A 72,089-nucleotide genomic window follows, 5' to 3' on the forward strand; every position below is an offset into this window, starting at 1 on the left:
AGAGCTTCACTGTGCCGCAGAGAAATAGGCCTTCAGCTGGAGATCGATCATTCCTATTTTGGCGGGAAAGCATTGTCCCCATCAGGCCGCCATTGATTCCCCATTAGCGGGGATTGTGTTTAATATATCGCAGCCTTGCTGCCGTCTCCAAAAAGGTTATTATCTGCCGTGGAAACGGCGCAGCGCAGCCAGGAGCGAGACGGAACTATCAATTTCAGCAGCTGCGGACTGGGTGTTGGGAGAAGGCGTCTGGGACGCTAGCAGCACCTTGGAGTCCCCGTGAATGAAATTACAAAATGAGCGTGGGAGGACATCTGGTCCGTGCTGGAGGAAACAACAAAAAAAAAACAAGAAAAAAAAAAACAAGGGGAAAAAAAAAACTCTGGCGGAAGAGAGGTGCCAATCTCTGTTCTGCGGAAAGCAGCTCACTAAGACCGAATAAGGATGTACTCTGGATATATGTAAGTCGGATAGTGTTAGTTTAAATCATAAACTATTCTTGGATGGCAGGGAGTTCTACCATAAAGCAAGGGCTGTGAAGGAAAAACAGCAGGATTTTGCTTGCCTGCGTCACCATATAAAATGCCTTATTTTACTATTATTATTATTATAATGGTATTTATTGAGCACAGAGCTAGCTTTGTGGAGCAGTGGAGCGCTTCACAGAGGTGTACCACAATACACAGGCATAACAGAGCGCTTTTCTCGGGTAACAATAGAACAAATATACAGTGGGGACTAGGATACAGAGGAGGCACAGAGGAGGGGTACAGCTGCACAGGGTGGCGGAGAGGAGAGTGGCGGCTGTGGGGCGTCATCTAACAAGTCAGGAGGCGCAAGGGGTGACGTGATGGTCCAGGTGTTGAGGAGGAGAGAATCCTTGAAGAGGTGGGTCTTAACAGAACCTTTTGTTTTTGTGCGGTTAAAACCATTGTTTGAACAGTAAAAAAAACATGTTTAATAATATTTTAACTTTTGTGACGCGGATTGACTTTTTTGCTTCAAAGGCACTAACTCACTGAGCTATTATATCAAGTATTTTGTAACTGATGTTCACACAGGCACGTTTTACATTGCGACTGACTGTGACATCGAGGCGTAAAATGTCAATGTGATTGTGTTCAGATTATGATGTAATGAAAAATGTATTTTCATGTCATATTTGTGTGATAAAGTACTCCTCCCACCCCCCCACACTGTGCTTTATACTGCTAGTGCAATTAATTGCAAAAAGTCCATATAAATGCAAAGCCACAGATTTCGACAGGGATTAACAATAGTGTTGCCACGTCGTGCATTTTGTTTTGTAAATGTATAGGTATGTGGGTGTGAACACCCTGCATTACAGTAAATTATCAGGTCCTTGTTGGTTTTGACTGACTGTATGTTTCTCCCATTTTTTTCAAACAGCCTCATTCATGCCCAATGCCTCCAGTGTGTACCTGTAATCTATGGATTCGATGTAGGGGACTGGAGCACAGACACGTTTGCAGATCCACCCAAACCAAAGAAATAAAGGGATTAAGAATCTCTGGTTACTCCCTCTTCGCCGTTACAATCAATAACCAAAGCTTGATATGCGTCCCCGGCATTAAGATAAGCATTGGCGCTCCCTTTAAGTCTCCTTGCACACTTCATCCGTGCTGGAATCAGAATAGTAGGCAAGGGCAAGGTCGGACTGGGGCATAAAATTGTCTGGGACACCAATAAAAATGTGGCCCACAGTTGCAAATGGGAATTCATTCCTTTTGTGACATTGTTTGAGTAGTACCCAAGGGGGAGTTTTTTGATGCAATGTGATGCAAATTGTGCAATAGAGAAGATATATTCATCAACACTGGTCAAAACTACTAGCCGCATAGTGAAGTAACTCATCAAACTGGCCCACATTGGCCAAAAAAGTTCCCCACTTTGACCCCAAAAAGTGGCCCACACAAGCATTTAGCGTTTTTTATGAAATTTGAAATTTTATTGAATATACATATAGTACAAAGCTTTGTATAACATTTGATTTAAAAAAAAAAACACATGCTCATTACAATTAACCAATAAATAGTACAAATGATTACTGACAGCTTGGGATACATTGCGTCCTTTTACAGCTAATCTCAGTATAAACATTTAAAAATCTCAACAATGTGCATATAAAATCTAACAATAGAATAGATCAAATTAATGTCATTTCCTTGTAGAAATTCATACCATAATCGAGGAAAATCAGATATGCTGACAGCATTGGTGTATGATTTAAAATATTGCAGACGGAGACAGTTTAAGCTTTCACATGTAATTAATAGGTGAAACAGTGATTCTTCTAGTAAATTGCCACATAATCTACAATATGTATGGTTGTATTCAATTTTATTCAACCAACTTTTAGGTGATAATGCCACAGATGTATTGAATTTCAACAAAAGATAGACCCGAAATATATTAGGGCTTTGATATGCCAATATATATCTCGGAGTGGCTACACATACTCGTCTATATTGGCAAAAATATTTGGCAGATGTTAAAGATTCAAGGTGGTTCATATTATGATGGAAAGCCAATATAGCCAATTTCTTTTTAAGCCACAATTTAATGTTACCTGTGTCAATTGAATCTCCTTCTGCATTAAGCCACTGGCTATGAGTGCTTTTCAAAATACCAATTATGCCAACTGGTTTAGAGGCATCCAAGCCTAAAAATGCTCGTATGTAAGGCAGCATTATTGTATCAGTTGGGACACTGGTTAAATGCTGAAAGAACAACACACATTGTGATAGGTAGACATTCCATATGCCCTTTAGGTCAAATTCAAGGTACAAATATTGAATGCTTATGTTTTTGGGTAGTCGGAGCAGACGCCTCAATAATTTGGCTTCAAGCCGAATTAGTTCAATTTGGAATTTGTGACCCCAAATCGCTATTGCGTAGGACATTATGGCAATTATTTTGGATTTATATATAGATAAAACTGCTCCTGCACTGTAGCCATTGTTCCTACCAATAAATGCACTTAATGCGTTTGTAGAGGTCTTACATTTCAGTTTTATTTCAACCAATTGCAGGTCCCACTTCAACTTCTCATCGATAACAATCCCTAAATATTTATAGGACGAAACTTGTTCTAATGGGGCATCAGATAGGGACCAGTTAAAGTGTTTCGGCCTCAACTTCTTGGTGAAAACCATGATTTTGCTTTTATGATTATTAATAATGAGACCATTATTAGACGCATATTTAGCTAGGGCATTTAACATGATTTGTAACCAGGTTGGGGTATAGTCAAGGAGTAAGAGATCGTCTGCGTATGCTAACCAGCCAATAGTCACATTCTTTATTTTGATGGGATTTGCAGCATGGATGTTGAAAGAGACAATCATATCGGCTAGATACAGGTTGAAAAGTGTTGCAGCGACCATGCATCCTTGTTTTACACCACGTTTAGAGGGCATTGATTTGGATAGTTTACCCAAGGCATTAAGACGAACGCTCACCGATGTATCTGCGTGGAGTAACATCAGCATGCGCAGCAAGCCCCTCGGAATCCCCCATGCTGTCAGTTTACGCCAGAGCTGATTCCTGCATATCGTATCGAAAGCAGCGGAAAAAATCAATTTTGCGTTTTTGGTTTGGCCATGGGCCGATTGCCCTATAAGCCAGTCCGAGCCTGGGCAATGGGCGTGTCAAGGGCAACATTAGCAGACCACAACAAGGCGCTTGTGCTCTAACATAATGCAGGACACATTCGATCAATATGAGCAGCTAAGAAGGTTTGCGGGTGGCAACGTAGATGTGGGACACAGACCGTCAACTGATTGAAACAGGTACATGTGCCCTAGCATTATAACATGACCCAGAACAACAGTCTCACAGAATATAAAAGTGTTCAAAGCTTAGAAATAAAACGCAGGTTAACAATGAGAAAGGTACACATGTATTTCCTTCTGTATTACATATTCAAGCTGCCTTATCTTTCTTTGCGGGTCACTACCTCTTGTAGTTTGCCGTGTCTCCTTAATAAGACAGAGTATGCCTGCTTCAGCCGAAAACCCAAGTGTAGGCTAGGTTGGAACGCTTGGTTAGTTACTGCCTGTGCCTTCATTTCGGTATGGGAATGAGGGGTGAAGCTCAGTTATTGGAACTTGCAGTATTCAGGACGCATTGACTTTCGGCAGGGTCTATCCACATTATTGTGGATGGTCTTGTAACATGATTTTAATGTGTTCTGGAATGTGTAGTGCTGTACAACCGATGCAGGCTAGATATTGCCCTCAAGAAGGTCCTGGAGGGTCAGAAATTGATTGGCCATAAACCACCTGTCTGCAGATTAGCAATACATTTGGACACTCATTTTGACTACTTTGAGTAGGTTTGTTATGTAGTGTTACATACTGTTGTGAAGAAATTGTTACATCCAAACAGGACATTTTGTATTTACAGATAAGGTTGCCATAGGGTGTGAAACCCTCACCAAAGGCAAAATGCCCAGGTCTTTGCCCAGAAATTATTCTAATTGGCCAGTGTTGCATTCACAAAATGTTCTCCTTACATGTCACGCATCTGTTACTGAGAGGACAATGGCTGACATGTGTTTTGTGCCATTGGGAGGATTTCTTCATGTTCCTTATAATTATTCTTGGCACACAAATTATGCAGTAATAAGGTCTATTAATTAAGTCAAAGATTACATGATGTGTTGTTTCACATTTGCATTCGTTATGCCAGCATGATAAATGGCAATCACCACGTCACTTAATAATTTAGGACTTGATATCCTTGTTAACAAATTCTTTTCTTTATTGAAATTTTAGCTGAAATCAATTTATCAGAAACATTTTAAACACATTTTAAATACTGTTAAATACACAAACTAAGAAAATTCAACAATATTTACATGAGTGTAAAAATCAAACTTTGAAAGTAAAACAATCAGCACTAGGTTACAGAAAATAAGTGCTCTAAGTGTAGTTATACAATTCATGCAATAATAGGATCTCCAACAAATTGTTATTATACACAATTTATCATCATTTTTTTATGTAGTCCATTAATCATGCAAATGAAGGGCATTAAGGAAATTCACTGATGCAATAAGCATGCTCAGGTTCATAGAATTTAACAAAAATGCCCATCTCAAATGTGGGTGGTCATTTGCAATTGTAGTCATGTGCTTCACATATAACTTGTTTCTTAAAAAAAAATCTTTTTGCAAAAGTAGTGATAATCGGCCTTGAAAAAGCACTATCAACATGATGACAAACATGTCACCCATTTTCGTCTCAATACTATTCCCAAGAACCTATTTTGCAATTACCACATTTAAATTCAGTATTTCAAAGATTCTAAAACATAATTTGGAATTAATTGACAAAATAGGAATCCTGTGTTTGTTACCCCCACTGTGATTGTTCAAAGTTGGACTTCATTGCTGATTTGATATAAATATAAGAAAACACAGTAATACTGTTAATATTATTTGTTAGCTGCTCATGAGCCTAAATGGCATAGAGCAATGTAGTTGCTCTATTGTTTGGGGCACAATAACAGCTTGGTGAGCAGCACCTGTGGCACCTAATAAACAAGTGAAACTGATTTTCTTCAACAATTGGTTCTGCGACTCAGCACTGTCTCACCAAGTGGAAGCAGTACCCTGTTTGCAGATGGCATCTTCGCAAAATCCTTTGTGGTCACTTGAATAGGGCTTTATTCCAGAATCAAGGGCAAGCGATCTTGGCCACATCCTGCTTTGCCAGAGGACCATGTGCTCCATCTTAGGATCCTGCGTGAAAAACAAAGCTCCCTGGGCCTGTAACACCTAGGACCCTGCCTGTAAGTCTGGAGGTCACGTGGAGCACTACAATTGGCTCCAAGAGGGACATGTGACCGACTGGAGGTTCGTTTTTTTTTCTCTTGGCCACATCCTGACTTGCCGAGGACCCTGTGCATCATCAGAGGGTCCTTCCTGCAAAACAAATCTCCCTGGGCCTACAACAACCCACCCAGGACTCTGCTTGCAAGTCTGCAATCCATTTGGATCACTCTGATTGGCTCCCAGTGGGCCATGTGACACATTGCCTCCCTTATTCAGTCTCTCCGGGTGCCCATCCTGGGTGTTGGCAGCTAAGGGCCAAAAATAGCAAAGGGAAAATCCCTTGTTGGACCTGTTAGGACTGGCAAGGACCAAGGGCCAAAACCCCTGCTTCAGACAAGACTTCCCTACGGTCATCCTTTACCTGACTCCTGCCTCCATTCATAGGGATCCATACACCCATTGAATATCCATTCACCACACAGCTTCTGTTACCTCACATGACCAATGAGCTCTGCGGTTTTGATCCAGTCAACTGTCTCTTGGCTACTCATAGCTCCATTCAAACCAAATTTAGAATTTACTCCTGCTTCTTTGCAGCCAATCATCCACCTCTCCCCTTTCAACAGCCCACCTGCCCTCTCTCTCTTGGGCTGTACCCGTTCTTCATCATCTTCAATTGCCTAGTTCTTCTGCCCATCATCATGCACCTTGACTTCGCTCCATTCCTCCTTCTACTCGCTTTTCACCTTCCCTTCTCTCGTAGCCTCCAGCCTCAACTTGGTCTTGCTTCTGCTCTGCATCACGCTGCAGAATTCCTATCTCCCCTCTTCCCCTTTGCATTTGCACCCTTCAAATAAGAAGCTCACATTCTCACAGAATCTCCAATCTCATCAATCTGACTAGCCTACAGCAAAACACCTGCTCCTCTCGACAACCTCCTATCTCTCTTTCACTTGGCCTCTGGAATGCACAGTGCCTATGTAACAAGTCTCCCAACATCACTGGCCTCCTTGACTATTATCACGCTCAACTTTCACTTCTCAATATCACAGAGACCTGGATCTCTCCTCATAACACTGCTACAATAGCATCTTTCCACACTGACTCTGCTACCTTCTCTCACTCTCCCCAACCTGTTAGGAAGAGTGGTGGTGTTGGGTTCTTTATCACTAAGACTCCACCACTACCCCTCTACCCTGTCTAACAACATCTCTTCCTCTTTTGAATATGCCACATTTAAATCCACCCTCCTTCTCCTCTCACTGTTCTGGCTCTCTATTGACCTGGTTCTCTCAACTCATTCTTCCCTGATCTGAATGTTCTCCTTGTGTCACTTCCTAATGACATCCCTATTTTCATGCTGGGGGACTCTAACCATCCAAAGCCTCTGCAGCCACCTGCCTTGAATTTATCACCCTCCTAGCTGAACACTCCCTCTACTTCCTCCACAACCAGCTTAACCACTCTGGTGGAAAATCTCTTGACCTTGACTTTATATCTAATTCTCTCTCCTCCTCTGACGTCTCCATTGGCCCTTCTCCTTCTGATCACTCAACTGCACACTGTGGGATGTTTTTACCCATACATCCGAGCCCTACCTCAAAAAACTGTGCAGTACTGACATGGAAAACATCATGATGGCCAGAGCTTCCCAGAAAATGCACAGGGAAATGCATGAAGAATAGGCTGCCACTCATTTTTGCCGATGTTATGGGCACAGAAGGGCACTGCCTAAAACCACCATTGGACTACCCACACAGTAGTCTGAAACCATTGGGAATGGCAATGCTGATTGCCAAAAGCAACCTAGAATTGTGGGGAATTCATTTTCTTAAATCCCAAAAATGGGTGCATTACCAGTACTCACCACTATCAGAAAGCCGGCGTTTTAAAACAACACCAGACTTTTTTTCTCTTTTTGTGTAAAACTGAATGAATGAACCCAAAGCATGCCAAAGAAAGACTTACTGAGAGGTGGATACAATGTAAAGTTATATTCTGAAGTGACTTGAAGGTTTATAACAAGACTGGCTGAGCTGTGGATTTCAGCAGTTTAAGTAAATTTGGACTGAAAGACACTAAAAATCTAAATGTTTAAAAGAAATGAGTGACCTACTTTTGAGTGTCACATAGGTTGCAATTGTTTAAATTCACATAGGTTGCAATTGTTTAAATGTCATAGTTTTAAACTTAGAATCAGCATTCTAGCTGCATATGTAAAAATGGTTAATTTTATTTGAATGCAGAAAACTGGGTAACTAGCTGGGGCCTGGCTTAAGGAACTGAATTCTGCCCACCAGCTACCCCCGACAGGAGATGAGACTTGCACAACAGCTGTGTTCCCAGGCCTAGCTGCCCTTTTGCTGCTCCCACCAAAAGGGATATGACACGTCCCTGATTGAATTACCTGGGCTCTGCAGGAAATTGAACAAATCCCTGTCCTGACTCAGGCAAATGTTTTATTATGGGGGCCGTAAAAAGTGGTTTCCTCCTGGAAGGAAAGGGGATGAGCACTGCCTGTGAGAGCAAGCTGGCTTGGCAGAACTGGAAAAACCAGAAATTCAACCTTGTGCTGGGGGAAACCACACCCCTGTAGCCAGAATATGGTTTTAGAAAAAGATGAATAACTCATAGTACGGACTTGTCATAATTATTTAAATGATACCATAATTCTTGTGATTTTTCTGCCCGCATTTTAAGAGGTTTTTAGAACCGGTGGCATGATCTGGGGGCAAGCTAGCAGTTAAGAGGGTATTACTTAAAAGGTATGCATGTTAAAAATCTGACACTTCATCAAGTAATGTCCATACTCCTTGCGCACATGTGTATGAATTTGGGGTAATGTCCGATATTACGAAACCAGTTAAAAAGTGCAAATGTTGCCATTTCTGAATGCAAGCTCCCAGGAAGAGCAGATTTGGACAGGGTATACCTCCTGTGATATGTGATGGGTGCATGTAATTTTAAACAAATGTGTACCTGTGAAAATATGTCTTTTGGGTCAAAATATAGATTATGTGTAATTTGACAGGGGTGGGTTCTCTGTACCATAAACAGACCTCATCATGATGACACTTCATTTCATTCCCCCAATCAAGGGGAAGAGGAGGAAGTGGCCAATGACAAGTGGAGAGGGGCTGGCTAGTGATGCTGCTCACACACCCACTTTCAAAACACATAAAAGCAGACAGTCAGGACAGATAGGGACATTCAATTCCATTTGCTGCGGAGCATGCTGCCGGACCATACCACATCTAGAGATCTAGACTTCAAATCCATCAATCTCCAGAGAAAGCTGTGCAGAAAGATCCAGAAGCAGTGCTGTACCCAGAGAGAGAGCAGAGCTGACCCAGACCACTGTGAAGTGCCGAGACCAGACCAGAGTCCAGTCTAAAACCTGACCAGATCCGTGGCGAGGCCCATTCTATTTCTAAATATAGTGTGAGTACCTAGCAGAACTGTGCAGAACCAATCTCTTAGTTAAAAGAATATAATTCAATCTATTTTAATCTAAGTAGAACTGCCTAAAAGCTGTCACCTGTCATTTTCTATCTGCAAGCTGTAACCTGTCGCTTTGAACTTTTAAAATTTAAAATCCGAAAAACAACCTTCACAAAATCGTTCATAACTCCGTAACCGTTTGTGCTAGGAACTTGGATTAACTTTCCTCTGAAAGCTTAGAATCTTGGCTTTTCAACGAACCTAGAACCGCATTCGTTTTCCATACACTTTTGCCACAATCGCGAAAAACGCACTCGCGAATTTACCGCGATTTGCAAATTTCTCCACGTGTGAAAACAGCAGTTTCCTTGCTAAAAATTTGTTTGCCTCTTAAGAACCATCCCTGAATCATTGCTAGAGTGAGCCTGGACTAATATTAACTTGATACCACTCACCCTGAACCTCTAGAGGGAATTAAAAGCATTTTAGCATATTTTTCACTTCATTGCCAGCACATATAAAAGCATTTTGGGCCTGTGTTTCAAACTTCTGTAGTCTAAGCTTGCTGGGGTGAACTGAATTACATTTGATTGCATTTCTGAGAACTGTGTGCTTCCCTTCCATTTCCTTGCATTGCATAAAGGGGGGAGGGGATTGCCAGAGAAAAGTGATTACATTGTTTTGTTGAAATCATATTGAGTATTTTCTGTATTGCATTTTCATTCAACATTACATCCATCTGAATTCATATAAAGCATTCTCTACCACCTTCTTCTTCTGTTCCTATTCACAAGTGTGCTAGTGCCAGATTCTCCGTTGTTAATCTTTATCATATCAGATTAAGTGTGATATTCAATTATTAATTTATTATAAAGTGTGATATATATATATTGTTTAAATTCTCAAATAAACCTTTTAACTTGCAAAACAGAACTACTTCTTGGCTCAGTGAGGTCAGGGGGATTCCAAGAGAGGGGTGTTATATAGGGGTAGTCATCCAGAACGCATGAACTGGACATAAAGATATATCAACAAGGGTTTCCATTCAGTATCCCCGACTAGGCATTGACTTAGCTGTAGTGTTGAATTAAATCCTCTTACAAATTGGGGGCTCGTGCCGGACGTTTGGATTAGATCTATCACTTGTGCAGATTAATACAGCGTGCCAGCTGACCAGATACACATATCCGGTCGGAGCACACGCTGTGTTACGCTGTAAAGCACTCCTCAAAGGAACGCTCTGTTTTGCAAAAATATAATATAAACTTCTGTAAGTCAGGACAGAGACCAATCTCTAGAATGACGACCTTAGTAGACATGAAAATAGCCAGAGAGCACTTCTTACATAAGTTATTTGTGAGAGGTGAGTGGACTCACCAGGACCGCATGGTCTGGTTGCAGGCCATCACGCAACAGGTCACGAAACAGGGTCAGATATATGGAGAGATCAGGGTCCCTTACATGTGGCCCTGAGTGAACTATACATGGCTCCTAAAGCTAAGGATGAACAAGTCAAGATGGTTAGGATAGCGGCATACCTGTACCTATATATGGGAGGCATGCAGGATAAATGTACTGAAAGCCAAGATCTGGCGAATAAGCGACAGATGGCGTTAGAGAAGGTCCAATCTGACCTGGTCTCTTCTGAGCAGAGGCTGCAGGGGAGCCAGGAGTCAGAAAATGAGAGTAGACAGCACATCATTAAAATAAAGAAGGATATGGACATCCTGCAACAGGAAAAGGCTGACCAGGATACCAGATTTCTGGCCTTGCAGAAGGAGTACCAAGAAGGTTTGGACTCCCTACTGCAGAGCCAGAAAAAGCTGGAGCAACAGTTACACTTCAATAGGGCATGTGCTGAGCAGGTAGTCACCCTGCAAAGCCACCTAGATAGGGAGAAGGCAGAGAGCAATAAACTGATTCTGAAAGACCTGGATACCCAGGCAGAGTTTGATCAGGAGCGCCAGAAAGCTGGTGCCTTCCAAAGGCAAAGGGACGACCTGGCGGCACAGATGCAGGCTCTTAGTCAGGAAAGGGATACCTTAGGCCAGGAAGTCTGCCACTTAAAAAGGAAAATGGAAGAAAATCACCTGGCCCTCCAGGGACTGGGTGACCTCCAAAAAGAACACCATAACTTGTTAGAGCACACCAGGAGTGTGGAGGATGCTCTAGCAAGAAAGGAGCAGGCCAATAGGGACACAGCTCAGGAGGTAACCCTCCTGCAGCAGAGACTGGCCCAGTACTCCAGGACCAATCAGGAGGCACAGAGAGAAAACGAGGCTCTCTGCCAGCACAATGATAAGCTCCAACAATAGGTAGCGATGCAGGAGAGGCTGATAGAGTCTAGTAAGGCCTTAACTGAGGAACTGAAGGCGCAGGCTCTTGCATTGCAACAGGGAGCAGGGGCGGATAGAGACCAAGTTCGCTGGGAATGGGAAACTCCTGAGCATAACCTCAGGAGCCCTAGTACCAGAGGCCTTTATCTCTCTCAGTCCCTGGACTCTGCCACCCCCATGTCCCCTGGCACACATGAGCACCGGGCCACAGGGATGGCAGATTACTATCCAGCCAGAAGCATGGGGCTCATAGGCCAGTACCTCCCAGGAATGGATGGGCGGGCATCCGGGTCTGGGCACCCAAGCACAGTGCAATTTAGTGGGGAACCCCAGGAGAGTAGGCCCATTAAGGGCATCCTGAAAACCTCTGCCCAGTTAGGTCTTTGGAGGGGCGGGGTACCCATCAAATCCTGGCAGCAAAGAGGAATCTGAAGACTCCTCTGAACGGTACAGGACACAGGAGACCAGGTCCCCACATTCTGCCAGCCATTCCCAGGCTCGCAGAATCCGGGAAAGCCTGGAAGATCAGACAGGAACCTCTGGGAGCAGTGCCTCTGAGTCAAAGGACGAATGGACAAGGGTTACCCGAACCAAAAAGGCCAATAAGGCAAAAGGGCCTTGCTTAAGGACCCATTGAAACATATTAAGGCAATCAGGAGTGTCATCACGCCTTATCATAAGAACGCACGAGTACTCTGTTTGGGAACACTTGGAGCTCTATGAGCAAATGATGGAGACTTTCCATTTGAAGGACAGCCAAAGCTGTATTCAATATGTAAAGTGGACCTTCTCCCCGGAATACTCCAGTTTCTTTGCAGGGCTGGAGGACCAAAATCATTTAAGATGGTCCGCCTATAAGGCGGCCATCTTGAAACATTTTTCTACTCATAGAAATCCCCAAGAGGCTCGCAAGGCAGCCTACAATTTACAATGTGGGGAGGATCAGGCCCCACAAGAATTTGTGCAGGAGTTAAAGCGTGCTTTTGCACAGACCACAAGAAGGGTGCGCACGGATAGCAGAGAATTTATTAATACGTTTTTCCATGCCTTGCCCAAATACATAATGACCCAGCTTGTGAGGGATTTTCACGAGAAAAGATCTTTAGACTGGGTCATTGAACAGGCGACCCGGATCTATGAGGTGCAGAAGCCAATAGAAAATAAAAATAATGCGCCCAAAAACCCCAAAGCCAACAACACCCCTGCTGCTGCCAAGGTGGCAGAGGTAAAGGTCACCCCCGTTTTAGAGTTGGAGATGGGGGGCCTAAAAACCGACCTGCACCTAATAATGCTAGGCCCAGAAGGTCCTCGGGCCAGTCACAAACAGGGAGTCAAGGAGGTAGTCCCACAAATGGGGTCCCTCGCTCTCCTGACTATGCAAGTCCCTGTTACAAGGGAAGTCGACCCATCCTGGGTTATGTGTGGACTCCTCCAGCCCAAGGGGGGGGATCCAGCCAAGCACCTAACCCAGGGAACTTCCCTCCTAACTTCCCACCGGAGGGCAGAAATTCTCCAAATCCTGGGCAGAACTTTTTCCCCAGGTATCCACCCAACTTCCAGCCCCAAAATCCTCCACCCTTCTTTCCCCAATTCCCTAAGCCCAGACAACCGAATCCGGGAGAGGGGAGGCCAAGGGTGGAGGGGTACCAAAATCTTCCCAACCAGGGGTACTACCAGAGAAGGGATAGCTACCCTTCCCGGGATCAGCCCAGGGGAGAAAACAGGGCCCCGTATCAGCCTGAGCGGGTTTCCCAGTTAGAGCGCCAGGTTCAAAACATGGCGCGGGATCTGGGTCACATACTGAGGGCTCAGCAGAACCCTCAGATCGGCATGCCGGCGCAGAACGCACCCAACTCTGGACCTGGTGCTCCAGAACAATGACGGGGGCAGCACCCCGATAACTCGCCGGTTCCCAGGGAGGAGGCACAAGGGGAAGGGGGGTGTAAAGCCTTGGAGGAAGCTTCCTTCCTCACTTGTAAACAGCCCCTGGAAACCCAGCAACCGGAAACAAAATCTCTTGCCCCTGAAAGTCTGCCTCCTAAGGAGCAGAGGGGGGGTAGGAGAAACAAAAGACCCAAACAGACTCAGTTTGAGGAGGAGGTAAAGATCTTCCAATTTGAGGGAGAGGGATCCTCAGAGGATCCTGGGAAAAGGATCTTCTCCTTCAGAGAGGGGGGAACTCCTCCCAAAGAAAAATTGGTCCCTAGGGATGCAAATCCAGACTGGGGAGATGTGGAGACTGAGCTACCGCCGCCCACCATCTCATCCCAGAACCAACAGCAAGAAAATCCCCTGGCTCAAACCCATCCCGGTGACTGCCTCCAAAAAGGGGGGGGCGGCCCGGAACCGGAGCCAGGGGAACCCACAATGGCTCTGATCTCCAGTTGCCAATTTTTTCTTTCAGATACCCAAGGCTCTCCACAGAATTCTGCCCAAATCTCTTCTCTAGCAATGTCCAAAACCAGAAAGTTAGCCCACCAGTTGTCCAGAAATGTGCATTATCTGTGCCCCCTTGAGGAGAAGGAGGGAAGATACTATGCCCCGGTACAAGTACAGGGGCAGGGTACAATTTTGGCACTGGTGGACACTGGATCTCAAGCTACCCTTTTGTCCAGAAGGGCCTTTGACGAACTGAATGCAGAAAGGGGAGAGAATTACCAAATTCCTCTCACCTCTCTTCCCGGACAACTCCAGAACTTTGACGGGAAGGAAATTCCCGTCGAGGGGACGGCAGACTTGGACATTAAAATTGAGCAACACAAGTTGAAACACCCGGTCATAGTTGTGACTCCAGAGGGCACCCCTTGTTTACTAGGGAATGACCTCCTGAGAAGGTTGTCACCCCTCATAGATTGCGTAAACAAGGTCCTCTGGACCCAGACTAGCCGACCAATATAATTAAAACAGAGTGTCAACCATGTTACGCACCTGCCACATGGTTGAACAAAAATCTGACCAAGTAGAATTTCACTTCCAGAACAACCAAATTCCAGACGTGACAGTAATAGCAGTAGGACAACAGACTGGTGATGGGGGGTCCTCTCTATTTCTGAAAATCAACCTTCCTTCCAGTTTAAGGTGGTATTCCACACTGGAAGGAAACACCCTGAAATTCTTTACCAATCCACAATCAGAAACTCCCACTCCTATAGTCCAGAAAGATGTGAAATCAGCTCAGAGCCTGGCTGATATTCAGCAAATTAGAGAGCAGTTGTTCATCCCTGTTCAGTTAAATGATGGGAAGGACTCTGTTCTCGCTCGAGTGTGTGTGAACAACGGTAAGAGCTTCATCAGCGAAGCCATGTTCGGCCAACTCCCAAAAGATCCAGACATTCCCACATTCAAACTGATAGACAAATGGGAAATGGTCCTGGAAGCACCCAATTCCAAACATCTCCTGCCAAGCAGGTGTATGCTCAAAATCTCTATTGGCAACAAGAGCATAGTCCACAATTGTTGGGTCGTGCGAGACGTCACTGCCGCCTTTTACTTAGGCAGTGACATTCTCAATCGCTTTGCCATTAGTTTGGACCTAATAAACTTCAAAGCTTGGTCCTGATTAGCGGATAATCCCATGGGCTTTGATGATCCAGAAAAAGCATTTAGGTCAGCTCAATTGCTACCTTATGCAGTTGAAATTCAGATCAAAGAGGAAGTCACCATCCCAGAAAGGACCCGACAATTCTCCCTGGAAGTGAAAGCTAAAAGAGGACAATATTTGCAAAACCCTGATGCTTACATACATCTAAACGCTTCTCTCCAACAGCAAGGGTTGGGGGTAAACCCAACACCATTAGTCAACATAGAACATGACACCATTCTAATAGAGGTGGATAACAGCGACTTAAAGAGTATTACTCTAGCCGCAGGCACCATTATTGGAATGGCTGTTGATGACCGACATTTTTCCATAGATTTAGGTAATGAACTGTTAGGGCCAATCCCCAAGGACTGCTTTGACAGTGACAGTGATGACAATACAACACCAGACAGGATTTTTACCCGGCATGGGGGGAACTTCCTGGTGTACACTTCTTGCCCTTATGGTAAAGAAGATGTGACTTGTGACTTCAGGAGGGATGAGGTGATTTTCCAGGTCCATGAGGGCTGCCTTTCCCACCTGAAGCCTCCGGTCCAAATCAGCACTCTGACCAGGGACTTCTCCACCCAGCTGGAGGAGGCCGCGGAGATAGCCAAACCAGAAGTCTTTCCAGGCTTCAGGCAGATGGTGGAAGAGAGAGTCAACCTAGCTGATGCCTGTGTGACTCTGGAACAAAAGCAAAAGTTGAAACAAGTGTTCTTGGATTTCCAAGATCTCTTTGCGGTAGACTCATATGACTGTGGTCGCACTGACATCCACACAACAACAATCCCCACGGACCCTGGCATGACTCCAGTGTTTGTGAAGCAATATCGTTTGCCTCTCGCATCCATGGAGTCCCTTACTGAAATAATTAAGAACCTTGAGTCCCGGGGAATAATCCGTCCAGTTCACAGCACCTTCAATAATCTGGTGCTGGGAATATTGAAGCCAAACGGCCAGTGGAGACTATGCGCCGACCTCAGGGAGCTCAACAAACGGGTCCATACTTCCCGATGGCCTCTGCCCTACATTGACCAAGGGCTGGCCCAGATCCAGGGGTCACAGGTATTCACTGCAATAGACCTGACCAATGGATACTGGACCGTGCCTGTTAGCAGGGAGGACCAATACAAACTGGCTTTTACCTTTGGGGGCCAGCAATACACATGGACCCGGACTCCCTTCGGATACCTCAACTCCGGCAATGAATTCAACATTTTCCTACATAAGGCCATGCCCGACCTGGGTGCGAGGGGTAACCTGGCTTATGTAGATGATGTCCTCATCAAAAGTTCATCTGTGGAGGAACACATAGCGGAGATCCGTTATGTTCTGACCCAGTTGAGGGCCGCCGGAGCAAAACTTTCCTTTCAGAAAGCACAGTGGTGTAGAACCCGTGTTAATTTCTTGGGGCATGAGATTACTCCTCAGGGTCTCTGTCCCCAGGAAAAGAAAGTGGAAGCACTTCAGAAACTGAAAGACCCCACAACTCTGCGGGAACTAAGGAGCCTCCTTGGACTGACTAATTACAGCAGAAAGTTCATTGAGGGCTACGCAGAGATCACCAGACCCCTGATTCATCTCCTGAAGGGGGGGATCAAGTGGGAATGGGGTCCAGAACAAGCCGAGGCAGTAAGACAACTCAAAAGAAGCCTCTCACAAGCGCCTTGCCTAGCTTACCCTGTCAGAAACAAAGAGTTCTTCCTGGAGACAGGGTTCTCTAATACGTGCTTGACAGCAGTATTATACCAAAAGCATGACAAGGTCAATAAAGTAATCTCCTATGCGAGCAAAACTTTATCCTCTGTGGAGGAAAAATTCAACGATTGTGAGAAGGCACTCCTGGCAACGGTGTGGGCATTGAAGAATTACTGCCTGTTTATCCAGGGGGAACACATCATAGTGGAGACTCCACACCAGTCTCTGCAATATCTCCAAAGTGATAGAATCCGGGCCGGAAATGTGAGTAATTCCCGAATTAATTCCTGGATTCTGTCAATGCAAGGCTTTCCTGTGGAGGTCAGATATGGCCAAAACAAGAAGAGTCCCCTCGCGCAAGGTCTGGCTGACTTGCATGATTGTGCCAGAGAAAACTGTCTCGAGGACGAAAGTCTAAAAATCAAGGACAACACAGAGGCATACCTTAATTCCCCACACAAAGTCTTTGAAGAGGACAAGTGTGAGGGAATGCCCACTGTCTATGTGGATGGATGCTCTTACCATGTTGACAACAACGGGGAGAAAGAACTGGTGGCCGGCGTAGGGAATGCATGGGTGAATGATTCCCCAGAACCCTCCGCTGGATACAAAATTGGTCCCCGAAGTAGTCAGGTGGCAGAATTGATGGCTGTGCATCAGGCCATCCTCACTGCTGTCCAGCATCAACTCCACGAACTGGTCATAATCACAGATTCGGATTATGTACGGAACGGGTTCGTGGAGCACCTGGTTAATTGGAAAACCAGAGGCATGTTATGTGCTAACAACAAACCATTGAAACATGGGAAGTTGATCCAAAACATTGATGATCTGGTCACCTCGAATGAGATGACCATCTATTGGAAAAAGATCAAGGGTCATTCCAAAGTAGAGGGACCAGACAAAACTGGAAATGACTTAGCTGATCAGCTGGCCAAAACCGGGGCCATCCAAGGGGATCTAATTGAGATTGAGTCCCTGTTGGGGGATATCCAGGTCACTGCTATCACTAGGTCCCAGACAAATGCTCACAATGACCTTTCAATTGCACAATGGAGCAAGGAGACCCCTGATGCTGATTTGATTACAGCTCAGAAGGGGGATCCAATAATTGGTAAATTTTACCAGCACCTTGAGGACCCTGAGAACTTTCCCCTGACGGATACCGATTACATTGGGAAAGAGGACCCAAGAGTGTTGATGAAATGTCCAAAAATGTTCCGAATCCAAGACGGTTTGCTGGTAAGGAAATCCAAAGCTGGCCACGATCAGTGGGTGGTTCCTACCTCATTCCGAAGCCTGATGTTAAGTCACGCCCATGATGCGGCCACCGCCGGTCATAGGGGGTTTCACACAACATTGGAAATCTTAAGAGAGGTTGCATACTGGCCACACATGGGGCAGGACCTCGACCAATACTTGAAGGAGTGTCTTGTGTGTGCAAATTTCAGCCGACGTCCCTCACACACCGCGCGCCTCTCCAAAAGTGGGGGATGACACTGCCATGGTCAGATTTACAAATCGACTTCGTAGGCCCCGTGATTCGCTCTGCTAGGGGGAATAAGTACATGTTGACTGTGACATGCTTGTTTACCAAGTGGGTGGAATGTCTCCCAGCCCCAAATTGCAAGGCAGAAACGGCAGCTGCCCTGATGATTAACCACATCTTTTCCCGTTTCGGTCTACCTCAAAGGATTGAGTCAGACAGGGGTAGCCACTTCACTAGTGAAGTAATGACAAAGATGTGGGAGATACTGGGGGTCAAAAGGAAGTTGCATATTGCTTACCGGCCAGCTTCTTCTAGGGCAGTAGAGAGATATAACCGAACCATTGTGAGCATATTAAAGAAGTTTGTGGCAGATTCTGGGCCAAGTTGGGATATCCGATTACCTCTGGTCCTAATGGCCATCAGATCTACCCCTTCATCTGCAACCAAAATGTCACCATTTGAGTGGATGACTGAGCGCAAGATGGTGCTTCCTCAGCATTTGCTCTGCAGGACCCAAGAGCAGACACTGATAAATGCCTCCACAATTCATGAGTATGTGGAGAATTTAAGGAAACACCTTCAACATGCTTTTGCTTATGCTCAGCAGAATCAAGATAGATCAGCTGATAGCATGAAGACCCACTATGACCTGAAGACTTCCAGGAAGGAATATCAGGTGGGGGACCGGGTCTATCTATACAATTTCCAAAGGAACCAGGCCAAACAGCGAAAATGTTTGCCTACATGGAAGGGACCCTTTGAGATTATAGACAAAATCTCCCCTGTGGCCTACAAGATCCGCATCCCCAAAGGCGGTTTGGCAGAGGGGGAAGACAAGTGGGTCCACATTAACCAGTTGAAGTGTTGCCATCCCAGGCACACTCTGCAACAACTGGAGGAATCCTCTGGAATCCTAGAGGGTACTGTCTCAGATTAATTCAGTTCTAACTTAAAATATCCGACATATCGCCTATCAAATTCTGAGTTTCTCAATGTGGGTGTTTTTGTTTTTGAATGCCAAAAAAAAATGTGCATGTTCAAATGTTTTGACTATAAATTTATATGCCACCCCGCTATATCCATGGTGGGGGAGAAATGTCCATGAATAGGTATTGCCGCTCTTCCTTTGTCGTCCTAGGAGAAAGAAAACCTTGAGACTGGCCAAGGAGGACAATCCGGAGACCGGGAGCAGCGACGCAAGGGGCCCGGGGTACCGCCCAATCTTCCCATCAGGACCGGCGAGGAGAACCGATCGATCCGACCGGATGGAGAAAAAGATGCTGAACTGTGCCATCTATTGGAAGAAGATGAGGAAACATCCCAGGTCTTGCGAGTTCCATCAGTGAAACAGAATGGCCATCGCAAGAGGGGGGCTTGTGGGATGTTTTTACCCATACATCCGAGCCCTACCTCAAAAAACTGTGCAGTACTGACATGGAAAACATCATGATGGCCAGAGCTTCCCAGAAAATGCACAGGGAAATGCATGAAGAATAGGCTGCCACTCATTTTTGCCGATGTTATGGGCACAGAAGGGCACTGCCTAAAACCACCATTGGACTACCCACACAGTAGTCTGAAACCATTGGGAATGGCAATGCTGATTGCCAAAAGCAACCTAGAATTGTGGGGAATTCATTTTCTTAAATCCCAAAAATGGGTGCATTACCAGTACTCACCACTATCAGAAAGCCGGCGTTTTAAAACAACACCAGACTTTTTTTCTCTTTTTGTGTAAAACTGAATGAATGAACCCAAAGTATGCCAAAGAAAGACTTACTGAGAGGTGGATACAATGTAAAGTTATATTCTGAAGTGACTTGAAGGTTTATAACAAGACTGGCTGAGCTGTGGATTTCAGCAGTTTAAGTAAATTTGGACTGAAAGACACTAAAAATCTAAATGTTTAAAAGAAATGAGTGACCTACTTTTGAGTGTCACATAGGTTGCAATTGTTTAAATGTCATAGTTTTAAACTTAGAATCAGCATTCTAGCTGCATATGTAAAAATGGTTAATTTTATTTGAATGCAGAAAACTGGGTAACTAGCTGGGGCCTGGCTTAAGGAACTGAATTCTGCCCACCAGCTACCCCCGACAGGAGATGAGACTTGCACAACAGCTGTGTTCCCAGGCCTAGCTGCCCTTTTGCTGCTCCCACCAAAAGGGATATGACACGTCCCTGATTGAATTACCTGGGCTCTGCAGGAAATTGAACAAATCCCTGTCCTGACTCAGGCAAATGTTTTATTATGGGGGCCGTAAAAGGTGGTTTCCTCCTGGAAGGAAAGGGGAGGAGCACTGCCTGTGAGAGCAAGCTGGCTTGGCAGAACTGGAAAAACCAGAAATTCAACCTTGTGCTGGGGGGAAACCACACCCCTGTAGCCAGAATATGGTTTTAGAAAAAGATGAATAACTCATAGTACGGACTTGTCATAATTATTTAAATGATACCATCATTCTTGTGATTTTTCTGCCCACATTTTAAGAGGTTTTTAGAACCGGTGGCATGATCTGGGGGCAAGCTAGCAGTTAAGAGGGTATTACTTAAAAGGTATGCATGTTAAAAATCTGACACTTCATCAAGTAATGTCCATACTCCTTGCGCACATGTGTATAAATTTGGGGTAATGTCCGATATTACGAAACCAGTTAAAAAGTGCAAATGTTGCCATTTCTGAATGCAAGCTCCCAGGAAGAGCAGATTTGGACAGGGTATACCTCCTGTGATATGTGATGGGTGCATGTAATTTTAAACAAATGTGTACCTGTGCAAATATGTCTTTTGGGTCAAAATATAGATTGTGTGTAATTTGACAGGGGTGGGTTCTCTGTACCATAAACAGACCTCATCATGATGACACTTCATTTCATTCCCCCAATCAAGGGGAAGAGGAGGAAGTGGCCAATGACAAGTGGAGAGGGGCTGGCTAGTGATGCTGCTCACACACCCACTTTCAAAACACATAAAAGCAGACAGTCAGGACAGATAGGGACATTCAATTCCATTTGCTGCGGAGCATGCTGCCGGACCATACCACATCCAGAGATCCAGACTTCAAATCCATCAATCTCCAGAGAAAGCTGTGCAGAAAGATCCAGAAGCAGTGCTGTACCCAGAGAGAGAGCAGAGCTGACCCAGACCACTGTTAGCAGAACCAGAGAGCTGACCCAGATCACTGTGAAGTGCCGAGACCAGACCAGAGTCCAGTCTAAAACCTGACCAGATCTGTGGCGAGGCCCATTCTATTTCTAAATATAGTGTGAGTACCTAGCAGAACTGTGCAGAACCAATCTCTTAGTTAAAATAATATAAATCAATCTATTTTAATCTAAGTAGAACTGCCTAAAAGCTGTCACCTGTCATTTTCTATCTGCAAGCTGTAACCTGTCACTTTGAACTTTTAAAATTTAAAATCCGAACAACAACCTTCACAAAATCATTCATAACTCCGTAACCGTTTGTGCTAGGAACACGCATTCCTATTCCTTACACTATTGCCGCAATCGCGAAAAACGCACTCGCGAATTTACAGCGATTTGCAAATTTCTCCACGTGTGAAAACAGCAGTTTCCTTGCTAAAAATTCGTTTGCCTCTTAAGAACCATCCCTGAATCATTGCTAGAGTGAGTCTGGACTAATATTAACTTGATACCACTCACCCTGAACCTCTAGAGGGAATTAAAAGCATTTTAGCATATTTTTCACTTCATTGCCAGCACATATAAAAGCATTTTGGGCCTGTGTTTCAAACTTCTGTAGTCTAAGCTTGCTGGGGTGAACTGAATTACATTTGATTGCATTTCTGAGAACTGTGTGCTTTCCTTCCATTTCCTTGCATTGCATAAAGGGGGGAGGGGATTGCCAGAGAAAAGTGATTACATTGTTTTGTTGAAATCATATTGAGTATTTTCTGTATTGCATTTTCATTCAACATTACATCATCTGAATTTATATAAAGCATTCTCTACCACCTTCTTCTTCTGTTCCTATTCACAAGTGTGCTAGTGCCAGATTCTCCGTTGTTAATCTTTATCATATCAGATTTATTATTATAAAGTGTGATATATATATATATATATATATTGTTTAAATTCTCAAATAAACCTTTTAACTTGCAAAACAGAACTACTTCTTGGCTCAGTGGGGTCAGGGGGATTCCAAGAGAGGGTTGTTATATAGGGGTAGTCATCCAGAACGCATGAACTGGACATAAAGATATATCAATAAGGGTTTCCATTCAGTATCCCAGACTACGCATTGACTTAGCTGTAGTGTTGAATTGAATCCTCTTACAACACTTTAACATCCCGGTCATTCTACTTGCTACTCCTCCTCTCCCCTCTTCAATAACTAAAAGGACATTCAGGAAGGGCTCTCTTGCCGTTAACTTGATGATGTGAAGACCTCTGTCCTGTCTCTCTGCCCCTATTCATGCCTACTTCATTGACTGTGCTTTTTCTCAGATTCACTGTGCACTTATGACTCCATTTGACCAACACTATCGTGATTGCATATTCACACCTTCCCATCCTGCTCCACAGCCTTGGGTCACCTCTGAAATTAGTGACCCTCTAAACAAACACGCGCCAAGACCTATGATGCCTGTTCAAATTGTGGAAATTGCGGACTTCTACCCTAGTCCTATCCTACAAAAATTCCCATGCTCCTCTCACCTCTGCAGTGGACACTGCCAAATCCTCCCACCTCATAAAACAAACTCCTCCCTTGGTAATCAACCATGCAAACTTTCATCTACCCTTCAAGCTTTGCACACACCTCCCAAGCTAATGTCCATTGCCTCCTCCATTTCTGCTAATTATTTCTGCTCACTATTTTTCCTCTAAACACTAAAGTACATAACACTCTAACAGCCCTCCTAACTCTACATCTCCAACCCACTTTCTGTCCACCACCTCTCCCCCTCCCTCTTCTTCTCTGGACTACTCCCCTACTTCCCCCATTGAACTAGAACTCATCCTTCACAGAACCAAAACTTCTTCAACTCCTATCGACCCTTTTACTCCCCAAATGGTTGAAGCATAGTCTCAATCACTTGCCCTTATCTCTCTGAGGTCTTTATCATCTCTCTCTCTCTCTGCCGGAATCTCCTCTACCTCCTTCAAATCTGGAACTATCTTACCCATATTGAAGAGACCATCTGCTGTGCCAAACGTCCCAGCAAACTATCACCCAGTTTCTCCCAGTCCCAATTTTTCAAAGGTCCTTGAGCATGTTGTCTTCAATGGGATCACTAACTTCCTTGAGGATAATGCCCTTGGTAATGCAGTTTAATCTGGCTTCCGTAATAAACACTCCACTGAGACTGCAGTCATGAACGTCTCCAACTTTCTCTCTGATGCTCACCACTCCAAACTCTTTTCAACACTGTACTATCCTTTTGGACCTCTAGGCTGATTAGACTACTGCCAACCACTCCTCTCTCATCCTGACTTTCCAGGACTTTGGGTTTCACAAATCATCTATTTCCTGAATAGTCTCCGACCTGGAAGGTTGATACCTTAAAATCTCTTGGAACTTGCAAATCTCTGACCCCCCTGCCCCCTCACTCTGTGTGTTCCTCAAGGAAGAGTCCTTGGACCTCTGTTCTTCACCCTCTTTACCTCTGCCCTAGGAAGACATATCTTGTCCTTTGGCTTTCACTTAACTCCCTCAATTTGGTCACACTCACATATTATTGTTCTTTCCCTCATTCACTGCAGCCATCTCAGAATGAATTAAAAACGGCATTACTGCAATTTGTTGCTGGAGGTCTCTCCACTGGCTCATACAGAATTCTTCAAAAATGGAAGTCATCTTTCTACTGGCTTCAATTGCCATCCACCCTCTTCCCATTTTTACCTCCTTCCCACCTGACCTTGTTGCTCCATCGCCCAAGGCTTGCAATCTCGGTGTCGTCTCCAATAGCGTCCTCCTACTGCAATATTTAATCACTACCATGGCCCCTGCTGCTCATGTCAACCTCCTCAACATTCAGAAAATGTGTCCTTTTCTTACTAACCACGCTACATAAACTTGAATCTCCACCTTCGCGTTCGGCAAACTTGAGTACTGCTCATGCCTACTCCTTAGCCTTCCCCTTGGCCTTCCTTTCTACTGTTTCATCCCTCTACACAAATTCCTCAACTTTGCTACATGCACTCTCTATAACCTACCCTGAGTTCTGGGTGTCTCTCCATGCACAACCACTTCCTTTTCAAGCTCCTTCTCAAATTCTACACATCTATCAATGGTCTAGCTTCTCAGTACCAGCCTAATTGTATGTCAGTTTACTCACCAACTCCTTCCCTCAGATCCTCCTCTGCACTCAACCTCAGAGTCCCATATCATTCTTGTGCCTCCTATCATGCTTGCTCTTTCTACAAATTTGCCCCTCTGCACTGGAACCCATTGCGCATACAAATCAAAGCCAGCCCAACTGTGGCTCTCTTCAAAACCTGGCTTAAACTTCACTTACCTGCTAAAAGGGAGGAACCCCTGGCCCCCATTCTCTGTTCTTGACCCCACCACTCCCTCCACTGAGACTTAATAATGTTACTTTGTATATTTATCTAGTACTCCTCTTTAGTTTGCAGCACCCTAGGTTAATGTTACCTTTTTAAGTAAACTGTTTTCTTATGTATCTGTTTGTTTTGTCCCGGGTATATGTCCAACTTTTTTACACCCTCATAAACTGGCTCATCTTTTTGCTATTGTACCAGCACCCTTGGTGGGAACGCCTCTGCAATCTGTAAATGTGTTACTGTTAATCATCTCTGACTGAAATTGACATCCCTGTTCTTCAAATAAATACAAATACAAATCGAGGCAGGAGATTACATTTAGTGGGTGGAATGAAGTTTTCAACACATCTACCATTTTGTTGTGTCTATGTAGCCAAATCTGTCCAAGAGCATCACAGTTTCTGTTTGATCATCCAAGCTATTATCTAGCCATGACCTTGCAATAGAATTGATTTTGAAGTGCCAAAGGGTTTCGTGAAAAGTCATGAGTCTGCAGAAATGCAAATATGGCATTTGAGTAAAATCAATAGTTTGGTGAGTATTGAATTGTCTTGGAGAATTCCCGACAATAGTTCAAATGCAGACTCTACACAGCCATTGAGCACTCCAGATAGAAATGCCCCAAAAACAAGCAAGGTTTTGCGGCCAAATCATTTCATTGTTTTAAAAATAAAACTGGAACCATCATATGAAACTCAGTACAATGTAAACTAATTGATTTTCTGTTTGAGCGTATCTGTGTTTAGCTCTATGTTGCATTTCTTACTGCCATTACTGTGACAGACAGACACAAAATGTCACATTTTCCTCTGTTCTCACCACGGTTCTCTGTCAAATAACTGGTAGAACTTGTTTAAATTTGCATGAGATATTTGCTCTAGAACCTTAATCTCAAAAAGCATTCCAGCTGGAGAATGAATATTTTGGGGTAGGGTAAGGTGTTTTGAGGTTGAGTACATTTTAGGCATCCATTGGCTTGTCAATGGTGGGGATGATTATATATAGGGGTGGAGTTGGGTGTTCAGGGCACTTGGGCACGTGCTGTTTACCAAGGGTGGGAGAGGAACTCTGAGCCTGCTTGACATGCCTGAGCACTCGGGTTGCATCTAAATGTCACTTTTAATTTTGCTTTTCATTTTCATCTATTTAAATTCTCTATTGTCATTTATTCTTCCTTGTATTACATTTACTTTGGACTTCTCAAGGGATTATGAGAGGCAGCAACAGGGAAGACATAGAGCCAGGAACATAGGTAGGAACATCAATAACAAGGCGAGCAAAAAATCAAAAAGTCAATTGATGAAGCGGGACATAGAGGAGGAGGAGAATGAGCGAGCAGGCAAGAATGCAATTGCAGGATTTATGCTGAGTTTGCGATAATCACATAGTTGACTATGGTTAGAAAAATGAGGTCTGATTACAAGGCTGTAATTAAGGAAATAAAAAGAGGTTGCAATTGAAAAAAGTGGGAAAGCGTGAAGGAAGCTACAGTGGAACACAATAAAAAATACATTCTGGAAAATCATGGTGATTCAAGCATAAACAACAATCCCATTATTCCAGAATTTGTTTGGCATACTCATTTTGGGCAATTGTATACTTCTAACTAAAATGACATTTCTACATCTTCTTCCATGAAGGTCCAGAGCATTTGGAACATTTCCCCCCTTTTTTCTCATTAGAAGAAGTACTTTAAACTCTAAATGGCAAATTATATTAAAGCGTGTGGGCCCTATGGCCTTTCTGCCGATCCGTCTAAGGCAGACTCCTTTTCCTGGCCCCCTCTATTAAACAAATTCTGTAATTTGGTGAATAAATATCATACACCATCCTAAATGTGGCATATGATAATATTGAATGTTACCTTGTATGGGATATTGTGTATGCATTAGACTGATGCCCCATTAATTGGAAATAAACATATTAACATATTGTTATTTGCGAACAATACAACCCTTTTGCCCACATCTCGCCAAGGACTTTGATGAATTTTCACTATTATACAAGGAAAAATTGTTAATCATCAATGCATCTAAAGATTGAAAATGTTGAATTTTATGATTATTTGGGGGTTTGCGTTGATAGGTTGGGTTCAAGGAGCACTCAGATCCAAAAATGTAAATTAATTTTGAATAGAAATATTGGTGCCCTGCTCCGTTTTCCAAAAGGTTTTGGCAATGTGCCCATTGAAGCTACACTGGAGGTTTATAGGGCTCATGCCCTTTCAGCCACTCTTCATGCTGCCGAGCTCTGGGGCGGTTGCAGGATCTCAGTACTCAAGGCCAGTGAAAATACATTCATTAAAGATTGTTAGGCTTACCATCAGGCACCTCGAGTGCAGCAGTTAACTTAGAATTGGGGAAATCATGTATTGTTTACCACACTCAATTGAATGGATTTAACTTGGGGTGTATAAGAAGCCATTGAGCGATGCCCTAAGCAATAACAATTGTAAACCCTGGGCATGGTTCAAACATATAAGAACGGGTTTGCTGATGATTGGATTGAGTGGCTTCTGAAATGCTCCGGAAACCCTGATCCTAGAGAATCTGCAAACTGTGAAATCTGCATATTGGGAATGGACATTGTTGGATTTGTTGCGTTCCAACGAACACAACATCATTTTTCAATCTTATTTACATAATAAAAGTGCCCTGAGCCTAGAAGCAGTACTTGAGGCACTAGATTTCTGTAAAACCCCAAATAGTGTTTTTGGGGTCTATGCAATTTCACGCTATCTCGCACAGGCCTTGAGAAATTGTTAAAGAAGTATTGTAAATAAACATACATTTTACCCTATTGTGTTAGATCCCTCAATGAAGCTGAGTCTGTGCTCTAGGCTACCATGTGACCTTAGATTTTTACATTATGAATATTGATTGTTTCAGCTGATTTATGAATGAAGATTATTCCTTGGTGCTTAATTCTTTTGTGTTTGCCGTCTTTTATCTTATAATGTGTTTTGCTTTTATGGTTCAGAGATAACCAAAATAAAGCTATATGACTGACATAGTTGTCTGTGCAGTGTTTATGTATTAAGATGCAGCTGTCTTGATATATTGCCGAAAATATGGAAAGCACAGCATATACAGAAACAACTAATGGGGAGCAACCTACCTGATTAGGAACCATTTGCATCGTTTGCACCCTACCCCACATAACATTTTCTGAAAACTATTCTTTGCTGGGACAGACACAAATGTACTCATAGGTAAGTAAGTGCTCCTCTAACTGAAGCAACACATAATTTCATCAATACCATTTTGCTTCATTCACTAAGGGCCTCATTCCGACTTGGGCGGTAAGGGACAATGGTCACCGGTAAGGAGACCGGTGCCGTTAAACCCTTACCACCCAATTCCGAGGTCCCTTAGCGGGAGCCGCAAAGGACGTGTGGTCTGACCACACGTCATTTACGGGTTCCGCTAAGGGACCAGGCCACTAATTATGGGCCTGCTATTTGCGGGCCCGTAATTAGCACCTTCCCCATTCCCATTGAGCCCTATGAGGGCTCAAATGAGAATGGGGAATGGATGGTTCAATGGGGACTTACCGGGTCCGCACAGGTCAGAATGTCCCGGTAAGTCCCCATTGAACCAGACCGAACCCAGACCGCCATGGCTACCTCCAAACTCGGAATGAGGCCCTAAGTCTATTGGCGTCATGGCCCCATATACCTGGACATTAGGAGGAGAGGACCGTGTGCAAACCAAACTAAAGAGTTCCCTAGGCTGATTAATTGCTGTCTGAATTTTAGACATGCAGAAACAGCATTTAGCCTCCCGAATAGTTTCAAGGTAACGGATAGTTTCCTGTCGAAGTGAAATTCTATCACAATAGGTCATCCTCCATTTTCGCTCAGCCTGCCTATATTTGAGCCAGTGAGCTCCTAATTCACCAGTCAAGCAAGGCTCATAAGGGTCCGGGTGAAGAGTGGGGATCTTAAGGGGAGACAGATTATCAGCTACATCTCTAAGGGTACGTGTAAGTAAAGAAAAATCTACAGGCTGAGTGATCACACACCTGCTTTCCATTTGAGCAATGATGCTAGAGTCTGAGACTGGACCCCATCGACGTTTAAGGGTCTTAACACAGGCAGCCCAGCTGCATTGAGTTTTGTGAAAGCACACAATAAAATGATCGGACCAGTCAACTGGGAAAGCTGGTAAAACTGAAACAAGAGCGCTAGGTGCAAAAATGATGTCTAACGTGTTACCGTGCTGATGAGTAGGCTGCTCAATCAACTGAACCAGCCTGAGATCAAGCATTGCCGCAAAGAAATGTGTTATCTGCGAGGTGTAGTGTCACTACATTTCAAATTAAAATCCCCAACCATGAACACATTTGAGTGTAAAAGTTGTAATTCTGCTATCATTTCAACAAATATCTCAAAAAGTGGCATCATTTCACAGATGCCGATAGCCAATTAAGGTGTCTATCACGAGGTTGGCGGTAACCCGGCAGTAATTGTGCCTGGATAATGCCAACTCATATAGCGTTACCATTACTCGGTCTGGCATTATTAGCACCGGATCACGAATAGCGTTAAGGGGGTAAATCCCCATTCCCATTGGATCCAACGGGGTTTTACGGTGCAATTAGTGCTGTAAGTAGGTGGAAAGTGGAGATTTCTTTACCTCCTGCAAAAAGCTGGAGGTAAAACTACAACTGTCAGCCCAACTCGTGATTGGGCCAACCCTTAAATGCAGTGGTAATAGCGTTACCGCCACATTTAAGGGCTATCGCCATACTCGTGATGAGGCCCTAAAACATGACAAGTGTCAATAAGTGATATAGACACATGCACCAAAAAGGCTACCATCTGGATATTATGGGCAGGGGGATGAGAGTAGCCCCCATATAAGATTTAAAAATTAGTGCCAGCCGCCTTCGAAATGGACCGATGCCCCTCAGATCTATTGCAATCATTAAGACTGCTGCTAATGCAGCAAAACATAGGGTCACAAGAACACACGCTATACCTTTGTGCCTGCAGAACCACATACACTTTAGCCCCCAGAAACAGACATTCACACAAGCACAAAAACAATTCTAAATACCCTGACTTCATGCATTAGCTTCATGCATTCGGCACATGTTTTCAGCGCACATTAGCACCATGCGAAGTTGGGAGGTTAGTTTGCCATAAAAGTGAGAGACACTTAGCTTTTAGCCCCTGCAATGTTCCTTTTGAAGTCCTTCAGTGAACTTTTCGTCTCTGCTTATTCGTCTGTAAAGTAAGGGTATGTGTCAGCAATGGGTCATAGTTGTTTGCTGCTCACTCCCCCTGCAAGCGTCCTCATCTTTCTCCCCAGTAGCACATCATGTTAAGCACACTCTTCAAGCACAGTGACAGGTGGCTTAGAGTTCCAAGCCATTGGATTAAGCCTTGGAAGAATGGCTCCTATGCTGTCACAACGTATCTGTAGTTTGGTCAGTGTCTAAGAGGGTCTGTGAAGGAGCACAGACCCGCACAGGCATCCTCTCTGTCCTTGGAGCTTCGATCGGGCGTGACCTTTCAGGGTAATGTCTGAAGTGCCTCATGCATGTGTGGTTACTTTGGGCAGTGCCACAAGATGGCGGCCATTCCACCGCAGCGCCTGCCTGGGAAAAGTAGTCCCAGGCAGGCTTCCTCTGTTTCCTTCATTGCGGCACTCTTTCTGCTGGTGTTGCTGTTCTCAGTGGTGGTTGATCCAGCACAATGGGCGTATGTGGCACGTGGACAGGCGCAGAGCCACACAGTGTCCTGGACTCCTGCTTGGGCTTCTGACAGATAACATCTCAGACATTTTTGGCAATGGGTATCTCTCAATGACAACACATTTGTTTAGTTGTCTATGGTCTACACAAAGATGCAACTCTCCACTCTGTTTTTGACAACCATCGAAGGAGACACATTCTACACCACTCACCATTTCAATAATTCTCATTGCACGCAATTTATTTAATTCTTCTTTCACTCCTTGTCGCAAAATCAAAGGTATGGGCTGTAAGTTTGTTGCCACTGGAATGCTGCCCTCATTCAATTCAATTTGATGTCTCATCCCTTTAATTTTTCCCACTCTTTGTGCAAACTCTGTCCCATACCTTTCCACTCCTCTTGAGATCCCATTCAGACTCACTTTGAGAACCCGATCACATGTATTTGGATCCAAGTGAATAATCAACTTTTTCTTTTCAGGTCATCCCTACAATGTCGCTCCCTTCTCAGTGACAACAACTTTACCCACAGCTTTTCTCCCCAAAAACTCCAAATCTGCCACAAAATAGCCTAGCTGTTCAATGTTATCCATGCTATAACCCTCCCAGTCTTATATCCGGTGGCAATAAAGTGCGCACCCGTCCTTGTAAGACCTCTTCAAACACGTGCCTTGACATAAGCGATGCGTTCGACCCGAATCCGCCATCTTACTCATTCTTCTCCCATTCACCACAATGTTTGCTTCAGCACTTTCACAGTCTTCATCACACCCTTGACCTCCTACCATATTCACTATGATCATGTCAACATTCTCTTCACAATCCCCATCAGACGATTCATCTCCTTCACCATTCACATATAAAATGCTATTTTTAAAGGAACTATAATTCCCTTGAACATTTTTGCAACAGTTTGCAAAATGTCCCCATCTTTTGCATTTTGAGCGATTCACTTTTCTTCATGGACATATTGGCGCACCTGCCAAATGGTTCTTGCTCGCACACCTAAAGAACAAACATTCCTTGCCCAAGTGTGCCCTTCCCCTTTTTGCACAGGAAGACCGCCCTCTAGTCTTTCTTTTATTTTTCTCATCAGAATTTATCTTTAAGACTTCTGAGCAACTTCCTTGCTTTCGGCTTTTGATATCTTCGCAACACACGCCATCGAATGATCTTCCCAATTAGCAATGCTGATAACTTCTTCCAACTTGGGGTCGTGTTTCGGCCACAATTCCCCACAGATTCTATGGTTGCAGTAAATCATTAATTGATCCAGTATGAGTTCATCCAATATATTTCCAAAATGACAAGCCAAAGCCAAATGACAGAGAGCCGTAACATATTCTTCCACACTTTCATTGCTTTTCTGGTAACAAACCCCAAAATTGTAACATTCCAAACAAGTACTGATCTTAGGGTTAAAATGAGCATCCAGTTTCATCATGGCAACATATAGTTCATTCATGTCATCTGTGTCAACGTTATGCACTAAATCCAGCAAGGTCTCAAAAATGTGTTGACTCTCATACCCCAGAAAGTGCATCAACACAGACACTTGTCTGTCTGCAGCAAAACTGCTCCCACATGCAGCCTAAACTGTGTCAGAACCCCTTTTCCATTGAGCCCACTTTATCTTTGTAGGATCAAGCAATGCCATTCATATGGCTGGCCCTGGGACTCTCTGCATGGCCATTGATGAAATCCTGACGATGCTAATGCAGCCATTAATTAAATTTATTTCCTCCTATTTCTTTTCTTTCTTCTTAACCACACTGGCCCTTACACTACTCAATGCACTAATGTGTCAATATCCAGATAGTCAATGTGCTTTCCAGCTACGGGCCTTCCCGTGACACACAGGGCTCCTTAGGTGAACGGAATCTCCCATCTGCCTCCTCCTCTCCAAAGCATCCCATTGTCACGCAATGCCTGTTAGATCAAATTCCTTCTCCATGTGATGCAATGTGCAACATGTGCATAAGCGGAACAATGCTGTTGCTCGGAAACAGCCAGAAAAGCAACGGCCCACCTTCTCTTCTACATTATTTCTCTCTCAAGGTGCACTCAGTGTTTCTGTTGGCAACAGCAACACCTGCACATGCCACCTTTGACACTGATCCCCAATTTCACATGATGCTGGGGCGCTTATACTGCACAACGCACTAATGTGTAAATATCCAGATAGTCAACTTGCTCTCCAGCTACGGGCCTTTCTGTGACACACAGGGCTCCTTATCTGCAATGAAATCTCGCATACGCCTCCTCCTCACGAGAGCATTCCCTTGCCATGCAACACCTGTTAAATCGAATTCCTTCTCCACGTGATGCAACGTGCAACGTGTCTGTTGGCGGAACAACACCGTTGCTCGGAGACAGCCAGAAAAGCAACGGCCCACCTTCTCATCCCCATTACTTCTCTCTTGCTGTGCACTCAGCGTTTCTGTTGGCAATAACAACACCTGCATGTGCCACCCTTGACACAGATCCCCAATTTCACATGATGCAGGAGCACTAACTCCCTGTGGCAGATTCGATTTTAATCATTTTAACCTCTAACTGCTTTTAAAAACGGTTGTAACTACCTTTTATCAAGGATCACTCGTGGTCTGTTGAGCACTTCCTTAGTTGCACATTCCGGCCTTTAGAACTATAACTCCTAGCAAAGTTGATCAGCCACATATTTAGCTAAGCAGGCTTGAAGGCGCCGGCGCGATAGAGCCAAGCTGGTCTTGGCCGGTCCGTGCCGCAACGTGTTGCTGTTTGCTGCCAGGCTATTCAGGTAAGTCTGCCTGATATTATAGTTAGTCTGCTCTGGGCATGGATCACATCGATATAACCCAGAACAACATTGCTACCTCTCAATCCCATACTCTGTATGAGGAAAGTACAGGCAAATTAAGAACTCCCCGTTACTGGATAGACAGAGATACAAAGTATAAGGTCAGCAAACTACAACAATTGAATATGTTATTGCTTAGTACAAGATCGTTGTTCAAACATGCTTTAGAGGTGGTGGACTATATTGTTGAGCATGATCTGGATATATGTGCAATCACGGAAACGTGGCTGAATGAGGCTGCCGGCACCTCTATTTCTTTGGCCACGCCCAGCAACTATATTTTGCGATGTAGAAAGAGAGTGAGCCAAACTGGGGGTTGCGTAGCCTTTATTTACAAAGCACACTTAGACATCTGGGGAACGGATATTAGTAGTCCAGAGGGCTGTGATATTTTAATAATAAAAGAACAGACAGACGCTACGTCAACAGTCAACATTAAGTTAAATCATAGGCCCCCGTTCACTATGAAGGGCTTTACATCTCAAAAGGGTAATTTTATCTTGCCAGTGCTCAAACACTCCGCTAGATCCATACTTATGGGAGATTTGAATCTATGGAAAGACAACAAAAATGATGGACAGGCCTTAGAATTGGAGAGCATGCTGACAAATAAGGGCTTTACCCATTGCATTGAAAAAGCGACCCATATAAAAGGAAATATCTTGGACTGGATTGCAACATGCAATGTTGCTCTGAGTAGACCCAGGACCTTGCCTAGCCCATGGTCTGTCCACATCTTCATTCATTCCACTATATTGTGTCCAAATAAAATTAAATCTTTAGTAGTGGCCAGACCCTGGGTCACCCAAAAAAACATCAGGAAGGTGAATCCAAATAGTACAGAGGAATGGATTTTGCGTCTGAATAATGATCTTCCCAACATGCACTCCTCAGAACTGCTAGTTAAATCTTTTCAAGAGGCTATGAAGAATGCCATGAACTCCTTAGGCCCTCTTCCAACCAAATGGATGGCACCTACGAAAGCTAACACCTGGTTATCGGCCGAGCTGGGAACTCTTAGGACATGTAAAAGGAAAAGATTTTATGCATGGAAAAAATCCCAAGGAGAGGATGAAAAATGTATATATAGTAGGGATGCAAAAAAATATCTTCATTAGCTATGATTCAGGCCAAAATAAATTCTTTAAAAACTAGAATTGAGAAAGCCTAAAATGACTCCAAGGAACTGTTTAAAATTCTAAAAGAATTGGAAAACCCTGTGGACAATATATGTGGAGAGCCTGTGAAAGACAAAGCCTGGTGCATCCTAATACAGGATGCCTTGTTTAAAAAACTGAGGGTATAAAAGGTAAGCTCCTGAAGGATAGGTCAGCAACCAATAAGACTGAAGTGCAGCCTGGAGATAGTATAGCCACCATAGTGGATCCGCTAAACAGGCAATCCCCACCTTTAAGTTTAGAACAATAACGAAAGACAAACCTAGTACTCTGTTAAGTAACCTTAAATGAACAAGCTGTAAGGGAGACATATGCCCAGCCACAGATGCCCTTCTTAGCATGTTGTAAAAAATCGTGACCATCTCATTGGGTGAATGCCACGTGCCTAGGGAGCTAAAAAGTGCATGCATAACTCTCCTAATAAAAAAACCTGGACTAAACCCAAGTACACCAGGAAATTACTGGCCCATCACAAACTCACTATTTCTGTTGAAGGTTTTGGATAGGGTGGCTTACAAACAAATATTGGAGCCTCTGACAAAGCATGACATATTTAACAAATGGCAGTAAGGTTATAGGCCAGGCTTTAGTACGGAGCTAGCACTCCTGGATCTGAAGACGATTATGTTACACACCATGGATAATGGCCAAACAATGCTTCTGATGGTTTCGGATCTGTCAGACGCCTTCGATTTAGTAGAACATTCTTTCCTATTGCATTAGTTGGCAACTTCCTTTTGCCTATGGTCAGGGTCTGCAGTCATGATGCAGAAGTCAGCCCTGTCCCATTGTCATATGGCGTGCTTCATGGAGCTTGTCTGTCTCCCACATTGCATAACATTTTCACAGCCCGCCTGTGTCAGCTGCTCCAAAGTAAGGGTGTTTGTTTTTCCAACTAGGCGGATGACATGCAGTGTATCATACACCTTTCAGGCAATTAATGCGAGGACGCACGCAATATTAATGAGATATTTGGACTCATCCAAGGGTGGATGGTGGAGTGTGGGCTCGCACTTAACAATCAAAAAACTGAGCTCATGATTATAGGCACAAGCAGCAGAATCACCAGACTGGGACCTAAATAAGAAGAGTTCAGCATTGCTGAATGTAAACTCCAAACAAAAAGGATGATAAAAACACTTGGCGTCTATTGATACCAAAACCTTAACATGAGAAAGCACATTAGTAATCTTGTGCCTACCTCTTCTTACTATATAAGACTTCTAGCCCACATACGGCCTTACCTCGCGAGTAGTATGACGATTGCTAGAGCTGTAATAGGCTCTAAAATAGACTATTGCAATAGCCTGTTAGTGGGAGTCAATAAAGGTGAACTTGAGAGATAGTAGAGGGGCAAGCACTGGGTGTACATTATATTATACATTATTTTATGAATATTATTTATTATTAATTAAAATTATTCCTATTATTAATAATACATTAATAATAAATTATTATTAAAGAAAATAAATACCCAATAAAAGAACCAGGGGACTGGCCACCAGAGGGCGCGCGGATGAACACCACCTCCGCGTGAGCTCCAGCACCCATGGTCCCTGAGGCGACCTGAGCCCCCGTCTCACGACCCCCCCACCAGTTGAGAAGTGCTGAGGAGCTGCATGAGGCCCCCCCCTCACCTGGGAGCAAACACGATCAAAATCGGACCGGTAGAAGTGGAGATATCACCGTGTGAACATCTAGGCCCGAAGGCGGCCCAGCAGCGACAGTGAAACCGCGCCCTCGCGTTGCGGCAATCCGACGGAAGACATCCTGCGCCTGCTAGTCGTGTGGGCGGTGCTTGGAAGGCGAATCTCTCAGCCCCCACTGAATGTGTATGGATGTGCCCCTCAGGTACGGAACGTAGTAATTAAGGAGAGTCCAGCGACTTTTGCGCACTCGTTCTTCAGGAACACCGTGCCGTCAGAATCCTGAGCGGAAACCCCCGTTTTTGCCAACCATAGACTGTGGCCCTAACCCTAACATCAGGCTACAGTGTGAGGATCCGAGCTAGTCGCACCCTGTCTTGCCACCTAGAATGACAGCCTTGTATCAGTGTATGAGCGCCCCCGGAACTTACTCACCTGTGCCACACTGGAGAGGGTAAGGCCCCCGACTCAGGGGCGTGTGCCTCCTCTCGTCCCCGGACCCAATCCACAATCGGTAAGCCTGAAAATCTATGGCACTACACTACCATCGTGCCTTAGACCCCCAAACCCAGACACTATTAGTCCCTGCTTCGAAAACGCGCTCGGAGCGCCCTTACACTTGAGTCAACGGCCTTAAACTGGGGAAGAGGAACCGCGGCCTTGTGATACGCAGAACCCAACCCGGGGTAGGCCGGCACAGCCTCGGCGCTCACGCCTTGATGCCCATCGGCTCTTCGGAATCCTCACTGAAGACCACCCCGACATCACAAGCAAAGCACTCGAGTTTGTCCTCTTCTTAGGACCCCACGCGACCCCGCAGAGGGTAAGGCCCCCGATCCAGGGGCGTGTGCCTCCTCTGACTGTGGGCCCATCTTATGAACGTGCGACATAGACTTTCCAGATTCGCATACACCCCATCCTCTCCGACTGCTCGACACATCTCCACCATGTCGCTGGAGGCCTCGGAGGATGGAGCCGCGGCCACTAGGGGGGACATTGCGGCACTACTAAGTGAGATCAAAAGCATGGGCTCCAACCTTGGTGGCAAAATCGATAAGATCACCCAGAGAATGGACAGCTTCGAAAAAAAATTGGAGGGTGTCGAAAACAATCAGACGTCGATTGATACACTTGAGATACAAATGGACATGAGGATACGGAACATTGAGATAAAGGAAGAGGAGATGCGCCTTAAAATGGACGATTCAGAAAATAGGGAAAGAAGGAATAACCTTTGCTTTTTTGGAATCCCGGAACGTGAAGGGGAAACCGAAAAGGACCTCAAGGACACGATCCACGATATTATAAAAATTCTAACGGCCGATGAAGAAATCGATGAGCCCAAAACTGAACGAATACACCGAGCTGGTGGACCCCCCGGTGGTCCCCGCTCGGTCCTGGCAAAATTCCATAGATACCAGGACAGGACTAGGATTCTTGAGAATGCCAGATCCGGAGGCCCACTCATGATGGGAGGGGATCAAATTACTATCTTTCAGGACCTATCTGCGCTTACGTTAGTGCTTAGACGCCTTTGCAGCCCCCTGACAAAATGGCTCAAGGAACAGGGCACACGATACAGATGGGGCTACCCGTTCTCACTAACCTTTGAACTTGGAAGTAGGAAAATCGTACTTAGATCAGAGGATGACATGAAAGAATGCATCGCCGACCTTCTGAGTACAGGCCCGAAAGACAACGAAAATGGGGATAACGGACGAGACGGAATGCAATGGGAACAACAGGGACCTAGGCACAAAAGAGTAAAAGGATCCAGAAAATACTGATGCCCCAATAACACACCCGATAACGAAAAATGAGGATGTTCCTCCTGAATGCCATGACCAGAAGCACTAGTACCCATGGTTGAAGCACGGGACGCTGGTCGTATGGAGACCGAGAGCTTGGACGTCAAGTGCTCGGGGGACGACGGAAGTAGAACACCCCTCTGAAGTAAGAGGGGGTAGGAACCCGAGTGAGACGACCCCGGGAAAGCATGTAACGTTATATTGTTATATCTTTGTATGATTATTGTTGTTACCACTGTTGTATTACATGAAGTGATGGGGGGGAAGTGGGACGGGGGCTCACCCTTATGTTGCAAAGGAAAATTTGACTAGGACCGTGAGGTAACGGTCCCCATTGATGGTCCGACAATGGACGGAACACTGTCACCAAGTCTGTTTCAGACGCCGCCAAAAGCTGCTGATGCAGCACCCTCAGTTCCTGGGCTTCCTTGAGTCGTAGCAACTTCTGAGGGAAAGGGATGTTTGAATAATGAAAGCACCATTTGAATTCGTTTGAAACACCAAAGTTGATAAGGGCCTTGAGAAGCGAGCAATTGTCTGGCCAACAGTCTTGAAAGACACCTCAGAGACATTCGAAGATGGCATCTCTTGATAACACAAAAAAGAAAGACTCACTCAGAGTGGCGTCCATCAATGTAAAAGGGCTGAACTCTCCAACTAAGAGGTCATTAGTAGCAAGGGAATTCCGCAGATCCAACATTGACATAATGCTCGTGCAAGAGACCAAGTTTGCCAAGGGGGAAGAAAGAAGCGCCATCAGGAAGCGGGGGGATCTGGAATTCTGGGGCTCAGGCCCACTGAGAAAAGGTGGGGTTGGCATCCTGCTCAAGAGGGGCATCCAATTTGAGGTAGAAAAGACATGGTCTGATGTGGCAGGTCGGGCCCTCCTGATCATGGGGAAAATAGCCAGAGTAAAAGTGACTATTTCCACTGTATATGCTCCAAACATTGGCCAGACTGCATTCCTCCAGAGAGTAATCCCAAAAATAATGATGGAGGCAACAGGGCACGTAATCCTGGGGGGTGACTTCAACCAAGGGGCTGACCCAGGTATTGACTGGAAACTGGGGATTCCAGACACAAGGAATCAGATTAAAGAGGGACGTACCGACCTTGTTGAGATAACGTATCTGTACAACATGAGTGACATATGGAGAATAATGCATCCCGGTGTAGCTGGATACACCTTCTATTCAAATACCCACCACACTTTTACGCGCATTGACATATATACATGTCGAACGACCTCATACCAACCACACAACACTCAGATATTATTCCAATAACCTGGTCGGACCACGACATGGTTCATGCTGACATTTCTTGGGCAGACCTACCCACCATGGGAGGGAAATGGCGGTTCAATGAAACCCTCTGGAAGGACCCGGTTTTCAAGACGACTATTGAGATTGAAATCGAAGAGTACTTTAAAATTAATGACGATGGGGAGGTTTCCAAACAAGTGATCTGGGAGGCAGAGAAGGCCACATGGCGAGGGACCCTAATACGGGAGGGGGTCGCAAAGAAAATGGAACGGAAAATTATAGAGCAAAAGTTGAGGGCCGATATAGGTCTATTAGAAATGGAGATGAAAAAAGAACATAGAGTTGACCCCGATAAAGTGAAAACTGCGCAGCTGAAAAGGGAAGAATTGCGGCTCTTGGTACATGATGAAGTGGTGCGTAAATTGCAATTTTTAAAACAGAAATTTTACGAGAAAGGGGATAAGGCCGACGCCTTATTGGCTGCCATACTTAGGGAACAAAGAGCCGATCGTAGAGTGAACGAAATCATCGAGGATCCTGTCCCCCCTCACCATACCCCCCCCAATATCCCAGAATCCTTTGCTAAATTTTATGAGAAACTCTATACCTCTGAGATAATTCCCGGCCAACCTGACCCATCAGCCTACCTATCTTCAATCCCTATGCCCACGATAACGAACGCAGAAACTGAGTTTCTGGATTTCCCGATTAATGAACAGGAAGTGCACGAAGCGATCAAAAGGCTAACACTAGGTAAATCCCTGGGTGAAGATGGCTATACCGCCGGTTTCTATAAGACGTTTGCCAAACAACTAGCCACTAGCATCCTTCCTCTCGGTTCTATTTAATTAAATATTAGAGACAGGGCAGGCCCCGGACTCCTTTTAAAAAGCCTTGATAACAGTGATTCCCAAAGAGGGTAGGGACCCCAAAAGCTGCGGATCTTATCCCCCTATTTCCCTTCTCAACCTTGACGCCAATCAGGAGATGCGCGGGATCACCACCTGGCCATCCCCGCTCAGCCATCTATGGTCTCCTGGCATGAACGATTGCATACCAGAGGTGGGCAGATACCAAGCCTGGTACGAGGCTGGCTTAGAGAGAGTGGGCCAGCTCCAGAGGAAGGACTCATATCAATCTTCCGGAACTGACGGAAGCATTGGGCATAGGCACACTATCCACATTTCAGTACATCCAACTGAAAGGGGTCCTGACGAAGGCAGAATGGAAGGACAAACTGAGCATAGAATTGACCCCATTCAAGAAAATATTGGACTCTAGAGTGGAGAGGAAAGGTCTCATATCAATAATGTACCAGGAACTAATAGCAGCAGGAGACGGCTCCACGGAGCCTCTGAGGTCTAGTTGGGAAAAGGACTTTGGGGAAGAAATAGACCCCGAGCAATGGAACCTAATGTGCAGGGCCGCCTTGAGAACATCACTATTGTGTCATTACAAATTGCATGCCATCAAACTCTTGCATAGGTGGCAATACGATCCCCTCAGACTATCCAAAATTTCTCAGTCAATGAGCCCGACATGCTGGAGGAAATGTGGTCAAACGGCTAATTACTGGCATATGTGGTGGGGTTGCCCACGCATCAAAGTATTCTGGAACGAACTACTGGGGTGGATCAAGGAAATTGATGGTATTCAGAGAGATGCTGACCCCTATCTGGTGCTCTTTGCCTTAGAACGAGACGCTGACGAGTGGAACAGAGTGAACGGCCTGACCCCCTATCTACTCCTGGCTTCCAGGGCCCTCCTGGCAATCAAATGGAAATCTGATACAGTCTCTAGGAAGAGTGAATGGATTGCCCAAGCCACCAACATCTATCTGATGGAAACCATAACGGCCGCTCTGCACGGAAGGGCAGCCCAATGTGAAACCCTGTGGATGGACCTTAAAAGTCGACACCTAACGCCAGATAATGAGTCCCTATCAGATGAACCTGAGGAGCCCTAATGGAAATCCAATGCTCAGGTAGCAGTGACTAGGAAAAAAATAAAAATAAAAAAAAAGGGAAAATCTCTTGATACAAGCGAGCAATGTGTGGTCAGATACTGGAGTCAGAAACATTGCCCTATCAACGTTTCGGCGCTCTAATTGCGAAAAACGAACTGGTGCCAAGTTAAGTAAGGGGGGGAGGGGACAAAGGAGAGTTGTTTTTTCTTTTTCTTTTTGAGTATCAGGAAATGCACCTTCATTGAGAACTGAGATAACTGTATGACACTGTGAGCTGACATTAAGATTTTCTTTTTTTTTTTGTTCCTCTGTAACTAATTGTGTCAACCGGTGCATTATTTGGTATGTATCTTGATGTTCCTTTATTGTTCCTTCTTGTTTCTTTTCTTTGGTGTATATGATAAAACCAATAAAAGCAAATAAAGAAGAAAAAAAACAGAACCAGGATGAACACGATCACAGGCTTCTAGCCAGGATGGAGCCCAGTCAAAGGCAAGCTCAAACCAGTCTTCTCCTTAGATACCAGCTTCTTTTTTAATTTGCACCCCCAGGCCGTGTACTGCCACTATTATGTGAGACAATGAACACTTTTTTGCGCCTTTAGGAGGCACGAAAGTGCAACATGAATCTCTGAATTTTTGGCACATGCCTCCTTCCATTGCCTTCAGCATATCCAGGATGTAGCGTTTATGCATCGTCATCAACCTTAAGGCACGCAGCTCAAACTTTATGATGTTGAACCCATGTTCGGTGTCGTTTGCCAACTGGACCAGTTCCCAGCATACGATCTGCACCCATTTAGCATTAGCGGCTGCCTGTACGCTATGTAGCAAGAGTGAGGTGAAAAAGATTTCAGCAGAGCTAAACAATCAGTATTCATCAAGTCCCTCCCCAAGCAGTGCTGTTGAGCCTTTTGATAGATAGTTCAAGGCTCTCTTTTTTGCCAGGCAGCGTGGCCAGCGAACAGGTGCCCCTCCATGATGGTGGGAGGTGCAAGTACATTTGTTGGCCACAGACCCGTTGGCAGTCCCTTTTCAAATCTGAAATCAACAATGTCCTGTTGCATCGCTCATTGGAGCCAACAAAGACAGTTCCTTTTCTGTGGAAGCACAACTCATAGCTCTCCTCTCGGTGCTCTTTCACTGGCTTCTCCATTGCTACTGTCCATTTTGTGATGTGCTCTGTCCATATCTGTGCACATGTCTTTCCCCCGAATGCCAATACTTCCTCTTCGTATCCCAGGAGGCCTTCAGCTAGGCAGCTGAGCGTAGTTTCCTGCCACTTGCTGTTTACGTACTTTACCCCATTAATTACAAAATATTGTTGTTGTAAGCAGTTGAGGATTTTTGGTTTGTTTTTGCATTGCAGGGTGTTTGGATCTGCCTGGAAGGTGTCTTTTAGTGTACATAGCACAAGATGAACCAGGCATTGTGCCTCTATAGTTGGAACCTCCTGTGGTAATCAAGCCTTGGGTGCCCACGACGCATGCAGTATCATTGAGGATACATAACAGCTACCATTGGTCAGTTGTCTTCCCGCCGTGCTCATATCTGTATAACAGCTATTAGAGTGCTCAGGATGTCTGATATCTTCAATCGCATCCAGGCCTAGGCCATAGTATCATATTTGGGCCTACGCGCTTGCCTTTTCATTCTATCATGGTTCAATATATATCTCCTTGTTAATGTACTATTGCTAACATTGTTGCTATTACTAATATTTGTGCGACAAAGAAGATTTTTAATTGTGGAAAATAATATTTCAAACATTTTGCTCATGAAAACACTTATTCGTCCAGGTCTATTTCCTTGATTGTTGATACTGTTATTACGTATTTGGGAAGTATTATACATATGCACGATTTCCCTCTTTTAAATGGCTCATCCAGATAACATGTGTAGCCCAATAAATTCCTAACATAAACATTAATATGGTAAATAGCATGGCATAGAAGTGTAGTCCACAAGTGTAAGAATATAACCATCTAGAATTAACAGTATATCTATCTTTTTCTGAACATAAAATGTAGACGGAACAAAAACGGGGGGCGAGAGAGAGAGAGAGAGAGAGAGATAGGGGGGAGAGGAAGAGGGGGAAGAGAGAGGTTATTGTGAGGTATTTTGATTGTTTTTCTTAAGGATACTGGTGAGGAATTTGCAGGTGCCCTATGAACATCTGAGAGGTGAATCCAATATCAAAGTCCTTTCAATTTTACTGTGAGAGGAGTTGAAAACACCACTTCATAAGGACCATGAAAAATAGGGTTTATCCATTTGAGCACAAAACTCTTGACATATATTAGGTCACCTGGCAGCAGTGGTTGGGTGGGCGTGGTGTCTTTGCAAGTTGCTCTGCAGTTTCCTGTGGCTTGTCTAGGTGAGGGGGTGCGATCTTTCAGGAGACATATTTGATTGCACGTGACAGGTTTGTTAAGTACTCTCTGAATTCTTCACCCAGAACCGCTGCAGCTCTATGGGCATATGACACCCTCCTGACTGGGGAGATGGGTGTGTGCATGCTCCTGCCAGTCACTTTTTCATGTGGTGAAAGCTGATGGTCTTTACCTGGCTAAGTGCACAAACTGAACAGGGCCAGGGGAAGCAATGCACCCCATTTTTCTTTAAGGTGGTTAAGAGCTTGGAGAGCTTGCTTTTAAGAAGGCCATTGATTTCTCTCACACGCTGTTTGCTTGGGGGTGGTAAATTGAGCACATCCAGTGTTTAATGGCAAGTACCGCTGTGATTGCTTTAAAAAGTTAATGAAAGAAGTGGGTACCGTTGTCGACTTTAATACATCGCATACTCCCCATCGAGGGAAGACTGCGCACCAAGAATTTGGCAGCACATTTGGCATCCAGATGTGCACAGGACCAGCCTCAACCCATCGTGAAAACGGGTACACTATAACTATTAGGTATTGTGAACCGTTGCGTCTTTCTCCCATGTCTACATAATATATATGTAACTCCTGGAATGGCCCAATAGGGAAAGTCATTGTGCCTCGTACTGTCTGGAATATGCCAGTGTTGAAAGTTTGACAGGTGGTGCAGTGTATAATCATATTCGTGAGTTGTTCCTGAAGGTTTGTATAAACCAATGTTCCTGTATGTCTGCCGCAATATGCTGTTTGGATATGTGGGATGGGTGCTATAACTGGTCGAATGCTATTGCCAAGAGCTCTACAGGCATTACTGCCTTGCCAGTGCATTCTCATCTCCAGAGTAGCTCCGTGGGGGACTGTTTACACCCTCTCTTGAACCATAGTTATTTTTTCCTCATCTCGTGCTCTTCCCCGTAGTTCAATCAATTGTGCGATGGGCAGCGCTGTGTTTGACAATGGTTGTGGATCACTTGATGGTATAGTTATGATGTATTGTGAAATCACTGAGACAAGAAGGTAGACTGCCATTTTGGCTGCAGCGTCTGTTGCAGCTTTTCCTAATCATATTTCATCAGTGTTACCAGTGTGGGCAGTGCACTCAATGGCCACTACCACAGAAGGTTTTGACTGTGGCGAAATTAGCGTGTCTAATAGTGTGGTGTGTTGTACCGGGGAACCGTCTGTTCAGCGGAACCCTCTCCTTTTTAACCGTGACAACCTGGCTTGCACTGTTGTTGTGACATATGCCGAGTCTGATTAGATAGTCACATGGCATCTTTGTGATGCGCGTAGTGCCTCTATGAGTGCCACAAGCTCCACTGCTTGTGCCAAAAAGTGCATGAGTATTCTCTTCATCACTAAAGTTTCATATTCTCCCCTTCGAGGCACACTATTGCACACCTGTATGTCTTTGCCCTGTGTCCTGGTCAATTGTCGCTGACCCATCAACAAAGAGTACTTCCCCCACCTTTAGTGGACAATCTTTTGCTTTCGGGATGTCATCCTCTTCGCCTTCATATGTAGCACTATCCTGTTGCTGCACATCTTTGTCAGTGCACACTTTAATTAGGAACTTGACAGGATTTACTGTTTTGCATTGTACTACATGAATGTTTGAGATTGAGATACAAATCTCGTATGCCAAAGCTCTCTGGGTGGTCAGGATGAACTTCGATTTTTCCAAGATCACACATACGGAATGCTCCACATACAATGTCACAGAGCATCCCATCAGAATTGTGGAACATTTCTCGATGGCTAAGGGAGCTGCAGCGAGAGCTTGTTCACAAGCAAACTGCTCTTACATAACTGAATGTAGTGTACCACTGTACTAGGCCAATGGCTTGTGGCCCATTGTGCTCTTTGGTGTTAGCACAGTGGTCATAAGTGTGCCATTTGAATGTGAGAATATATAGAACTCTTGTGTGTAATCTGGGTGTCTAGCGAGAACTGGGGCTGTGGAAATCACTTCCTTCAAAACATTAAAATGTTGTACCATGTTTGCTGTCAATTCTAGTTTATGGTTGTCTTTTGGTGCTTCCTTGAGACCATGTAAGAGCGGTCTCGTGTATGCTGCATAGGCCAGAAACCACCCCCTGCAGTAATTACACAACCCCAGGATTGTCTGCATGTCTTTTACTGTAACAGCTTTGGGCATGGGGGGCACCGTTGCTGCTCTGTCTGTTATTATTCTTTTGCCATCGGCTGAGATGAGCTGTCCTAAGTAAAGCGCCTCAAGTTGGCAGTATTGGAGTTTGGCCTTGTCAACCTTGTACCCCTTGCGGGCCAAGAGTTGTATCAGGGTAATGGAATCTTTATGACCGTTTTCCTCACTGTCACTGCAAACTAGTAAATCGTCCATGTACTGGATGACCGTGCTGGGCACATGGATGTTTCCTAGGTCTTCTTGTAATATCCTGTTGAATATGCTTGGGCTCTTGCAGTACCCTTGGGGCAAACATGTGTGCTTGTAGCACTTTTCACCATGTGTGAATGCTGTGGGATACTGTGAGTCAGGGTGCAAGGGTATTGAAAAGAAGGCATACTTTAAATCAACCACTGTGAAGTGCTTTGCTTCTTTGGGGATACTACACAAAATAGTGGGCATTAATACAGCATTAAGTGGGCAGAGATCCTTGATCATTCTCCAATTGCACCTCATCCTTTTTTGACTGGGTATATGGCAGTATTGCATGCTGAGGTAGAGGGCACTATTATCCCTCGGTTTAGTAGAGCCTGTATTGTGTCTTTGATCCCTTCTTCTGCCTTCCTTGATAATAGGTACTGTTTTACTCCGGCTAGTACCCCTCCATTTCTTAGTGTGATCTGTACTGTGGTCACTTCCTTTTATAGCCCTACATCATGTGGGTTGGTTGTCCACAATTGTACTGCCATTAGATATGATATGATATGTCATTTATAACACGCCTGTACACAAGTGTTTCAGGGGGCATTGGACCCCCTTGTACTGCACCATGATCTCACAGGGCATACTAATTTCAAGAATTATCTCCCCGTCATTGTCACTGTCTTCAAAAATGTCTACATCTGTCCCTTCCTTGAAGGGTATGGTGGAATCAATGCACAATACAGTGTGCCGTTGGCAACCTACTCTGTCTGCTCTGAGAACAACTACTCTTTTTGTAGATACTGACAACCCTTATTGGTCTATGGATAGTATTGTGCCTGCTACCAATTCTGGAGACACTGCAGGACGGAAAATAAAATCAGTTGGCAGTCTCCAGCAGGCTTTGGCAATTAGTGGCACTGCTTACACAAGTACTGTTATGCCATGGATGAACATATCTGGGTCAACGCGTATGCCTCACACTACTACGTCATGTGTCATGGTGTGTATTATAAGTATCGCCATTATTATGCACATTCCTGGTGTGGTCCAGATAATGTTGTTATCTATACATGAGATTATCATGTTGCACTTGCTAAGCAGATCCCTGCCGAGCAAGTTGACAGGAGAGCTCTCAGAATAAAATAGGGGAGAGCAAACTACCCTTCTTCCCACCTTTACATTCAACTCTTTTGTATATGGAACCGTACAAATAACCCCAGAGAATCCCTGTGTGTTGAGAGTTTTGCCAGATAACGGGAAGTCACCTTCACTGGTGCATGATTTCTCAGCTCCCAAATCCACATCAAGATGAATTGCTTGCTTCCTATCTCTGCCCCCACCAAGGGTTCCTCTTCGGGGTTAAGGGTCATTGACAGGACCGGACCTGCAAGTACTCTCTGTGGGCTGTCCTAGTCAGATTGCCAGTAGTCAAATTACCGTTCTATGTGATAATACTGATGGCACAAATATTGTCATTGGGCCAATATGTATTTCCTGAGCCCCAACAAGCACTTCACACATGCTCTAGAACTTTGGTAACTTACCCGTATCTCCATACCTAGAATGTTTTGTGAAGGTGCTAAATGCGGGCCATGGAGTCAGTTGCAAATAATATCATCCCACTGATAATGGGACTGACTTACAAACCGTTTCCCAATCGGAGTTTCCTACTGAAGAATGCGTTTGCAAATTAAGGCCAATGTGTGTATACACTTGTATTACCACTGTTAATACAAAATTGCCAGGTGGTTAACCACAACCACGAGCAATCCCTGTCACAAAAACATAGGTCTGATAATGGTTATGACATTACAAATAAAAAATGCCTTACCAGTTTGTAGCAATGTAAATTGTGTACAATGGGCCTCATTACAAGTATGGCGGTAAGGCAACAACGGTGCCCATATCGCTACCAGCATCGTTGCTACCGTACCGTCATACTACAAGTTCTGCTCGCGGGTGCCTTGGCAGTCACCAGGTCTGACCTGGTGGCCTTACCGGCACACGTGAGCAGAACAGGACTGTGGCACTGGTACCGTTAATAACGGTGCTACCACCTTCCCCATTCCCATTCAGTCCTATGGGGCCGAATGGGGATGGGGAGTCCCTTATTGCCGGCACCCGTGAATGGGCAATTACCGGGTCCGCTGACCTCGGCATGACCCGGTAATTGCACATTCGCAGGTGCTGGTAAAATCACAGGTCAGGCGGCAGCCGTGCCTTTGTTACAAGCACGGCTACCGCCAGACCCGTAATAAGTCCCAATGTGTTGTCACTAGGCCTAGGCAAATATAATCATCCTGTAAAATCAAGGAAATTTCAAGGCTTGGTTCCACCAAAAATTGGATCCGTCAGTCACAAAGTTTTCAAAGGTTTATTCTGCACAGATTCAAATACCAAAAGCAGATAGCTATCTGGTTCACAGCACCTCTCAGTGTGTACCAGAAACACTGTGAGGAGAGTGAGTCCTGATCATCACAAAACAGGCAGTATTTATACAGAATCCTGGCAATAGCTCAGCCCATCTCCAAACTAATAAGTTACAAATTTGGGTTCGTGCCCAGTTGACATAGTAAATACGACAATATTGTTTTTACATACTTCAAGTGTATTGAGCTGTTATTTCATTTTGATTTGTGTTTCATTTATTGTTTAACTTTGGCAAATTTGTTAACGTATACTTTTGTTTATATGTACTGAACATTTCATTTATGTTTCTCTCATTAGTTTAAATTATGGTGTTTCAATTTTTACACGCACCCTGTTTTTACTGTAAATTACATGTCAGTTTGTTATTATAACTTTCTCTTCTTTTTTCTGTGAAATAAACCTTTGAAAATGTTTCTTTAACATTAGCTTTACATTGTGTTTGATTTCCCTCAGATTATCTCTAGTTGCTTCAAGGAAGAATTATTAGGATATCTTTTTTGATACCATGCAAATTAAGACTATAGTTTACCAATTTATTTCTCTACAGCTTTTGTACCTTTTTGTGTGATTATTTGAGACCCCCTCAATAGCTGTACCACTATTTGTGGCAATCCCCTACTTTGTAATTGAGCTATCTGGTTCACAGCACCTCTCAGCGTGTACCAGAAACACTGTGAGGAGAGTGAGTCCTGATCATCACAAAACAGGCAGTATTTATACAGAATCCTGGCAATAGCTCAGCCCATCTCCAAACTAATAAGTTACAAATTTGGGTTCGTGCCCAGTTGACATAGTAAATACGACAATATTATTTTTACATTCTTCAAGTGTTTTCCAGCCATCAAAATACAATGGTTACAACTTTGTTCTGTCTGTCATGTTGGTTATTCAGCTTAGGCTGATCCTAGTTCCAAGAAACAAATTCAATAGCTTTTGCTAAGGTACACAGTTTATAGTTTGCCTACATTCAGTTCTTGTGTTTGAATAAAGCAAAGGCTATTTATACAGAAAACACTCTAAATTGGAGTTCATTTTAGCTCCAATGTTCCTTACACATACTGACAAACCTTGTTGACGTCAGCTGTGTGGATCTCTAGCTTTCCAAAGTACACAGGATTCCTTCAGAAACTCGCGGCATCAGTTTGCATTTATTGTATAACACTGTTTGTGGAAAGATGAGGTTTGGAGAGTTTGATTATACTTTGAATGGGAGTTTGTTCTGACTGCAAGGTTTTATTTGCACAGGACAAATAGTCTGCTCTGCCAGCCCTGGTGTTGACAGAGGCTCAAAGGTCGATTCTGCTTTTGCAGCTGAAAACATGGTTTAATCATTACTGGAGAGTGAGCAGAAATTAGAACCAAAATGGAGGACACTTTCCAAGATGGCGCTTGAAAGTCAATTCTAATTCAGAACTTTGCAATGCGGATTTCCCCATAGAGCAACTTGGGTTTAGGCCAATATGAATCAAAAAGGAGGCACTAATATGATTTCCATTTAACAAACCCTCCTTTTGGCCTAAGCCAAGTGCTAAACTAAACTAGTCGCTCTACGAGTAACTCCACGTCTCAATGTCCATACATCCTGAATCACTATCTGAGATATCAATTGCCATAAGGTCAGATACTGAGATTTCGTTCAGCACAAATTCATTAGATATTTTCTCTGGGGCGTATACCTTGTGCCCTAATGTACCCATCGCTTGTGCACAACATCCTCCTAACATCGAACACATCCCAGGAAGAGATTGTATACAACAGCAGAAAAACACCAGAATACCTAAAATAAACAGCAAGACTTAAAGTAGCTTTCATCGCCAAGATCACAGAAAGTCCCAGAACCAAGCACTAAGATCCCAGTTTCCCTCGTGAACATGCACTTCTGAACTGAGAACATGCAGATTTTGAATTGCTCTAAAGATAATTGGGGAGGAATCTGGCACGAAGACAGAGCAAGCAGACCCCACTAATTTACATACCCCACCACGTTCAGCCAGGATGACATCTAATGCCATCTGGTTCTGAACTGCCACTAACCTTATTGCTTTCTGTTCTAACGTCATATTATAGAGTATGTCAGTGGTCCAGTTGATGGTCCTCTCCAGTACTCTCGCTAGTCTCCTGATATCTTCAGAGTTCAGTATTTGTCCACAAAATGGCACAAAGGATTTAGCTACATCGCCCAGAACTTGTGCTGAAGTATCGCAATACTCGTCCCGCCGTGGGCGAGCCTTTGAAATTTCTACAGTGCTATCAATGAATACCCCGAGTAATAGAATCCCTAAATAACAGGTTCCCTGCCAATCCCTGGGTAACCATGGAAATGCTACATTACCGCAAACAAAGTAGACAGGTTCGCCTACATACAAAGGTCTGTCCTCACTAGTCAAATTTGCAACGTTGGCGCAACCCTTGAAATCACCCATAGACTGAGTACCATTCCTCTGTATGCAGAAACAAACTGAATCGGGGCTGTGGTTGACGTATAAGAAGGTGGTGTGGCATCCCTATTGCCTATGGAAGCCATCTTGAAAGAGATCAGAGATTGAAAATGACGGGACAGTCTATCAGAAGGCCTAATAGAAGCAACATTAGGCTTGCTGCTATCTGCAAAGAGTGAGCATCCCTTAGGCGTTAAAACATGTTTTTCAAAGTCATTCAAGTTAGTTCCATCAAAGTTCCCCGAGATGCTATCATTCCATCGGCCAAAGAATAGTGCTCTAGGAGAAGCATAGCAAGCAGTTGTCAAAGGTAAAGGATGAATATACCAGCCCAGCCCCTTATCCCCATGTTGCGGTAAATGCGAGCAGACCCAACAATTGGATTTATTGAAAATGGCATGTGTAGCATTCATAATGAGTAATAGAGTATTGTTATGGTAATTCTGTCTGTGTTGAGAGTCTCCAGGAGATAGAGTGTACAGATGCACGAACGGAGTAGAAACAGTGGGTACATTTTCAATGGGTAACACATTTTCAAGTGGATGTACTTCTTCCAGATACCAGAATCCTAAGGCAATGACTATTGTAAAACCAGTTAACATTATCACAAGAGAACAATACATTTTCAGGGCCCACATATTCGATTGTTTGTTTTCGTGGCTGGTCACACAGTCTGTTATCTGTTCAGTACGAGCGGGAGCGGTTGCAGGCATTGTTCTTCAAACGATTTACACCACTGTTTTTTTGCTGGCGACCTCCAGGCTGAGCATCTTCTTAGTCCTTTCACAAACCCCAGCCAACAGAATCTCTTTCTTTACAAATGATCGGGTCAAAAAGGCAAGCCCTTTGATGATTTTCTTTGATGGCACAGCCGAACCGTGCAGTAGGTCTATTTCCTCTGACGCAGATCGTACCTCGTGAGTGATCTGTGAACAACGTGTCGTCACTTCCCGATGGAAGCGACGAATCCAAAACGAGATCTGATGCAAGATCCGGAATAAACTTTAAAGATTAAACTGTTGGAGAGTGTGGAGATAAAATGGCTGTTTCCCCCGGCCCCACAGGCCCAGGGAGAGTCTCTGATGCACACTCGATGATGTTTACTGCTTCGCGATCATTGTTTGCAGTACCGGTGAGGGGTTCTGTATCTTCTGTAGCATGTGGCACAGGGTGTGGAAGCTCTTGACGTGCGACGTGTGGATCCAATTCTTCTTTCCTGCTACCCGCACTGCTGTCTGTGTGACCAGGAGGACGTGATGCGGACCCCACCAACGAGGTGCGAGGCAAGAGGATCGCTTGAATGCCTTTGTGAGGACCCAGTCACCCGGCCGTATGCTGTGACCAGGGCCCTTGTACCTCACAGGTAAAGCCTCTCGCACCTGGTGATAAATCAAATACAGATTTTTAGTTAACTGGCCAGGGTAGTCAGAATGAAGTACATTTTCGACCTTGCGCAAAGAACGAAGTTTTGGGACATTCCAAATATTGGCTGGCCTACCCATGACCACCTCAAAGGGAGAGAGCGCAGTCTTAGTTTGAGGGGTCGTCCTCATGGACAATAACACGATCGGTAAGGCATCCGGCCATTTTAGTTTGGTGCCTGCACACGTCTTAGCGAGCTTGTTCTTGATGATGCCATTATGTCTTTCTACTAGTCCAGCACTCTGTGCGTGTCTGGCCGAATGGAACCATTTATCGATCTGTAATCCCGTGCATATCTGCAAAATTACAGCAGCGATAAAATGTGGACCATCGTCCGAACAGATGACTCTTGGCAAACCAAATCTAGTAAAATATTCCTTCAGCATGGTCTTTGCCATGGTCATAGCAGTGGCATCTTTGACTGTAAAGGCTTCAACCCACTTGCTGAAGGCACAGGTGACAACTAATACGTATTTCAAGTTGTTACAACGCTCCATTTCAATAAAATCAAAATGAATCACTTCAAAGGGGACAGAAGGTGGACCAAAACTACCCCTAGGAGTTGATGTGCCCTTTCCCACACTATGCTGCAAGCAAATCAGACACCCCTGAACAAAACGTTCAGCTACCTTAGGGATTTTGTCATTTACCCACCCATTTTGCAACATTCTGGTGACTTTATGAGCACAGATATGGGTGGGTCCATGAGCCATAACAACCATCATCATTACATATGCATCGGGCAGTAAACACTTCCCTTCAACTTTGTCCACCCAACACCCGTCGTCATCCAATTTCCACCAAACCCTCAGCCCATTTCTTAGATTCTTCTAATGTGGCATAGGCTTGAATGTTCTTCACAGAGTCAATACCCTCATCCAAAGTACAGGAATTTATGGCTTCCCTTGAAGTACACATTTCTGAAGAGAGATCAGTGGCAGTCTGTTTGGCTATCTGACTAGCAAAAGCTTTCCCCTACAACCTTCTGATGTGCTGCGTATTTCATAATGGCTAGCTGAGTAGGGAGTGCAAGCGCTGAGAGTAACCGTACTATCAAGGAGCCATGCAGAATTTTAGTGCCATGTGAGGTCAGGAGACCTCTTTCTGCCCAAAGTCTGTGAAGTTGTGAACCACCCCAAAGGCATACTGACTCTCAGTATATATATTTACAGTAAGCCCTTCGGAAGCCCTTCGGAAAGCTCATAAGCTCAGGTCAATGCTATAATCTCTGCGGCCTGCGCGGAATTATGCACGATTCTTTTGGTCTCCATGACCATGCTTAGTGTGGTGATTGCATAAGCAGCTGTGGATGCACCATCCGGGAGTTTGAAACAGGAGCCATCACAAAACAGCTCCCCTTGTGGATTGTTCAAAGGAGTGTCTTTTAGATCGATTCTGCCTTTCGTCTCTTGTTCTGTAGTGTAAAGGCAGTCATGTGACTCTTCGTCACTGCAAGCAGTACCTTGCAGGAAAGGTAAAAGTTCAGCCGGATTGAGAACACAACATCTCTGAATTTTGATGTGCGGTGCGGTGCAAACAAGATCAATTTGTATCTCGTTAATCGTGTCGAGGTGAGATGTTGCATTTGTGTTCTGTTTAATAGAACATCTACAGAGTGAGGAACCATCAGGGTTAAAGCATGGCCTAACCTAACCAGCAGCGACAGCTCGCAAACATCTTGGCAAAGCGCATGCTACAGGATCAAGGGCGGAAGAAAAGTAGCCGCACAGCCTATTCTTCCCGCCATGTTCCTGCGTTAACACAGCCAAAGCACATCCATCACATTCATGCACATACAACACAAAGGCCTTTTCATAGTTTGGTGTGCCCAAAACTGGTGCCGAGCACAATGCAGTCTTGAGCAGATCAAATGCTTGCTGGTGTTCCAAGTTCCACGGCAATGGCGAAGAAATGCCCTTCTTCGTCAAAGCCAACATTGCGGTGCACAGGCGAAGGTAAACGAGCGTCCCCTAAGGTGAACGTGAACAAGTATCTGCTGTATTTATGTATAGGAATACTAAAGAAAGCGTTCTTAAGATCCACAACACTGAAGTGAGCAGCTTAATCTGGGACACTGGTCAATATTGTTGTCACATCAGGCACAATAGGAAATTGTGGAGCAACGATTTTATTAATGGAACGTAAATCAATAATGAAACGAAAAGGAATTGCATTATCGCCTTTTTTGTACACGGGCAAAATCGGACTATTGCACAAACTACCTGCAATTTCCTCCATTACCCCACGATGCACAAAATCGGAGACTATGCATTTCAAAGCTTGTTCACCATCAACCGAGATCTTATACGGAGGGACATGTGGCAACTTTGCTCCATGTTTCAAAATGATCTTAACAGGCTCAATTTGTAGAACACCGACATCATTGTCATCAATTGCCCACAGACACTCCGGAACATCACTAAATTCCAGCTCAAAGGTCTGATCAAGAACTGAGAGACAGAAAGTTGTTGTGGTGAAGTCTTCAAATGCACTCCATCAGAAGAACAATGGATTACCACATTAAATTCTTTCAACAGATTCAACCCCAACAGATTCTCTCCACAATTCGTAGTCAAAAGGAATGGACAGTGGTCCGTAAATGGACCCAAAGTAATAGGTACCGGTGAAGAAACCGGACAGACAACTGGTGTGCCAGAAAACCCAACAGAAACATTGGTTTGCCCTGACAGTGGAATGTTTGGAACCTGTGATGGTCAATGGAACACTTCTGTGCCCCTGTATCTATCAAGAATAGATGTTTCCTATTTCCCACTATCATCTCAACGTAGGGACCTTTCTGATTAACGGGAATAGGCGTTGGTTCCAAACCCTGTTTCGGGCAATCCTAGCGAAACAGAATGTCGTCAAAAGGAAGTTCTTCAGAGAGGTAAGCAGCAGAATGATGATCAAAAATATTTCTACTATCCACACTTGGTGCCTGATTGTCCTGTGAAAAAGGTTGTAAATTCTGAGAAAACTGACTTCTACCAGGACCCCCTGCCCCAGGGCGGCCTCTGGATCATCTACCCATGTTACCAAATGCGTTATTCGACCTCTGCTGGAGGATCGGCCATTGTGCACGCCAGTGACCCTCCTGTCTACAATAAGCACACTGGTTTATGTTCACAGGACCCAATGGCGCATTTCCCTGTGGAACATACTGACCCCTAAATTGCGAATTACCCCCTCTAGGGCCTCTAACAATTTGCTGCAATAGTACTTTTGTTTTTAAGTCACCTTTTCTCTTTTCAACTTTTTCTTTTTCGTTATTGACACAATTCTCATAGTACTGAGCCATATACAATACTTCAGACTGAGACTTCGCTTGCCAAGTGCTCTCTGAGGACATCATTTGTGACTGGATGTCAGGCAGCAATCCACGTACAAATTTGTCCATGAATAGTCATTTCCCAGACTCTGTGCTTAAGTCTTGCCTACTGAAATCTGAAAATATTTGTTCGAGCCGGTTAAAGAACTCGGTAGCACCCTCAGATTTTCCTGAGACAGTAAACTTGTCCCAAATAATCCTTCTCTCAGGAATTATAGTTTTCAATTTCGTAACTATTCTATCTGGTAAAGTTAATATTACCTGTGGCGATCTCTCACCAGCTGGTCTTTCTCTATTGAGTCTAGCCATAGTATCCCATGAATCTCCTAATCCTTGTACATCATCTACAGTCCTAATCCGCTTCCATAAATCAATAGGCAGGAGTACAGGAAATAACAAATCAATATCACTTAAGGTGAATACTGCAGATTGTAAGACAGACTCTATTTCCTTATAGAACCCCGTCGGATTCTTCCTAAAATCGGGAATAGATTGTTTGATGGTGTTCACTTCCTGTCTCAAAAACGGGACGTGAAGGAACTGTGACACATAATGTGCAGGGATAGCATGGGCAGGTGTACCTGCTGCAGGATTAGCGGGAATCTCTCTCATAGGCAACTGAGAAGTAGGCAACTTGTAGAACCACTTGGAAGAGGGGGAGTAGGCAAATTTTGTACATTCGGAAACAGAGGTACTATCACTGGTGCAGCAGGCAAACTCACCTGACCCGTAACAGCAGGCAAAGGTGGAGGAGCAGGTGGAAGAGTGACAACAAGAGGAGGAACAACAGCCGGAGGAAGAGGAACATTAATAGTTGCAATATGAGTAGCAGGACGAGCTACAGGAGGAGGAATAACAGCAGGAAGAGGCAAATCAACAGGAAGAGGAACATACAGAGGTGGCGCAGTGGCACCAGGCATTCATTCATTTAGAAGTTTGTCAATCAGCTCATCAGATACATGAAAGTCTTTAGAAGGATACATTTTCTGGATACCAAGTGAAAAAGCCCTATCCATATTCCTAACTGAGTCAGACTGTTTATTCTGGTCATATAACAACGCTTTTTCGGCATTGGTCATATGACGGCGCGGATGCTTTTCTCTACTCTTAAGCTGCTGCATAGCTTCTTTCTTCCAATTCTGTAATACATTGAATGCTGCAGGTCTAGCCTTTTTCTTCAATAATATGGATTCTAAGTATTCAATACGAGGGATTTCAAAACTACCATTGATTGGCCACTGAAGTTCGGAAGCATTTCTAGTTTGTCTGTGCCAAATATCATTAAATACTATACTACCAATGCCGTGCTTACAGTACATAGTACACACCAGCGACCCCTCCATTGGCGCCGGTTGGCCAAATTCCAAAGATTGTCTTGCACTGTGGAATAACGCCCTGAAACAGGCAGACAATTTCCCAGGCATATCAGAATACTGGTGTTGCCTGGTCAATAATTGACAATAATACGACTCACCGGATCAAAGGACAAAGCGAAGTCCGATCGGATTACAAAGAACAATAAAGGATCCTCGTGGCTGGCGATTCCGGCAAAAATACCCACCTCGATATGGGGACCCTCGTCAAGATGCCGCCTCGGACCGCGAGCTCACCGTCCAGGGATCGGGCCGTGCAGTACTGTTGAGGTATCGCTTCTCATCCAAGCAAGGGGACCCATTTTTTCACCGTCCGATCCCAGTCCGATGGCCGCGTCAACCTTCAATGAGATGGCATCAACCTTGAGGGTGCCTATTCGGGCTCCATCTTGTAAAATCAAGGAAATATCAAGGCTTGGTACCACCAAAAAATTTGATCCGCCAGTCACAAAGTTTTCAAAGGTTTATCCTGCACAGATTCAAATACCAAAAGCAGATAGCTATCTGGGTTGTGGTACGATACTCGAGCCACTGTGTAAATTCATTGACACTTTTCTTAAACCGCTGAATATTCAAGCAAGGACTTAACTACAGGACACAATGAACACAACTCAAATTTTTGAATATCTTAAGTTTGATCCTACTAAACAAATTTTAGTGACCATGGACATATCTTCTTTGTACACCAGCATTCCTCAAGCACAAGCCCTAGATTGCATGCTGCAATACCTCACAGAATCAAACTCACAACAAAGGGTGCCAATTAATTTCATCATGGAACTGATGGAATTAGCATTATGTAAAAACTATTTTGAGTTTAATGGTACCATTTTTATACAAACTAAAGGCACCACAATGGGAGCCGCCTTCGCGCCAAGCTTGGCTATCCTATTCATGGCCAAATTTGAAAATGAACACATTCTGTGTGAATACAATCCCTTCTTTAAATCAATTTTGAACTGGAAGTGCTATGTAGATGACATTATTTTTATATGGGAGGGACCGGAAACTGAACTCCTAGAGTTCCTTTCCTGGCTTAACTAGATTGACACAAACATCCAATTCACTCTCGAATATTCGAAGAATCAAGTCATCTTCCTGGATCTCATCATCAAGCATCATGATGGCAAACTCAAATGCTGTTTACACAGCAAACCTAGTGCTATGAACACATTGCTGCACTACACTAGTGATCACCCTCAGCATCCTAGGGAGAATCTTCCTTATGGGCAATATTTGCGCATAAGGAGAAACTGCACTGACATGCAATATTTCCATCAGCAAGTGGACGAGTTAGATACCAGACTGAAAGAGAGCGGCTACCCTAAAACACTTATTAAACGATCACGTAAGCGTGCTCGCTTTACGGACCGAGATTCCTTACTTACCATCAAAGCCCAGCAGCCAGGGAACAATAAAATGACCTGTGTCCTTACATACGGCACCAAAGTTTTTCAAATTAAGAAAAAGATTTTGAAACACTGGGATATTGTCAAACTGGATCTACCGGAGGGACCTCCACCTCGCTTTGCCCTCTAAAGGGCCTCAAACATTCGAGACAAGCTGATACATTCAAGCTTTCGCAAAGACCTACCAAAAACGGGTTTATGGGATTTGCGGTCAGTCAAGGGGCACTACCCATGCGGTTCCTGTATGGCATGTACCTTTACCAAAAAGATGAAGGATTTCAAAATAGACGAACCGGTGTGGACTTTGTCCCACCTGACTAATTGCAAAATCAAAAATGTTGTTTATTACATTGAATGTCCTTGCGGATTAAGGTATGTTGGGCAAACAAGCAGAACAGTACACATTAGAATTTTGGAACATTGCTCACGCATTAGATGCAGAATCGCCACGGCACCCCTTGTCAATCACTATGTGACTTTGAAACATTCACCGAACGACATGTTATGGTGGATATTGGAAACAGTTAAAAATTCCTTCAACATACACAAAGGTTTACTGGATAAAGAGGCACATTGGATTTTTCGATTAGGCACCCACAATCACGGATTAAATGAGGAATTCATTCCACCTTTATTACATTTTAGGATTACAGTGCCTTCCTTTGCGCTCTCAGAGGGCTTTATTCAGTCGAGCCCTGTCACGTCTTTGCAATCTGGCCCCTGTTCTCGCATATAGACATCCCCCTTGCAGGAAGATGATAGCAATTTCTAACACGTTTGCTTTAATAATGCGCATATACATTTTCTTCCTTAATTATATTTTGGCAGCATTGCCCTTCTTTAAACATTATCTTGGTATTACCATTTGACATGGGAGGTAACACTCATACCTCAACCTTCTGAATTTTCATTCAGTATTTATCCTGGCTCTTTTACTTTTTAGTAACACTTCTGCAACACACAACTGCATACGCCATGTGCCGGATCGATTGTGAACTCATTTAAGTCACTCAATACATTACCTGCTCCGTATACGGCCCCTTTCACTTTTTTCATTTTACCGCGTTCCACACAGAGGTTGCGTTTACTGTCTTTTCGACAGTCCCTTTCTTTACCTCGGCAATAGACATATTCACTCAGTCTTCACAAGCCCGTATTTCCAGGTATTGGACATTCCCCTTCTCAAGGGTGTGTCGCCGGCACCCCTTCAGGGCCGGCTACGTCACGGTAGCTCATACACAGGGGGTACGCTGGAATTGACCTATGAGGTACGCATCTGGAACAGCACTCAGCCAGTGACCTATCAGGGCAAGCCTTGTCACACTACAAATTCTTGTTTCCTGGGTGGGCGTTGCCACGGCCTACCTATTATACCCGCAGGAGGGACTAGAGCACACATTTGCTGCCAGACCTCCGTGCAAACCTGTACATATCGGCTGCAGCGATTTCCACGCAGCTCTAACTCCTCCATTGTTGAGGGTAAGTGCATTAATTTTGCACTTTTCCTGTCCTTTGCACGTCCACACGCTTATTGGACCTGGACCTCCGACTGCCTTGCCGTCGCATCTACTTCACTTTTCTGCATGTACTCGTAATTTTGCATTTTATCCATTACAAGTCCCATTAGTTCCATGCTGAAAGGGCTTTATTCGTTTCTCCGGCAGGTCTCCTTAACCGCCTATGGAACGAGCCCTTGTTTACTCATTGGGAACCTGTAACTTGAAAGGGATCCAGTAACACTGGGCACCACTTCGCCAGCAAAGATTAAAAAAGTAAGCACCCTTTCCTCATGTTCGCATTGTTGATGCCTTTAAGTGTACAACACTAATACATTTTGTTCATGATTTTTTACCAGCTTACACTATTCTTTCAAGATGGATCTTGTATCCAATGATTTAGGATTCCACCTTTTTATAGACACCAAGGCAACGTTTCTACCAAGGTAGGCACATGCCTGTTACATTTGTATGCATCTAAACCAGATGCAACCTTGAGTCTAAATACTTATCAATACATTGTGATCTATAAGTCTCACAAATGAGTGCTGCTCCTTGGACTCCCACTAGACACTTGTGCTCACGGTTTGCACCGAGGTGATTTTTACGTCTCGAAACTCTGTCTAGAAGAATTGACCCCACATTAAATTGGGTAAGGTTCCTTTTCTGGACAGATTTATTTACTAGTCTTGATAAAAAAAATGTTTTTGAAGCAATTGTTTAGGTAACTTGACAACTCAAGATTTTCGTTTGAGAATCACACAGGAAGCTTTATGTTATTTTATACTTTTTTTGTTTTGTCTGCTTCCCTGCAGGGATTATCATTACTTACTTTGCCCCGAGGAAGGCATTTTTCTGACACCAACGGCGTTACAGGTGGCACGCCGAAACGTCATTTTGGTCTCTTTCTGTTGGAACTCTAACTCTTTTTTCTCCAACAACATTTCTTGGAGACCATTCTTTTCAACATGAACAATTGTGAAAAGTCTACGTAGGCAGACCTGTCTAAGTGAAATTACACTTTTGCACAAATGTATTGAGCTGTTCTTTCATTTTGATTTGTGTTTCATTTATTGTTTAACTTTGGCAAATTTGTTAACGTATACTTTTGTTTATATGTACTGAACATTTCATTTATGTTTCTCTCATTAGTTTAAATTTTGGTGTTTCAATTTTTACATGCACCCTGTTTTCACTGTAAATTACATGTCAGTTTGTCATTATAACTTTCTCTTCTTTTTTCTGTGAAATAAACCTTTAAAAATGTTTCTTTAACATTAGCTTCACATTGTGTTCGATTGCCCTCAGATTATCTCTAGTTGCTTCAAGGAAGAATTATTAGGTTATCTTTTTTGATACCATGCAAATTAAGACTATAGTTTACCAATTTATTTCTCTACAGCTTTTGTACCTTTTTGTGTGATTATTTGAGACCCCCTCAATAGCTGTACCACTATTTGTGGCAATCCCCTACTTTGTAATTGAGCTATCTGGTTCACAGCACCTCTCAGTGTGTACCAGAAACACTGTGAGGAGAGTGAGTCCTGATCATCACAAAAGAGGCAGTATTTATACAGAATCCTGGCAATAGCTCAGCCCATCTCCAAACTAATAAGTTACAAATTTGGGTTCGTGCCCAGTTCACATAGTAAATACGACAATATTATTTTTACATTCTTCAAGTGTTTTCTAGCCATCAAAATACAATGGTTACAACTTTGTTCTGTCTGGTCATGTTGGTTATTCAGCTTAGGCTGATCCTAGTTCCAAGAAACAAATTCAATAGCTTTTGCTAACGTACACAGTTTATAGTTTGCCTACATTCAGTTCTTGTGTTTGAATATAGCAAAGGCTATTTATACAGAAAACACTCTAAATTGGAGTTCATTTTAGCTCCAAGGTTCCTTACACATACTGACAAACCTTGTTGCCGTCAGCTGTGTGGATCTCTAGCTTTCCAATGTACATAGAATTCCTTCAGAAACTCGCGGCATCAGTTTGCATTTATTGTATAACACTGTTTGTGGGAAGATGAGGTTTGTAGACATAGATTACACTTTGAATGGGAGTTCATTCTGAATGCAAGGTCTTATTTGCACAGGACAAATAGTCTGCTCTGACAGCCCTGGTGTTGACAGAGGCTCAAAGGTTGATTCTGCTTTTGCAGCTGAAAACATGGTTTAATCATTACTGGAGTGAGCAGAAATTAGAACCAAAATGGAGGACACTGTCAAAGATGGCGCTTGAAAGTCAATTCTAATTCAGAACTTTGCAACGCGGTTTTCCCCATAGAGCAACTTGGGCTTAGGCCAATATGAATCAAAAAGGAGGCACTAATATGATTTCCGTTTAAAAATCCAAACTGCCAATGCCTTGATTTCTCAGTATAATATAGTCAAAGTTCAGTAAAGCTCTGTAATTACCCACTTATCAATTCAACTTTCTGATCAACTTGAGAATGATGAAAAGATGAGATCTTCCTTACCTGTGATCTGTGGGTTACACACAGGTCACTGCAAAATGTGTATTAACCTATTGGGATTTCTTAAAGAAGAGCTTAATTTGGAAAATTATCTAGAGCATATTTTCAGATTTGAAGGACTACCTTTTCTTCTGGAGTTATTTTTCAAATTGTATTCTTAAGTATCTACCCGAACCAGGTCTACCCCCCCTCGAACTTTCCTGGAAATGTATGGCTCCCAAATTAGATTTACACAGATTTGTGCTGTCAAAAAATATATGGGTATATGTGAATACTTGGAGATTCGCTGGAGCCCTCAAATTATATGCCCCGAGTCTGCAGGCCAATACTGCATAAGGTAATGCCCGGGGCCCATAGTTACAGGCACGAGCGTAGTGAGGACCTTAACGAAGGCCCTGCGGGCATTACCTATGCGGTATTGGCCTGCAGTCGAGGGGCATGTTGCCATTAGTACCCAAGCCCGTAAGACCGGGGCACTAAAGTATTTTTTTCCCGGCTGAGAGACACGTTGCGTTTCGCAGCTGAAAAAAAAAGTTAAAAATGTATAAAAAATGGATGCCGCGGATACACAAAAACGCAGTCCATTTTCTCTTTCTGCGGGGGCCATCGCAAATAAAGACAATGGGCCTCATTATGACCTTGGCGGTATGGGGTTAGTGGCACCGGTAAAGGTGCCGGTGCCGTTAACCCCATACCGCCTCATTACGAGGTCCGCTCGTGGGACCCATCTGGACACCAGACGTCCTTAGCAGGTCCTGCAAGCGGCCCAGCATGCTAACAATGGGCCCGTCATTAACGGGCCCGTTGTTCGCATGCTCCTCATTCACATTGAGGCCTATGGCGGCTAGAATGGGAATGGGGATGTACCGGGTCCGGGTTCCCTGGATGGGGAAATACCGGGCCCTCCAAGGTCGGAATGGCCCAGTATTTCCCCATTCAGGGAACCCGGACCCGGGTTTGGAGGCAGCCATGCCTTTATTAAGGGCATGGCTGCCTCCAAACTCGTAATGAGGCCCAATGGGCACCATGGAAGGGGAGAAGGGCCATTCACGTACATTGAAAAAAAATGTAAACAGAAAAAATGGCCACCATGGAACAGGGAGAAGGGTCTCCCTTTCTATGGTGGCCTAAAAGAAGAAAAAAAAAGAATAACGAAGACTGGCGCAGGGGACGTGCACGGACATGAGTGGGCTTACCGTGACGTAAGGCTCGCAAATGCACCAATCGGTGTGTTTGTTTCCTTCAAAATAACTCACGCTGCCTACTAATTTTTAAATGACTGACAACCATGTGCTTATTGCCTGATATAAACATGTATTCATGAAAATATCAAAATCTGGGCAGGTTGTACCTGAAGCAGCTCCTCCGTCATCACACCATAAGTGACATGGGCATCGCACTGCTAGAACCGATTACCCTTTAAGTTGCCTACCAACCCGTACCTTCACCCTTCCTAGGAGAAGCAGTGTGCCGGGAATCAAATTTTCCCCATGATCCCTAGTACTTCAAAGGTGGGGTGGCAGGCACAGAACGTACTATCTCCCTCCTCGTCAAATGATAATGTAAGTATATGTCATGTGGAAAAAGACATCTTTTTTCAGTGTTTTTGTTCCAAGGTCACTTAAAGGGTTCAATGAGAGTTACAGGCATTCTATCTATGGGGCATGGGTCTAAAAGTAGTAACATACATCTGTAGCTGTAAATAGCAGATGGGGATTGGCAGCTAGGCTGCCCATTTCTCTGTCTCCTGCTCTCTGCTTCGGGAGCCCCCAGCTCTCTCTCATTGTCTATGAATAGTCCAAGATTTTACCCCACTTTTATGAACTAGACTACTGTTTTGTTGGCTTTCTGTTTTACTGTCAGAAAAACAAGAGATCTTGTGACAACGATGCAATTAGATCTGTCTAATATAAGGTCAAATCCCCTGCAGCAAAACATTATTTTACAACAATTATCACAGACAAAACTACTCTCGGTTTATACATTTTTAATAATAAAACCTGAATTGACATATAAATTAAGGTGTTCTAGCCAACATGTGTTTCAACCCACACATGTCTTTTTCAAGGCTATTACATAGCACAGAGTCATACATTTTAAATTCGATTCATTAAGATAGAGACAATTGTATATAAAACGGAAATTCTTAAACATGAACAATTGGAATAAAACAATGCACAAAAAGCGAGGCAATGAATAGGGAATTACCAGCACATCCCACCAGGAAGCAGCTAGGTCTAATTATATGGAACTTTTAGGCTGGCGCAGTTTGAGAGTTGTTGGTATGATACCCTGATAAGCGTTGCTTTCTTACTGTTTTATTGACTCTGGGTGGGCCCGATGGTTATGGTCTGAAACTGGGGCTGATAAGTTGGTGAGGGCTGTGATTGATGGGCTTCTCTTGGGATACCTGTGGTTGCTTCCGGTTGAAAGGCCTAGGCCAGGTTTATAATTGACCTCTCCATAATCTGCCATCTCATAAACTCTCCTCTGACATGCTTAGGTGCTGTCCAAACCTCTTAGAGTTCTTTGTTGTACTTAGCATGTGCTTTGCTGGTTGTGAACATACTGCACACATTTGGGAGATATTTTGTTTCACTGGGTATGAGGGTGCTGAGCTTTTAACATTCAATACGTTGTGAATATGCAATACTGTTTCTGCGGTTCCACAGAGTTCACTGCATATGGGACTCGCAAACCCCTGGAGAACTATTCTTTGATGTGTTGAGCAAGTGTGCAACAATATCCAAACATGTGCTACCATCAGCGATCACAGGGAAACCCTTTCCCTTAAAAAGAAAGCTTCATTTTTCAATCTTTTGAATTGGGGTCTGTTTAGGGAGTGGTTCAAGCTCTTTCATTTGTGGAGAGTGTGCACTATGATTAGTCAGCAGGGTCTCCCAAGAGTTTTGGAGAGGGGTAGAGCAGTTGGGGCTTGGTACAGTACCCTCAGTAACTCGATCTCACAGATACCTGCCCTCTTTCAAGATCACCATGAGGAGTCCCATATGTCTTCTACTATGGAAGATGATTCTTTCTTTGAGATGCTCAAACATCTTTGTGACTTAGGAAATTGGCCCCTAATACGTTCTCTGCACTGAACTTTGTTTTATCTTCATTACCCAAACTAAATGAGAACGTCTTTACTGAACAGAAGCTTCATGCTACCTCACGGGGAGAAAATGAACACTGACTTAAACACTGGAATAATAAACTCTCCGCTGAAGTTCATATTTCCTTAATAGAAGAGAGCCATATCATTGATAATTCTGCTTCTGAGGCTTGCTGCTTCCCTTTGCCTACCATAAAAGTACTGTCTGTGCCAATGGATAACTCAGGTCAAATATCTCAAGCAGGAAACCCAATAGTACCTAAAATTGGTGAATCAAAACCTGTAAAATCCAAGAAAACCTAAGCAAACAAAATGTTTTAGGAACACTGAACATGAGTCTCATAGTTCTTCAGGAATGTTTTTGAGGAACTTAAAAAAGAAAGTGATACAAAAGAAAGGCACTATTTTCGGGTAAGCTATATCATCAGTTAAGGAACCTAGAGTGCCATTGGTACCAAAGAAGAACAACAACAAAAAGAAGCCAAAATAAGATGATCCTTGTTCTTCTCTGGCTGAGAATAAGTTTACTTTCTATTTTGAGCATTTTAGCCAAGAACGGTAACGTTGAATTCTCCTAGGCCTATTACGTTGTCTCTAGACTGTAAAAGGGGTGGTGGGTCCACACTGGAAAAATACAGATGTCCATGAAGAGCCATGTAAAAACCAGAGGAAAGAGGTTGATTATTTATTACAACAACAGGAATGCCTGAGATGAAATGTCACAAGGCAACCAGTGGTGGTGCCAAACAAGTACAAGGGAGTTCCACCAGAGCAGGAAAGAGTTAAGGTCGACCCCTAGAGGGATGGAGAAAGATGAACTTGGTATGCACGTTCAAGTGAAGAACGCACGGTAACAAGAATTTATACAAAATAACTTAAGTGAAAGAACTGTCCGCAATACTCAATGTGAATGATATTTCTTGTAACATTCTCTCTGCTGAAAGGATACTGTCTGACTGTATGTATTGTGGAGGGTGTAGTATTCGCCTCCGCTTCCGAAACCCTTTCATTAGACTGTGCATATTAATCACAAGGAAGCCCTAGGACACCCAAGCCACAGTATGTCAAACTCATGATACCTGGTACAGTACGTTAAATGGTCCCCCTGAAACTCAAGGTAAGACGGCGGACTCCAGCACAAGCAACAAGTGGTGGGCTCCAAACTGTCCCTGCTAGATTATTCTAGCAGGGAATTTGAGAGCATCTTAAAGGAGATCCCCCGTATGCCCCAAATCTCACATCAGGCATTGGAGACGTTATACCGATGTATGCTCCACGTACAGCCAAGTCATCCCTAAGGCCACGCGGGCGATGGGTAATGGGAGAATGTCTGAGCCAGGGCAAATGTTAATGACACAAGAGATTCCATACATAAAAGGGCAGAAGATAAAACATGGAAAGGGAGGCAAGGAAAATCAGCTGAGTGTAACCAGCTGGAATGTAGCGAGGGTAAAGAATAAGGCCCATTATGTGGGGCGGATTCGGTGGATAGGGGCACATGATATAAACTGCCTCCAGGAAACCTGGCTAAAGAATACACGTCTGCTGGAGGAACTCTTCCCTGCCTTTGATATTTTTGTAGTAAATGCATGCAAATCACAGAAGGGTAGGTGAAGAAAAGGATTAGAAACAATGATACGAAAGCAAGTGGTAGGGTTGGCAGTAAACAGGCAAATGAGTATGCACTGTATATTGGCTTAAGCACAGCAACTCAAAAGGAAAATCAGAGAATAACTATCCTGCCGAAAGCCCAGGAAGCAATAATATTTGGGAAAGAAGGACCCATAAGATCGGTGATCGAATCAGTCCCAGCGGGAACCCTGTTATTAATAGGGGACCTGAATGCAAAGTTGGGGACAACGCAGGGGGCAATTGCTGAGTTGACATTGGTAGAAGACTGTCTGGGGATCCCAAAAAGGAATAAAAAAACCACATAAGTGATTGAAGGGGAAATGTGTTTGCCAACCTGATGCAATCTCTCCTACTAGTAGAGCATAACAGCAGATGCAGGGGAGATATACCACCTAAATTCAAATTTGAGTCAGGGGGCAGAAAATCAACCATAGACTATGCTATAGTAGAATCACTTGCATTTAACTAAGTGAAATCATTTGAAGTTATAGAAAGATCAGAGAGTGACCATAACCCCATGATGGTAGTGTGGCAAAGAAAAGAGGTAAGGGAGGAGGTCTTACAACCTAAGTTAGAGATGGTTATGCTTGATAGTATAAGGAAAGTGGGGAGAGCAGAGATGGAAGACCTTTTTCAGGGACAAGAGATGCTGATACTGAAAATGGTCAATTAGCCCGATCAGCGAAAGATTATCACACAGTATGGAGGCATTACAGAGTATATAAGGGCTAGACTGGCAAAGCCCGTGGGAAAAGAGCACAGCAGGGAAAAGAGAAAACCAGAAGACGTAACCTGATTTGATGCAGAGTGTAGGGATGCAAAATGGAGATTAAATCAAGCTGTAGTCCGGGGCAACGGGCCCTCCATGAACAAAAATGTGCATATAAAAAACTGTTGAGGGATAAGAAATATCAATTCATGGAGAAACAATGGGAACACATACTCAGGATAGTGGAAGAACATAATGTGAAGGCTTTCTGGAGACTAGTGGCTAAGGGATTTGGGGAAATGGACAAGGGGGCTACTGGCTCTATTCCTGCAGAAAGATGGGTTGCACATTTTGAGGGAGTACTTAATGATCCAGAGGCAGATAAAACTGGTGGAAATGATGTAGGGCAAAATCTAGCTGAAAAACTAACATTTGGTCAGGAGGAAATCCGGGTCTATGTTACACAATTAAAAAGAAATTAAAATAGGTTTGTCTGTGGAATGTAGAATGATGGGTACACGCCCTGACACAAGGGTTCAATACAATAGTGGCCGCACAGAAAATGCCCGGGTTTATGGAACAGAAGTCTACTGGTAACAATTTAAAAAAAGGCCAAAGTAACGGACCCCCATTGCTACTGGCCGATCTCATTTCTTGACATTGCATGTAAAATTTGTACAGGATGCCTGGCAACCCGCCTATCTGAGTGGGCCTTAGAGCAGGGGAAAATGCCACACAATCAAGCAGGATTCAGGAAGGGATATTCAGCAATGGACCAGTGCTTTGTGCTCCAGACCATTGTAGAAGGATAAGAGGGGGAAAGGTATATGTAGCATTCCTCGATCTAGCAAAAGCTTTTGACTCATTCGATAGGAGTATCCTGTAGTCAAAACTAGCTAACATAGGGGTCCCAGTGGGACTGCTGCAGATGATACTGCTGGTGTATGGTAACACCGCAGCAGAAATCCGATGTGCAGGTGGGAATAAATACTCAAGGGACATTGTTACAAACAGAGGAGTCCGACAGGGTTGCCCACTGGCCCCACTCACATTTGTCATGTTTGCTTTAACCAGCATGAGTCATCCGCTAAGGTCATTCCAGCGAAAGCTAAATGGAGTGTCCTATAGCGCGCTGCTTTATGCTGATGACATAGCACTGATTGTTCTCACAAAGGGGGTCTGGAGTGAAGCCTACAGTATGCTAAGCAGTTCTATACAAACATTAAACTGTTGCTAAACTTTGTAACCTTTGGTAGAGGCAAACGACAGGGCAAGTGGAGCATCAATCAAGAAAGAATAGAGGAGGAGATCTCCTAAATATACCTTGGGGAATGCCTTACCATCGAAAAAAAAGCATCGAAAAAAAAGCATCAAATGCATTTTATTTCTTTTTTTTAATGGGGGGTCCTCCCCAAGCCCCCTTTTTTAACCTTTAAAAACCCAAAACAATTAAAATAAACCCTTTACCTTAAAAAAACTGCATTAGATGCTTTTATTTTTCAACACTTTTTTTTTAGATGGTAAGGCATTCGATGCTTTGGCATTCGATGCTATGACTAGATACCATGGACTGCCCATATACATTAGGCAGTCAGGCAGTTGCAAGTAAGTCTGAAGGGGCTCCAAAGGTTTTACTATCTGTATGGGGGGAAAAGACTAGATAAATGTCTAGAAGTACTGAACGTTAAGATCAAAATGGTGGCACTGTGTATGGAAGTGAGCCATGGGGATATGAGACTTGCACAACATTGGAGGTGGGGCAAAATGTTTTCCTCAGGAAAGTGGCTCTGCTCTCACCAGCGACACCTGGGGCAGCGCTGCGCCAAGAAATGGGGGTCCACAGTATGGCATGCCAGGCACGTAGTTGTTTCCTTCAGTACTTCCTGAAAATCCATGTAGATGCTACAACCAATCTCAATGTATATAATGCCCTAGTGGAAATGATAAGTTCCCCTCTAAGAGGAAAATATACATGGCTCACAGAAGGGACAGCCATGCAAGAAAGATGGGAGATAGGTGATTTAAACTATTTATGCACTGCATCTAAAAGGCAAAGGAGGAGGATGGTTGTGAGTTGCGCCGAGATTGAGGACTGGGAGAGCATTCAGGGGCTATTGTTAAAACTGTCAACAATTAAATTGTATAGGGAGAACTGTGACAGAAGGACAGTCAGAAATCTTTTAACAAAGGTTAAATCGCACGATTGCAGATGAATAATCCTTATGATAAGGTTAAACATTCGTCCTGTACTTTCCAGGACCCCGTGGCTGCGGAAAGACAGGAAATGCCCTTGTGGGCTGAGATTGACTGGGAATTTCCTGCATTTGTTGCTGGTATGTAAGGATAATATTGGTCCAAGAACAAAATGGCTAACATCACACTTTTTAAAGAATATGGTGAGAAACTGTGCAGAGGCAATGATTTTAATAATGAATTCAACAGACAAGGTTTTCATGTATGATCTTGTGTTTTTTGTGAAAGAGTCTATGGGGGCAGATAGGATCTGGGCAGTGGGATTCTATTCTATGAAATAGCTTTTTAACTTTTTATAATATGTATCCTCTTTTTTGTGGTACTTTGTCTTTTATAATATGTATTTAATTGTTAATGTATGTTGGATGTTAATAGTTTGTACCGAATAAACACTGCTTGACTGAGTGACGTCTCAGGAGGTATCTAAATTGCTTAAGGTAGAACAGAGTGTGCAGAAACTTAATGTGATTCTGCTTGACAGACATCAGTTGGTTCCTTTAAATCTCAATTCCAGTACTTCTGAAATTATCAAACTTTCTAACTTTGTTCTATTTTATTTATGTGTTTTTATTTTTATTTTATACGGTTACAAAAATATAACCTTTCACAAGTCACAAATCAAATCAAAATGTTTAATTAACAAACAAAGCATTCGCATCCAAACTAATTCAAACAAAAATAACAATCTTTAAAACATTTTTTACAGTCCTATCTTGCAGTCCTCAAGCATCTTGACAACAGCGATCGTCTTTTGATGAGAATGTCCATCAATCAGGCTTTCCCAAAAATGGTTGTGTGCCCATTATGTTACGTTGGACATGAATCTACTGAGAAATTGATGCCTAGAATTTCTCGTACCCACACACTCCAACAACAGATGTTTGATTGATTGTTTTTCTGGCTTGGCACACGACTGACATACTGAAGAAGCTACCAATCTCAGTCTGAAAAATATATTCCTTATTCTCCAGTCTGGGAACTTTATTAGATATTTGCTGAGGAAGCCCAGTTTCCTTTCCTCTCTTTGTTAGGGATTTGGGTGTAGCCCTGATCTTATTTTCTCAAGGGTCCTGATCCAATCCATTTCATCACAATTTTTTTTGGCCTTTAATAGGTTTTCCTCCAGCAATTTTGAGTCTATATTCGCCCACTCCTGCCATTCCTTTGCAAATGAGTCAAGTCTATGCAACAGGTGGGAATTACCAGCCTCCTAGTTTTCTCATATTTGTATATAGGGATTGGTCTTGAGATGACATAATGCGGTGGTGCAAGATCAACCATTTTCACTCTGCTTGGGATTTAGGCCCAGTTCGAATCTGAAATCCTGGATCTGAGGAATTTGTGGACGATTCGTGCATGGACCTTGTTTGTCTTCCCTTTAAATCTCTCAAAATAGTCTAATTATTGCTTGAGAAAAAAAATAACATTTTCTCCTTGGGATATCACTTATTCTCATATACTCAAAACCAAAATGTGATGACTGGAAGGTTTAGAATTTCTCTTAACCACTGGCACAACTCTGGGGAACCCTCCAGACCATCATTTTTACAGTCTGCCGAGTCACTACAGAAGGGGAAAGACCATACACAAATCAGGCCCGATTCAACCCAAAAAACGCAGTCCAGATCAAGCTGCTAGGTCATAGCCCTTCTGTCTGTCTGAGACCACAAGCACCCCTAGACAGTCATCAGCTCTTTTGTTTTGTTATTGTCATATACTGTCTGAATGTTAAGCTGTAAAAAATGAACCCATTCTACTCACAATTCTAAACTACTTCTTAATGCTTTAGAGGTGTCATGTTATAACGATTACCCTCTAGAAGAACTGTTCCATTCGTGCAGGATTCCAAACCAATAGTACCACATCACAAGATTGGTCTTGGCTTTGACAAGCTTTAAGGCCAGAGGGTTGGCTGATTTGTCTAGAGGGCAAAACTATTTAACAACAGTCCTCTAATAATATTTTGGGGAATACAAAGGGCTATACAAATTCACTTATTCTCC

Source organism: Ambystoma mexicanum, chromosome 12, assembly GCF_040938575.1.
Source record: "Ambystoma mexicanum isolate Mex_15411 chromosome 12, UKY_AmexF1_1, whole genome shotgun sequence".
NCBI lineage: Eukaryota > Metazoa > Chordata > Amphibia > Caudata > Ambystomatidae > Ambystoma > Ambystoma mexicanum.